Below are 71,642 nucleotides of genomic sequence, written 5' to 3' on the forward strand. Positions count from 1 at the left end.
GCTATGTAAAAACAGGACTTCCTCATATTCCCCCTGCATCTTTTCCCCCCAGAACGTGCAATCTGTTTCCCAGACGTCTGATAGCATTTGTTAATGGGAACAATTTTTCCTTGTCTAACGTATCTAAGCCTGTCATAATCTGGCACACTTCTATTAAATCTTCCCTCAATCTCCTTTGTTCGAAGGAGAACAAACCCAGCTCTTCCAACCTAACCGAGAAACTAAAATCCTCCATCCCCGGAACCATTTGGATAAATCTCCTCTGCACCCTCTCAAGGACCCTCACATACTTCCTGAAATGCTGTGACCAGAACTAGACGCAGTCCTCCAGTTGAGACCTAAACAGAGCATTATAGAGATCCACGATAATTGTACTGAGTACTTCTATTTATAAAGCCCAAGATTCCATGTGCTTTACTCACCATTCTCTCAGTATGTCTTGCCACCTTCAAGGATCTATGCACCTGCACCCCCAGGTCCTTCTGTTTCTGCACACTCTTCAGAACTATGCCATTACGTCTAAATTGCCTCGCCCTAATCCTTCTGGAAAATGCATCACCTCACACTTCTCAGTATAAACTTCCATCTGCCACCTTTCTGTCCATTCTGCTAGCCTATCTCTGTCCTGTTGCAGACTGTTCATATCATGCTCACTGTTTGCTGCAGCTCCAGGATTGGTGTCATCAGCAAATGTTGATATTCTCCTCTGTTCTCCAAGATTAAAGTCATTTATATGAAGTGAAACAAAAACAGTGGTCCCAGCATTGACCCTTGGGGAACACCACCGTCTACTATCCTCCAGTTTGAAAAAAAAACATGTCCTTTGACTGGCTGTTTTCAGTCCGTAAACAATTATTTTATCAATTGGACACAGAACCCCCTTTCCATGAGCCACAATTTTGTTAGCAAACCTTTAATGTGGGACCTTGTCAAATATTTTCTTAAAATCCGTATGAACAACATTCAACACATTCCCTTCATCAACCTTCCCTGCTACTTCATCAAAACATTCATTTAAATTTGGCATGCATGATCTGTCTTTTACAAATCCATGCTCACTATCCTTAATTAACTTGAACCTCTCTATGTGTAAATTGATATTTTCCCTGACTATTGTTTCGAAAATCTTACCCACCACTGATGTTCAACTAACTGGCCTATAGTTGCTAGTACTGTCTTTACACATTTCTTCAATAAGGGTGTCACATTTTCCACTCTCCAATTCTCTGGCACCTTCTATCCTGACTCAAATTTCCAGGACTTGTGGAAAGACCGTTACCCATCTTGGACTGGGTCTGAGGAGAGGTTTCTCCAACAGAGGCTGATTTTGACGTTGAGCTGCAATTGAAATTTCCACTTCATCAGAGATGTCTCTCTGTCTTTGCCTTAGATCTGACCTCGGACTTTCTCTTACATGAGCTTCTGGCATGATTTGTGTTTGAATAACTATTGGTGCCCAACTCATAACCAAACTATCTGATTCATTCGACTCATTTGATTTTTCCCAACTTCCTTCTTTTTTGTGAACCTCTGAAGGTAAAGCATGATCTATCTGTACAAACCTAACCTTTCCACTACCAAACATCTTAACTAAATATGTGTGAGGACGACATCTTCTACCACTATCACTGGTCACCACTTCAACCACTTGTGATGATGATTGTTCAATCTATCCTTCTGGTTCAACTTCAGACTTCTTTCTCCCACTCTAGCTCTCTCATGACTCTCTTTCCGTCTTGATTGTTTCTCTTCTACTAACAGTGTTGAATGTGGCTTCAGCAATGAAAACCTCGTTCTCGGCTGTCAGCTAAGAAACAATTCAGCTGGCGTTATGCTGGTAGCAGTGTTACAATAGATAAACAGAAAGTTCAGCAGTCTGTGATCCAATGATAACTGACTTTTGTTCAGATTGATATCCAGCATTTGCTTGACAAGAGCATGCTTAACAATCTGCACTGTGTGCTCTGCTGCTCCTTTGGAAGCAGGATGATACAGTGGAACTCTAGTGTCTTTAATGCCATTTGTTCTCATGAATTGTACAAACTCTTCTGAACCAAACTGAGGTCTGTTTTCAGACACAGTTTCCTCTGGGAACCCATAAGCAGAAAACAAACTGCACAAAATGTCTGGAGTTTTGCTAGTTGTTCCTCAATTCATTGGAAACCCCTCAATCGTCTTCGAATGTCTCTTTCTCAATGAACATCTGCTGTCCTTCTAATTCTGTGAAATCTATGTGCAGCCTCTGCCACACTCTAGCTGGCCATTTCCATGGCTGAAAAGGTACCGATGGCGGCTTCCTTTCTACTGCTTGACATGTTCCAGATGATTTCACTATGTTTTCAATGTCTTTCTCTAACTCTGGCCACAAAAGATATCTCCTCACTAGACTCTTCGTCAAACATATCCCTAAGTGATCATCATGAACATCACATAGCAACTGCAATATGTAATTTCCAGGGATTATAACTCTAGCTATGACAACAGGACATAAATTTGATCAACCGACAACTCATTCTTTTGCACAAAAAATGGCCTGAATTCTAAATTCAGTATCTGTGTTTCCCACCCATTTGTGTTATATTTGTACACCTTTGCCAATACGGAGCCCCTACGAGTTGTTCCATCAATGTCATCTGCTGTTACTGGAAACTCGTCTTTGTCTGAAGCCCACATCCCAGGAACGAGTAAATAAAAACTGCTCTGTATGGAGAAGAATCACATGCTAGTTTAATCTCTTTGAGCACATCGTAATGCAGAAGCATCACACCCTCTACAAGTTGACTTTTACGCAATTTGAATGCCTTATCACACTCCTTTGTCCTATTCCACAGAAACCCTTCCTCAAGAGTTCATTCAATGGATGCAACAATGTTGCCAGATCTGGTATGAATTTACCGCAGTAAATTAGGAGGTTCAAAAATGATCTGAGATCAGCTGTGTTCTGAGGGTGTGGCGCATTTCTAATTGCTTGAACCTTACACTTGGTAACATTTAACCCATTCTTATCTACTTTGTGACCCAAGTGCATTACAGAATTTTGAAACATTTCACATTTGTGTTCCTTCATCCTAACGCCATGCTTTTCGAAGTGTTGGAACACCTCTTTCATCTGCCATCAAAGGTTTGCTTGTTTGGAGCACGAATATGATTGTCATCCAAATAACACACTACTAGCTCCATTCCTTACAAAATTTGGTTCCTCACCCTTTGGAAAATTCCACGGACTGAAGAAACACCAAATGGCAGCCTGTGAAACTGAAATAGACCCATGTGTGTAATGATAGTCAAGAATGACTCAGACCCAGCGTCTGACTCAAGCTGCAGATAGGCATTTGTCAGATCCAAATTTGAAAAAGTCTGGCTTCCTGTCAACGTCGTGAACAGATGCTCCATGTTTGTCAAGTTATTGGGTGGATTACATTCCAGTATCTGTTACCTTATACTCAGCACATACTCTTACACTACTATCTGACTTTGGTATTACCACTATGGGAATAGCCCAGTTACTCTGCTGTACCTTAGAGATAATGTTCTCAGTCTCAAGTCATTTCAGTTCTTGCTCCACCTTCTGTCTTAGAGCATAGGGTACTGGATGCGACCGACAATACACCGACCTTGCATTCTCCTGAGCTTGTATGTTCGCCTTGTACCCTTGAATTGATTTGCAGATTTCACTGAACACCTTGGGGTAGTTCATCTTGTGATATGAATTTCAACTCAATACGAGAAAGATCGCTCATATTTAACTTAAATGCTGCTAACCACTTTCTTCCAAACAAGGCTGGTTTTTCACCTTTCACAACAATGATGGGCAATTTTGCACATTGCTCATTGTATGTGATGGCAACCAATACACTTCCAATTTGGGGAATATTCTCTCCTCCATAACTGTGTAACTCTTCTCATCATTTTTCCAGGGGATGGTGACTCAACTTTTCACGATACAGCGGCACTGAAATTATGCTAACTGATGCAACTGTGTTGACCTCCATGTTGTATTTAGCCAGAATTCATTGCCCATCCTTAATTGCCCTTGAGAAGGTGGTGGTGGTGGAGGTGAGCTTCTTTCTTGAACTGCTGCAGTCCTTGGGATGTAGGGACACCAACAGTGCTGTTGGAAGGGAGTTCCAGGATTTTGACCCAGTGACAGTGAAGCAATGGTGACATAGTTCCAAGTCAGGATAGTGTGTGGCGTGGAAGAAAACTTGCAGGCGGTGGTGTTCCCATGCATCTGCTGTCCTTGTCTTTCCAGGTGGTCGAGGTCGCGGGTATTCTGGACAATTTTGGTCTCCTTACTTAAAGGATACAGTTGCATTGGAAGCAGTTCAGAGAAGGTTCATTCGACTGATTTCTGGGAGAAAGGGTTATCTTTTGAGGAAAGGGTGAACAGTTTGGGTCTGTATTCATTGGAGTTTAGAAGGATCAGAGTTGATCTCATTGAAACATATAAGATCCTGAGGGGACTTGACAGGGTGGATGTTGAAAGGATGTTTCCCTTTCTGGGGAAGGCTAAAACTGGGGGACAGTTTAAAATTAAAGGCTCTCCCATTTAAGACAGAATGACAGTGAAATTTATTTCTCTCAGAGAGTCGTGAGTCTGTGGAACTCTCTTCCCCGGACAGCAGTGGAGGTAGGGTCATTGAGTGTTTCTAAGGCAGAGGTAGACAGAGTCTTGACAAACAAGGGAGTCAAAGGATATCGGGGGTAGGCAGGAAAATGGAGCTGAATCCACAAACAGATCAGTCATGATCTTGTAGAATGGCGCAGCAGGCTCGAGGGTCTGAATAGCCTACTCCTGCTCTTAGATCATGTGTTCATATGTTCGTACATAGGTCAGACTGAGAGCAAGGTGGAGAATTAAAATGAGAAGAAACAGGAAGCGCAGGGCCATGCTTGCAGACTGAAGGGAGGTGTTCCACAAAGCAGTCACGCAGTCTGTATTTAGCCTCCTCAGTGTAGAGGAGACCACAATTATCTACCACTGTGTGGTGTGAGGACACCTGGTGATAAAACTGTCTCTGCTCAAGAAATTTCTCAAAGAGAACATGCCCTCTTCTAATTTTTTCTGTGGTATTTTAAGATGAAACTATACCATATAACATTTTGATGTCTTAAAAATATACAATCACCCCCATCACAGAATATAACCCCAGTTTCTCACATGGCAGACAGGGGCACGCAACATGATACTAACAGGAACTAATAGGTTCACCACTTGTGCATTACCTACAGTAGCATCAGACCAGGAATCAGACACTGTTATCAGACCTGGACTCATCCAATTGCCCCAGGAGGAGGATTTTTATTCCAGTGTTTGATCTGGGTGAATGGCACAGCAGCTCGAAGGGCCAAATGGACTCCTCCAGCTCCTATTTCTTATGTTCATTAAACCTCAGTCTGGTTCCTCTCAAGCTGCTGAGTGAATGAATTAAATCTTTCTTGACAAATCACCAAGATACCAGACTACAATTCATGCCCGAAACATCATTTATTGGTTACAAATCACATTTCAGTTAAATCTGAGTAGACACATTGTGGGCATGCATTAAATGTACCATCTACAAGGTGCACTCCAGCAACGCACCAAGGCTCCTTAGACAGTACCTTCCAAACACACAACCCCTACCATCTAGAAGGACAAAGGCAGCAAATGCATGGGAACACCACCATCTGCAAGTTCCCCTCCAAGTCACACACCATCCTGACTTGGAACTATACCGCCATTCCTTCACTGTCGCTGGGTCAAAATCCTGGAACTTCCTTCCTCACAGCACTGTGGGTGTACCTACCTCACATGGACTGCAGCGGTTCAAGAAGGCAGCTCACCACCACCTTCGTAAGGGCAATTAGGGATTGGCAGTAAATGCTGGCCTGGCCAGCGACGCCCACACTCCATGAATAAATGAAAAAAACACATATAAATGTAATCAGAGTTAACCAGCAGTTGAGCGAATATAGGGAGAGTATTTCACAAAAACAAGTAACAAATGCAAGGGTGAGTGGCCAAAGATCAAAAAGTCTGAAAATTAGTGGCTGAAGACAAAAAGTCAGAATTTTTTTTCTGACAAGGAATCATGTAATTATAGCACTTTTAATGAAGCAAACTAGTTGTGTCATGGTAATTGTGTACAATTTTGCATATGTAATGAATAAAATTACACTGTACTCAGAATACAATTTCATGAGACTTACCTGACAGCTGATAATTGGTTTTACGTAGCTTCATGTTCTCAATGTCCGGCTTCTGTCTATTCATAGATTTTTCATGTAAAAGGTGTTCTGTGAAGATGTGTCAACTTCACTGGAAAGCAACATTTAGAAGCATACTAGACTGCACATTCTGGCACCTTGGTAAGTGATGTGTTAAAATCAGTAGGTATATAAATTAATAAAAACTAAACATTTAACAGACATTGACAATCCAGACACTTGACGATAAGTGGGGTCATTTTTCTTACTTTGTGCTGTGTTAATCACCTGAACGAAGCAGAAAGCAAAACCAGGTGCACGACAGCTTTTCCAGATAATCTTAAACAATGTCAAAGCACACATTGAAAAAAGATGGCCAGAGTTATACTCCTTGCTTTGCATCACTAAGGTGCAAAAACCAGCTTCACAGTGACTCAAGGTTTACAGTGTGACTGGGACAGTAGACAGTGAAAGTGGAGATGAACAATGAATGGAATTCAGCCACACACCTGAGCAAACCGATAAGTGGAAATTCCAGATCACTTCAGTTGCTGCAATGCACAGGACATATGAAGTTTATACAACTCATGCTCACTGCAGGATATTCACATTCAGTAACCAGTTTGTACAGTGTTTTCAGAAATTACTTTGTATGGACACAGCAGTGTGTGTCTAAACATACAACTTAGGAGCAGGAGTCGGCCACTCAGCCCTTCAAGCCTGCTCTGTCATTCAATAAGTTCATGTCTGAACTGATTACTCCACATTTCCACCTACCCCCGATAACCTTCCACCTCCTAGCTTATCAAGAATCTATCTACCTCTGACTTAAAAATATTCAAATGTAAATGGAAGCAAGTTTCAAATTCCTATTGACAGACCAATGTTTTTGCTGCAGAACAGCGACTTGCCAGCTACTGATCCTGCACCATTAATTTTAAGCCATGTCAAATGAGCTGTGTCAGGTCTCAGGTGGTCTCTGCTAAGATATCCCATGAAGGCAAAAACAAACATTGGGAATTGGTCTGTGTATCAACACGCCTTCTTTTTGGAAATTTACAGAACACTAACACACAGATGTTGTGGAGGAGTATGCAGATCCACCCACTTACTATCCTGCTTCAAGTTCCTTTCCACCGACTATAAAAAATAAACACAACTTAAAAACAGGTAAAAAGACCACCGAGCAGTTTTGTATTTGGTCAACTATTAAAAAAGAACATCAGAACTGATTGCTTTAATTTTTGTCAAAGCCGGGCACGGCCAGAAAGGGAGAACCTATTGGTGGATTTCCAAAATCCCAATGTTGGAAATCTGCTGTTTCATGGACATTTCTCAGGCCTGAGTTACTTGTGAACTCGCTGGTGTGTCAGCAGGTTGGATGAAGTAGTAAATCCCTTCTCACACTCTGAGCAGGTGAATGGCCTCTCCAGAGTGTGGCTGCATGGATGGGTTTCCAGCTCAAATGGATAATTCAATCCTTTCCACAGTTCCCATATTTACATGGTTTGTTCCCAGTGTGACTGCACTTGTGTTTCAACAGGCCCGATGATCGGCTGAAACCTCTTCCACACACAGAACACGTGTACAGTTTCTCCCCACTGTGATCAGTGCTTTTTCCTTCCATGTTCAAAATCCAGTGATATTTGGGTTATGATAAATTGGGCAAGTCCTTCAGAACCCGATCAAATGTTTGCTTTGCATTTCACAACTGCAAATCCTCCTCTTCTAAAACCCTGTGAAATTGCTTGAAAATGGAAAAAATGTCTGTGAGAGAAGCCACAAAAACACAAAGGCAGGTCGTGAAATGGAGCTGAATGAATCTGGTAATTCATGGGACTGGCACTGGGAAAAAGTGACCATGAAAGCTGCTGGATTGATGTACAACCCCATTTGGTTCAATAATGTCCTTCAGGGAAGGGAACCTGCCAACTCGTCTGGTCCTACACAAGACTCTGCCCTCTATAGGAGGAAGGAGGGAGAGGAAAAAAAAGAGAGGAGGGTGATTTTTTGTATGTACAATTGGACCAGAACTTTGAACAGAACCTCCCAAACCCTCAACTTCCATCATCTAGAAGGACCAGGGTAGCAGGTGTATGTGAACACCATCACCTCAAAGTTCCCCTCCAAGTCACACACCATCCTGACTGTCTGACATCCAGTACTGGATGAACAGAAATTTCCTCCAATTAAGTATTGGGAAGTCTTCACTTCCTGCCACGAACTTCACTCCCTCGGCACCAACTTTATCCTTCTCCCTGGCAACTGTCTCAGGCTAAACCAGACCATTCATAACCTTAGTATCATATCTGATCCCAAGATGAGCTTCCAACTGCATATCAGCACCATTACTCAGACTGCCTAGTTCCACCTCAGTAACATTGCCAGACTTCACCACTGTCTCAGCTCATCTGCCTCTGAAACTTACATCCATGTATTTGTTACCTCTCAAATTGACTATTCTAACACATTCCTGGCCAGCATCCCACATTCTACCCTCCATAAACTTTAGATCATCCAAAACTCTGCTGCCTGTGTTCTTACTCGAACGAAGTCCTGTTCACCCATCACAACTGTGCTCACTGGCCGACACAGGCTCCCAGTTAAATAGCACCTCAATTTTAAAATCCTCATCCTTGCTTTCAAATCTCTCCATACCCTCACGCCTCACTATCTCTATAATCTCCTCCAGCTCGAGCAGACAGAGTTTCGAAACACTCAGCAACACAACTCCAGTGAAACATCCTCGGAGGAAAAGGGGGTGTAGTGTGTGATGCAACTCACAAGGACCTTGTACGCCGCCATCACTCACACTGCTTGGCATTGCGCTTCCGCGAAAAGCAGTTCGGCACTGCGCATGCCTGGACTCCAATGCCGTGAACCGTGAACATTTTTTTTTCGCGCCGATAATGTTGGGTTGAAGCCCCGCCATTGAACTTCCCAATATAAGCGCTGGAAGGGAGTGGGAGAGCGGAGAGTCATCGAAAATGACGAGACAAAGGGCATCGGAGGGAGCGGGGAAGATAAGCTGTGATTGAGCATGAAACTGAATGCGGTGATTGAAGCGGTGATCACGGGAGGGAGCAGGGACCTGAATACGACCATTGAGGCGGTTTGGATTTAATTCGTGTTTTGTGTCAAATTCAGCAGCGCCATCTTTACTCCTCGATGAGGCTGCATTTGCGCATGTACCAGTGATGCAGGACCTATTTGGTTACGTTGCCAGCAAACGCGTTGTTAATATATGTTCTCTGTTTTATACCATTTTATTTTTCTGAGTATATATCATTAACTTTCCGTCCATTCTCCGACTGGTAAATGGCAGCCTATACTGGCCAGAATGCACCGCGCGCAGAAATACGGCCGATCTCCACCACAAGAACCGCAACACGCAGGCGTCAGAAGACTCCGCCCCACGCAGTCCGCTTGTCTGCGCCGTGCATGCGTGGTGCGGCTCCCGGAAGCTGAGCGCAGCCTCTGTAACACCGAGTTTCAACGGCTCTCAGGCTCCGAATCACAGCCGCCGGGTTCGGCGGACGTGCGGCGAGAGCCCCGGGGAGGCCAGAGGGGCCACATTAAAGTGATGGTGCAGCGACTTCTCTCTCCGAGCCGCCACTTCCCAGTTTCTTCTCCCATTTCCACCGAGTCAGGAAGCCTGTGAGTTGATTGGCTGGTAAGTTTTGGAACTTTGTTTCCCTTTCTCCAAAGTTAGGAAGTTTGTCCAAGGAGCTGGAAATTAAACATTCCAGTTTTCATCAGAATAAGGGGCAGCTTCCTGAGATTTACCTGACACCAATAGAAGGGAAGTGAGTAGCCGGTGAGCCGTCTTTAATTTTTAAGTATTGAGGTTTATTATTTATTTATTTCGAGATACAGCACTGAAACAGGCCCTTCGGTCCACCGAGTCTGTGCTGACCATTAACCAGCCATTTATATTAATCCTACATTAATCCCATATTCCTATCACATCCCCTCAATTCCCCGACCACCTACCAACACTAGGGGCAATTTACAATCGCCAATTTACCTATCAACCTGCAAATCTTTGGCTGTGGGAGGAAACCGGAGCACCCAGCAGAAACCCACGCCGTCACAGGGAGAACTTGCAAACTCCATACAGGCAGTACCCAGAATCACTGGAGCTGTGAGGCTGTGCTGCTAACCACTTGGAGTAGCAAGTTTATTATCTAATAGCCAGAGGAATTGCAGGGCTGATCCAACCTCTGCAGTGCACATCCTCTGCGATAGTAAACAGAAAACATGGCAGGCTATAAGCTAGCCAGGAAGGATCTAAAGGGAGAGCGAAGAAGAGCAAGGAGAGGACACGAGAAGTCATTGGCGGATAGGATCAGGGAAAACCCTAAGGCTTTCTGTAGGTATATCAGGAATAAAAGAATGACTAGAGTTAGATTAGGGCCAATCAAGGATAGTAGTGGTAAGTTGTGTGTGGAACCAGAGGAGGTAGGGGAAGTGTTAAATGAATATTTTGCGTCAGTATTTACAGTGGAGAAAGAAAATGTTGTCGAGGAGAAGACTGAGATTCAGGCGACTAGGCTAAATGGGATTGAGGTTCACAAGGAGGAGGTGTTATCAATTTTGGAAAGTGTGAAAATAGATAAGTCCCCTGGGCCAGATGGGATTTATCCTAGGATTCTCTGGGAAGCTAGGGAGGAGATTGCAGAGCCTTTGTCCTTGATCTTTATGTCGTCATTGTCGACAGGAATAGTGCCGGAAGACTGGAGGATAGCAAATGTTGTCCCCTTGTTCAAGAAGGGGAGTAGAGACAGCCCTGGTAATTAGAGACCTGTGAGCCTTACTTCGGTTGTGGGTAAAATGTTGGAAAAGGTTATAAGAGACAGGATTTATAATCATCTTGAAAAGAATAAGTTCATTAGCGATAGTCAGCACGGTTTTGTGACGGGTAGGTCGTGCCTCACAAACCTTATTGAGTTTTTCGAGAAGGTGACCAGGTGGATGAGGGTAAAGCAGTGGATGTGGTGTATATGGATTTCAGTAAGGCGTTTGATAAGGTTCCCCATGGTAGGCTATTGCAGAAAATATGGAAGTATGGGGTTGAAGGTGATTTAGAGCTTTGGATCAGAAATTGGCGAGCTGAAAGAAGACAGAGGGTGATGGTTGATGGCAAATGTTCATTCTGGAGTTTCGTTACTTGTGGTGAACCGCAAGGATCTGTTTTGGGGCCACTGCTGTTTGTCATTTTTATAAATGACCTGGAAGAGGGTGTAGAAGGGTGGGTTAGTAAATTTGCGGATGACACTAAGGTCGGTGGAGTTGTGGATAGTGCCGAAGGATGTTGTAGGGTACAGAGGGACATAGATAGACTGCAGAGCTGGGCTGAGAGATGGCAAATGGAGTTTTATGTGGAAAAGTGCGAGGTGATTCACTTTGGAAGGAGTAACAGGAATGCAGAGTACTGGGCTAATGGGAAGATTCTTGGTAGTGTAGATGAACAGAGAGATCTTGGTGTCCAGGTGCATAAATCCCTGAAGGTTGCTGCCCAGGTTAATAGGGCGGTTAAGAAGGCATATGGTGTGTTAGCTTTTATTAGTAGGGGGATCGAGTTTCGGAGCCACGAGGTCATGCTGCAGCTGTACAAAACTCTGGTGAGACCGCACCTGGAGTATTGCGTGCAGTTCTGGTCACTGCATTATAGGAAGGATGTGGAAGCTTTGGAAAGGGTGCAGAGGAAATTTACTAGGATGTTGCCTGGTATGGAGGGAAGGTCTTACGAGGAAAGGCTGAGGGACTTGAGGTTGTTTTCGTTGGAGAGAAGGAGGAGGAGAGGTGACTTAATAGAGACATATAAGATAATCAGAAGGTTAGATAGGGTGGATAGTGAGAGTCTTTTTCCTCGGATGTTGATGGCAAACACGAGGGGACATAGCTTTAAGTTGAGGGGTGATAGATATAGGACAGATGTCAGAGGTAGTTTCTTTACTCAGAGAGTAGTAGGGGCGTGGAACGCCCTGCCTGCAACAGTAGTAGACTCGCCAACTTGAAGGGCATTTAAGTGGTCATTGGATAGACATATGGATGAAAATGGAATAGTGTAGGTCAGATGGTTTCACAGGTCTGCGCAACATCGAGGGCTGAAGAGCCTGTACTGCGCTGTAATGTTCTAATAAGTAAAGATCGGGGCTCGAGGCCCTTACTTACCTGGGAGCGGAGCGACGACTGGCGGACCTGTGAGGAAGCTGATCCAGAGCGGCGACAGGCTCCCTGTGTCTCTCGGCGTGCGCTGAGACTCGAAAGATGGAAAAAAAGGACTTAGAGTGATATCACGGGAAATTTTCAAGGTGACGGAAAGCGTCATAGACGGGAGTTTTAGAGAAGTGGTTACACCCAAAGTGCAGGCAGATAGATGGGTGACCGCTAGAAGGGGCAGGCAGTCAGTGCAGGAATCCACCGTGGCTATCCCCCTCTCTAACAAGTATACCGTATTGGATACTGTTGGGGGGGGTGGCCTATCAGGAGAAAACAGCAGCAGCCAGAGCAGTGGCACCATGGTTGGCACTGTTGTTCAGCAGGGAGGGACAAAGCGCAGAAGAGCAATAGTTATAGGGGACTCTATAGTCAGGGGCACAGCTAGGCGCTTCTGTGGAAGTGAAAGAGACTCCAGGATGTTATGTTGCCTCCCTGGTGCCAGGGTCAAGGATGTCTCTGAACGTACAGAGGGCATTCTGAAGGGGGAGGGTGAACAGCTAGAGGTTGTGGTACACATCGGTACCAATGACATCGGCAGGAAGAGTGATGCGGTCCTGCAGGGGGAGTTTAGGGAGTTCGGTAGTAAGTTAAAAAAACAGGACCTCTCGGGTTGTAATCTCTGGATTACTCCCTGTGCCACGTGCCAGTGAGGCTAGAAATTGGAAGATAATGCAGCTAAACACGTGGCTGAGCAGCTGGTGTAGCAGGGAGGGTTTCAGATATCTGGGCCATTGGGCTCTCTTCAGGGACAGATGGGACCTGTACAAGAAGGACGGGTTGCATCTAAACTGGAGGGGCACTAATATCCTGGCTGCAAGGTTTGCCAGTGTCATTCGGGAGGGTTTGAACTAGTGTGGCAGGGAGGTGGGAACCAGAGCAGTAGGACAGCTAGTGAAGTAAATGAGGAGGACATAGTAAATAAGGCCAGTAGGACTAAGAGGAAGAGCAGGCAGGGAGATGTTGCTGAGCACAGCGGGACTGGTGGTCTGCAGTGCATTTGTTTCAATGCGAGAAGTATAACGGGTAAGGCAGATGAACTTAGAGCTTGGATTAGTACTTGGAAATATGATGTTGCTATTACAGAGACTTGGTTGAGGGAAGGGCAGGATTGGCAGTTAAATGTTCCAGGCTTTCGAAGCTTCAGGTGGGATAGAGGGGGATGTAAAAGGGGTGGGGGAGTTGCATTACTGGTGAAGGAGAATATCACAGCTGTACTGCGGGAGGACACCTCAGAGGGGTCATGCAGCAAGGCAATATGGGTGGAGCTCAGGAATAGGAAGGGTGCAGTCATGATGTTGGGGGTTTACTACAGGCCTCCCAACAGCCAGCGGGAGGTAGAGGAGCAGATATGTAGACAGATTTTAGAAAGATGTAAAGGTAACAGGGTTGTAGTGGTGGGTGATTTTAACTTCCCCCATATTGACTGGGACTCACTTAATGCTAGGGGCTTGGATGGGGCAGAATTTGTGAGGAGCATCCCAGGAGGGCTTCTTGAAACAGTATGTAGATGGTCCAACTAGGGATGGGGCCATTCTGGACCTGGCATTGGGGAATGAGCCCGGCCAGGTGGTCGAAGTTTCAGTGGGGGAGCATTTCGGGAGCAGTGACCATAATTCCATAAGTTATCAGGTACTTGTGGATAAGGATAAGAGTAGTCCTCGGGTGAAGGTGCTAAATTGGGGGAAGGCTAATTATAACAATATTAGGCAGGAACTGACGAATTGAGATTGGGTCGGCTGTTTGAGGGTAAATCAACATCTGACATGTGGGAGTCTTTCAAACGTCAGCTGATTAGAATCCAGGACCAGCATGTTCCTGTGAGGAAGAAAGACAAGTTTGGCAAGTTTCGGGAAGGTTGGATAACACGGGATATTGTGAGCCAAATCAAAACGAAAAAAGAAGCATTTGTCAGGGCTGGAAGGCTCGAAACAGATGAAGCACTTGAGGAATATAAAGACAGTAGGAAGGAACTTAAGCAAGGAGTTAGGAGGGCTAAAAGGGGACATGAAAAGTCATTGGCAAACAGGATTAAGGAAAATCCCAAGGCTTTTTATACATATATAAAGAGCAAGAGGGTAACCAGGGAAAGGGTTGGCCCACTCAAGGACAGAGATGGGAATCGATGCGTGGAGCCAGAGGAAATGGGCGAGGTGCTAAATGAGTACTTTGCATCAGTATTCACCAAAGAGAAGGACTTGGTGGATGATGAGCCTAGGGAAGGGAGTGCCGATAGTCTCAGTCATCTCATTATCAAAAAGGAGGAGGTGTTGGGTGTCTTGCAAAACATTAAGGTAGATAAGTCCCCAGGGCCTGATGGGATATACCCTGGAATACTGAGGGAGGCAAGGGAAGAAATTGCTGGGGCCTTGACAGAAATCTTTGCATCCTCATTGGCTGCAGGTGAGGTCCCAGAGGACTGGAGAATAGCCAATGTTGTTCCTTTGTTTAAGAAGGGTGGCAAGGATAATCCAGGAAATTTTAGGCCGGTGAGCCTTACGTCAGTGGTAGGGAAGCTATTGGAGAGGATTCTTCGGGACAGGATTTACTCCCATTTGGAAACAAACACACTTATTAGCGAGAGTCAGCATGGTTTTGTGAAGGGGAGGTTGTGTCTTACTAATTTGATTGAGTTTTTTGAGGAAGTGACGAAGATGATTGATGAAGGAAGGGCGGTGGATGTTGTCTATATGGACTTTAGTAAAGCCTTTGACAAGGTCCCGCATGGCAGACTGGTGCAAAAGATGAAGTCACATGGGATCAGAGGTGAGCTGGCAAGATGGATACAGAACTGGCTCGGTCATAGAAGACAGAGGGTAACAGTGGATGGGTGTTTTTCTGAATGGAGGGATGTGACCAGTGGTGTTCCGCATGGATCAGTGCTGGGACCTTTGCTGTTTGTAGTATATATAAATGATTTGGAGGAAAATGTAGCTGGTCTGATCAGTAAGTTTGCGGACGACACAAAGGTTGGTGGAGTTGCGGATAATGATGAGGATTGTCAGAGGATACAGCAGGATATAGATCGGTTGGAGACTTGGGCGGAGAAATGGCAGATGGTGTTTAATCCGGACAAATGTGAGGTAATGCATTTTGGAAGATCTAATGCAGGTGGGAGGGATACAGTAAATGGCAGAACCCTTAGGAGTATTGACAGGCAGAGAGATCTGGGCGTACAGGTCCACAGGTCACTGAAAGTGGCAACGCAGGTGGATAAGGCAGTCAAGAAGGCATTCGGCACGCTTGCCTTCATTGGTCGGGGCATAGAGTGTAAAAATTGGCAAGTCATGCTGCAGCTGTACAGAACCTTAGTTAGGCCACACTTAGAATATTGCGTGCAATTCTGGTCACCACACTACCAGAAGGACGTGGAGGCTTTGGAGAGGGTACAGAGGAGGTTCACCAGGATGTTGCCTGGTCTGGAGGGTATTAGCTATGAGGAGAGGTTGGAAAAACTCGGATTGTTTTCACTGGAACGACGGAGGTGGAGGGGCGACATAATAGAGGTTTACAAAGTTATGAGTGGCATTGACAGAGTGGATAGTCAGAAGCTTTTTCTCAGGGTGGAAGAGTCAGTTACTAGGGGACATAGGTTTAAGGTGCAAGGGGCAAAGTTTAGAGGGGATGTGCGAGGCAAGTTTTTTACACAGAGGGTGGTGAGTGCCTGGAACTTGCTGCCAGGGGAGGTGGTGGAAGCAGATACGATAGCGATGTCTGAGAGACATCTTGACAAATATATGAATAGGAAGGAAATAGAGGGATATGGGCCCCGGAAGTGCAGATGTTGTTAGTTTTGGCAGGCATCAAGATCGGCGCAGGCTTGGAGGGCCGAATGGCCTGTTCCTGTGCTGAACTGTTCTTTGTTCTCTTTGTGCTTTGTTCCAAACACGTGACCTGTTCCTCTTTGAAGGACAAAGACAACAGACACATTGGGACATCACCACCTGCAAGTTCCCCTCCAAGTCACTCACTATCCTGACTTGGAACGATATCACAATTCTTTGTTTGTGATTGGTTGGTTAAGTAACAACTGTTAGTCAATTTAATTAGCTTTAAAAAAATAAGGGGAAAGTTGTTTTTTGTTTGAAAAAAGACCTCGAGTGATAAAGTGAGTACTAAGAGTGTGTTTTTTTTCAATTCGAGTAATTTAGATTGTCGTGGGTAGTGTTTGGAGTAGAACAAGCCTCTCGTGTAATTAATATCTTTTAAAGGGAGTAACTAATTAATCTAAAGGTAAGTCATGGCAGGAGAGCTCAGCCCCGTGATATGCTCCTCCTGCGCGATGTGGGAAATCAGAGATGCTTCCAGTGTCCCTGACGACCATGTGTGCAGGAAGTGGATCCAGCTGCAGCTACTGACTACCCGCATTATGGAGCTGGAGCTGCAGGTGGATTCACTGTGGAGCATCCGCGATGCTGAGGACGTTGTGGATAGCACGTTTAGAGAGGTGGTCACACAGGTAATGGCTGCACAGGCAGAAATGAGATGGGTGACCACCAGATGGAGTAGTAGGCACAGGCAGGTAGTGCAGGAGTCCCCTGTGGCCATCCCCCTCTCAAACAGATAGACCACTTTGGATACTGTTGGGGGGAATGACCTCCCAGCGGAAAGCAGCAACAGCCAAGTTTGTGTTACCACGCATGGCTCTGCTGCACAGCAGGGGAGGAAAAGGACTGGAAGAACTATACTGATAATGGATTCTGTCGTAAGGGAAACAGATAGGCATTTCTGTGGCGACAAACGTGACTTCAGGATGGTATGTTGCCTCCCTGGTGCTTGGGTCAAGTTAGTCACGGAGCGGCTGCAGGACATTCTGAAGGTGGGGGGGTGGGGGGTGGCGAATAGTCAGAGGTTGTGGAACACATTGGTACCAAAAACGGAGGTAAAAAGAGGATGAAGACCTGAAACAAGAATTTAGGGAGCTCGGTCGCAGATTAAAAAGCAGGACCTCAAAGGTTGTAATCTCTGGATTACTCCAGTGCCACATGCTAGTGAGTATAGGAATAGGAGGATAGAGCAGATGAATGCGTGGCTGAAGAGATGGTGCAGGAGGGAGGGCTTTAGCTTCCTGGATCACTGGGTCTGTAACTGGCAAAGGTGGGACCTGTCCAAGTTGGACGAACATCCTTGCTGGGAGGTTTACGAGTGCTGTTGGGGGCAGTTTAAACACATTTGGCAGAGGAATGGGATACAGAGTGGAGGTATAGGAGCGGGTGGTGCTCAGTCAAATATAGAAGAGAAACTGAGTCAGTCTGTTGGGCAGAGCAAATATAGACCTGTTAAGGCACAAGTGACAAATGCAAGGCTGGATTGCATTTATTTTAATGCAAGACAGATGAATTGAGGGCTTTGATCAGCACATGGGATTATGATATTGTTGCTATCACAGAGACATGGTTGAGGGAAGGGCAGGACTGGCAGCTCAATATTCCAGGCTATCGAATCTTCAGGTATGACAGGAGAAGGGATAAAAGAGGAGGTCGCATTGCTCTGTTGATGAAGGAGTCAATTACTGCAGTAAGGAGGGATGATATCTGAGAAGGTTCTTCAAATGAGGCCAGATGAGTCAAACTTGAAAACAAAAAGGGGGCAATCACTTGGCTGGGTGTGTACTGCAGGCCTCCAAACAGTCAGGGAGAGATAGAGGAGCAGATATGTAGGCAAATCTCAGAGAGGTGTAAAAATAATGGAGTAATAATAGGAGAGGATTTCAACTTAGCTAATATCAGCTGGGATGGTCTCAGTGTAAAAGACTTAAAGAGGGCGGAATTCTTAAAATATATACAGGAGACTTTTTTGAGCCAGTACATAGAAAGTCCAACAAGAAAAGGCGCAGTACTGGACCTAATCCTAGGGAATGATGCTGGACAAGTTGTAGAAGTGTCAGTGGGGGTGCATTTCGGGGATAGTGACCATAACTCTGTAAGACAAAGGCGGGCTGGAAATAAAAGTACTGAATTGGGGGAAGGCCAATTTCAATATGATAAAACAGGATCTGGCCAAAGTGAACTGGGAGCAGCTACTTGTCGGAAAGTCTACATCAGACCAGTGGAAGTCAAAGAGGAAATAGTGAGGGTTCAGCGGCAACATGTACCCGTAAAGGTGAAGGGTAGGACCAACAAGTCCAGGGAACCCTGGATGTCAAGGGATATAGAGGATTGGATCAGGGAAAAAAAAAAGGAGGCTTCTGGCAGATTCAACGTGCTGAAAACAGCGGAGGTACTGGAGGAGGATAGAAAGTGTAGCGGGGGTACAAAGAAAAGTAATTAGGAGAGCAAAGAGGGGGCATGAAAAAACACTGGCGGGCAAGATCAAGGAAAATGCTGAGGCATTTTCTAAGTATATTAAGGGCAAGAGTATAACCAGTGAAAGAGTGGGGCCCATTCGGGACCAAAGTGCCAATCTGTGTGTGGAGCCAGAGGACATAGGTGAGGTTTTAAATGATTACTTTGCATCTGTTCACGATGGAGAAGGATGATGTAGGTGTAGAGATCAGGGAGGGGGATTGTGATACACTTGAACATATTAGCATTGAATGTGAGGAAGTCTTAGCTGTTTTAACGGGCTTAAAAGTGGATAAATTCCCAGTCCCAGATGAGATGTATCCCAGGCTGTTATGTGAGGCAAGGGAGGAGATAGCAAGGGCTCTGACATAAATTTTCAGATCCTCTCTGGTCACAGGAGAGGTACCAGAGGACTGGAGGACTACGAATGTGGTGCCATTATCAAGAAGGGTAGCAGGGATAAACCAGGTACTGACAGGCCAGTGAGTCTAACATCAGTGGTTGGGAAAATATTGGGAAAAATTCTGAGGGACAGGATTAATCTCCACATGGAGAGGCAGGGATTAATCAGGGATAGTCAACATGGCTTTGTCAGGGGGAGATCGTGTCTAACTAACTTTATTGAATTTTTCACGGCAGTGACGAGGTGTGTAGATGAGGGTAAAGCAGTTGATGTAGTCTGCATGGACTTCAGTAAGCTTTTGATAAGGTCCCACATGGGAGAGTGGTTAAGAAGGTCAGAGCCCATGGGATCCAGGGCAATTTGGCAAATTGGATCCAAATTGGCTTAGTGGCAGGAGGCAGAGGGTGATGGTCGAGGATTGTTTTTGCGAGTGGAAACCTGAGTCAGTGGTGTACCACAGGGATCGGTACTGGGACCCTTGCTGTTTGTAGTGTACAGTAATGATGTAGACGTGAATATAGGAGGCATGATAAGTAAATTCGCAGATGACACGAAAATTGGTAGTGTCGTAAATAGTGAGGAGGAAAGCCTTAGATTACAGGACAATATAGATGGGCTGGTAAGATGGGCAGAGCAGTGGCAAATGGAATTTAATCCTGAGAAGTGTGAGGTGATGCATTTTGGGAGGACTAACAAGGCAAGGGAATATGCAATGGATGGGAGGACCCCAGGAAGTACAGAGGGTCAGTGGGACCTTGGTGTACTTGTCCATAGATGACTGAAGGCAGCAGCACAGGTAGATAAGGTGGTTAGGAAGGCATATGGGATACTTGCCTTTATGAGCTGAGGCATAGAATGTAACAGCAGGAAGGTTATGATGGAGCTGTATAAAATACTAGTTCGGCCACAGCTGGAGTACTATGTACAGTTCTGGGCATCACACTATCCGAAGGATGTGGTTGCACTGGAGAGGGTGCAGAGGAGGTTCACCAGGATGTTGCATCGGCTGGAGCATTTCAGCTATGAAGAGAGATTGAAAAGGCTGGGGTTGTTTTCATTTGAGCAGAGAAGGCTGAAGGGGGACATGATTGAGGTATTCAAATTGATGAGGGGCATTGATAGGTTAGATAGGAAGAAACTTTTTCCATTAGTGGAGGTGTCAATAACCAGGGGGCATAGATTTAAGGTAAGGGGCAGCAGGTTTAGAGAGGATTTGTGGAAAGAAAATTTCACCTAGAGGGTGGTTGGAATCTGAAAAGCACTGCCTGAAGAGGTGGTAGAGGCAGGAACCCTCACAACATTTAACAAGTATTTAGATGAGCACTTGAAACGCCATAGCAGACAAGACTATGGGCCAAGTGCTGGAAAATGGGATTCGAATAGTGAGGTGCTTGATGGCCGGCACAGACACGATGGGCCGAAGGGCCTGTTTCTGTGCTGTATAACTCTCTGACTATTTCCAGCACAGGAGGAGGCCATTCCGCCCATTGTATCTGTTCATCCCACTTTCCAGTTGTTAAGACCTCAGAGATTGTCAATATGAAAAATATGAGATATGAATCCCCAGACCACACTAATAAATTACACAAGATTTCACATTTCCAGTCTTTTGTTCTAATAACTAAACTAAAAGAAATCCCCAATTATCTGAATAGCACTTGGATTGTAAATTGTGGTGTCAGCTATTTACAAAGATATTTTCTTTACTTATTCAACACTTGACTATCTCACACCACACTGATACATTACAGTCCTTTTTGATGACAAAAGCCTTTGCAGTTACAAGTCCCAAATTCCTGCCAATGGTGGGGCTGCTCCGACATCTGGACTGCACATCCTGTGTAATGTGCCAACTCCAGATAACCATTTGTGTAGGAAGTATCATTGGGGGAGGTGGTGACATCGGGGTAATGTCACTGGAACTTGGGTTCGAATCCCACCACGGCAGATGGTGACATTTAAATTCAATTAATAAATCTGCAATTAAAAAGCCATCTGGTTCATGAGATGGGAAATCTGCTGTCCTTACCTGGTCTGGCCGACATGTGACTCCAGATCCACAGCAATGTGGCTGACTCTGAAATGCCCTCTGAAATGGCCGAGCGAGCCTCTCAGTTGTCAAGGGCAGTTTGGGATGGACAATAAATACTGGCCGAGCCAGCAACACCCACATCACATGGATGAAGATAAAACAAGTTGCAGCAGCTCGAGCTCCGGTTTTCGGAGCATGAACTGCAGCTGGTGTCACTGCGGTGCATCCATGAGGTGAGAGATTTGTGGACAGCACGTTTATAGATATGGTCACCCTGCAGCTTAAGAGTATGCAGGGAGAGAGGCAATGGGTGGCCAACTGACAGTCAAGAAGAAACAGACAGGGAATGCAGGAGAACCCTGAGTGCATCTCACTCTCCAACCAGTATTCAGTTCTGAATACTGATGAAAGTGATGGTTCATCTAAGGAGTGCAGCCAGAGTCAAGGCCATGGCAGCACAGTTGGATCAGCTTCAGAGGGTCACAAAGCTGACTGAATGAGCAATAGTGATAGGAGATTTGATCGGGGAACACACAGGCGTTTCTGCAGCCGCAGACGTGAATCCAGGCTGGTGTGTGGCCTCCCTCAGGACAATGTACAGCAGGGTGCATGGACAGTCATCCTGGGCCAGGAAGCAGGAGGAGAGAATGTTGTGAATTTCTATCCTGGACTGACAGTGATGGTTTTTGTAAACTCCTTTTACAGGGGCTTAGAAGCAGGGGATGTGCAGATGGGGAATCTCGAGCCAAACATCACATCAAGATCTGACAGAGTCACTCGATACATCAGGACCTGAATATCATCGGCCTTTGAATGTGGAAGGAGAAAGGTTTGTCTGTTCTGTCTGTGGGAAAAGATTTCAGGTATCAGTGAGACTGGAAAAGCACTGAGATACACAAAGCCCTGGTTAGACCACACCTGGAGTATTGTGTTCAGTTCTGGGCACCACACCTTCGGAAGGATATAATGGCCTTGGAGAAAGTGCAGTGTAGATTTACCTGAATAATACCTGGACTCGAAGGGTTAAATTACGAGGAGACATTACACAAGTGAATCAGTCATTACAGCACAGAAGGAGGACATTGAGCTTTTTGATTCCATCCCAGCTCTCTGTAGAACAAACCGGTCAGTCCCATTCCCCCACTCTTTTTTTTTTTAGAATTAGAATTAGCACATTACAGCGCAGTACAGGCCCTTCGGCCCTCGATGTTGCGCAGACCTGTGAAACCATCTGACCTACACTATTCCATTTTCATCCATATGTCTATCCAATGACCACTTAAATGCCCTTAAAGTTGGCGAGTCTACTACTGTTGCAGGCAGGGCGTTCCACGCCCCTACTACTCTCTGAGTAAAGAAACTACCACTGACATCTGTCCTATATCTATCACCCCTCAACTTAAAGCTATGTCCCCTCGTGTTTGCCATCACCATCCGAGGAAAAAGACTCTCACTATCCACCCTATCTAACCTTCTGATTATCTTATATGTCTCTATTAAGTCACCTCTCCTCCTCCTTCTCTCCAACGAAAACAACCTCAAGTCCCTCAGCCTTTCCTCGTAAGACCTTCCCTCCATACCAGGCAACATCCTAGTAAATCTCCTCTGCACCCTTTCCATAGCTTCCACATCCTTCCTATAATGCGGTGACCAGAACTGCACGCAATACTCCAGGTGCGGTCTCACCAGAGTTTTGTACAGCTGCAGCATGACCTCGTGACTCCGAAACTCGATCCCCCTACTAATAAAAGCTAACACACCATATGCCTTCTTAACAGCCCTATTAACCTGGGTAGCAACCTTCAGGGATTTATGCACCTGGACACCAAGATCTCTCTGTTCATCTACACTACCAAGAATCTTCCCATTAGCCCAGTACTCCGCATTCCTGTTACTCATTCCAAAGTGAATCACCTCGCACTTTTCCGCATTAAACGCCATTTGCCATCTCTCAGCCCAGCTCTGCAGCCTATCTATGTCCCTCTGTACCCTAGCACATCCTTCGGCACTATCCACAACTCCACCGACCTTAGTGTCATCCGCAAATTTACTAACCCACCCTTCTACACCCTCTTCCAGGTCATTTATAAAAATGACAAACAGCAGTGGCCCCAAAACAGATCCTTGCGGTACACCACTAGTAACTAAACTCCAGGATGAACATTTGCCATCAACCACCACCCTCTGTCTTCTTTCAGCTAGCCAATTTCTGATCCAAAGCTCTCAATCACCTTCAACCCCATACTTCCATATTTTCTGCAATAGCCTACCGTGGGGAACCTTATCAAACGCCTTACTGAAATCCATATACACCACATCCACTGCTTTACCCTCATCCACCTGTTTGGTCACCTTCTCGAAAAACTCAATAAGGTTTGTGAGGCACGACCTACCCTTCACAAAACCGTGCTGACTATCGCTAATGAACTTATTCTTTTCAAGATGATTATAAATCCTGTCTCTTATAACCTTTTCCAACATTTTACCCACAACCGAAGTAAGGCTCACAGGTCTATAATTACCAGGGCTGTCTCTACTCCCCTTCTTGAACAAGGGGACAACATTTGCTATCCTCCAGTCTTCCGGCACTATTCCTGTCGACAATGACGACATAAAGATCAAGGACAAAGGCTCTGCAATCTCCTCCCTAGCTTCCCAGAGAATCCTAGGATAAATCCCATCTGGCCCAGGGGACTTATCTATTTACACACTTTCCAAAATTGAAAACACCTCCTCCTTATGAACCTCAATCCCATCTAGCCTAGTAGCCTGAATCTCAGTATTCTCCTCGACAACATTTTCTTTCTCCACTGTAAATACTGACGCAAAATATTCATTTAACACTTCCCCTATCTCCTCTGATTCCACACACAACTTCCCACTACTATCCTTGATTGGCCCTAATCTAACTCTAGTCATTCTTTTATTCCTGATATACCTATAGAAAGCCTTAGGGTTTTCCCTGATCATATCCGCCAATGACTTCTCGTGTCCTCTCCTTGCTCTTCTTAGCTCTCCCTTTAGATCCTTCCTGGCTAGCTTGTACCTCTCAAGCGCCCTAACTGAGCCTTCACGTCTCATCCTAACATCAGCCGCCGCCTTCCTCTTGACAAGCGCTTCAACTTCGTTAGCAAACCACGGCTCCCTCGCTCGACAACTTCCTCCCTGCCTCACAGGTACATACTTATCAAGGACACGCAGTAGCTGCTCCTTGAATAAGCTCCACATTTCGATTGTTCCCATCCCCTGCAGTTTCCTTCCCCATCCTACGCATCCTAAATCTTGCCTAATCGCATCATAATTTCCTTTCCCCCAGCTATAATTTTTGCCCTGCGGTATATGCCTGTCCCACCCCATCGCTAAGGTAAACCTAACCGAATTGTGATCACTATCACCAAAGTGCTCACCTGCATCTAAATCTAACACCTGGCCGGGTTCATTACCCAGTACCAAATCCAATGTGGCATCGCCCCTGGTTGGCCTGTCTACATACTGTGTCAGAAAACCCTCCTGCACACACTGGACAAAAACTGACCCATCTAAAGTACTCGAACTATAGTATTTCCAGTCTATATTTGGAAAGTTAAAGTCCCCCATAACAACAACCCTGTTACTCTCGCCCCTGTCGAGAATCATCTTCGCTATCCTTTCCTCTACATCTCTATTCCCGTAGTCCTGCAGGTTTATTTCCCTCAAGTGTCTATCCAATTTCCATTTGTAATCATTGATCGTCTCCACTTCCACCACCCTCGTAGGCAGTGAGTTCCAGGTCATTACCACTCACTGTGTAAAAAAAAAACTGCTTCCTCACATCCCTCCTGTATCTCAAAACCTGAATCTGTGTCCACTAATCCTTGTATCATCAGCTAATGGGAACAGCTTTTCTTGGTCTGCCTTATCTTAACCTGTCATCATTTTCAACACCTCTATCAGATCTTCCTTCAATCTCCTTTGCTCCAAGGAGAACAACACCAGCTCCTCCAACCTAACCTTGTAGTTAAATTCTCTCATCTCAGGAACCATTCTGATAAATCTCTGCACCCTCTCAAGGACCTTCACATCCTTCCGAAAGTGTGGTGACCAGAACTGGATGCAATACTCTAGGTGTGGCCTAACCAGAGCTTTATAAATGTTCAGCAAAACTTCCTTCCTTTTGTGTTCAATACCTCTATTTATGAGGCCCAAGATCCCATTTGCTTTGCCAGCTGTTCCCTCAATACATCCTTCCACTTTCAGTGATCTCTGCACATGAACCCTCAGGTCTCTCTATCCCTGTAAACTCTTTAGAACTGGACCATTAAGTGTATGTTGCCTCTCCCTATTCCTTCTGCCAGAATGAATCACCTCACTGTGAGGGTTGTAGTCCCTGGAATTCAGAAGATTAAGGGGTGATCTGATTAAACTTTTCAAGATATTAATTGAAACTGATTGGGTAGATAGAGAGAAACTCTTCTCCATCACCTGCAGTACTCGGCAGCATCGTCTAAAACATAGAGCCAGAACTTTCATTAATCCACCCCTGGGCCCAGTGAACCTGAGCATTAATCCACCCAGGCTGAATGTGCACAGAATTACAGCCCAGAAACAGGCCGTTCAGCCCCACTAGTCTGTGCTGCTGTTTATAATCCACATGAGCCTCCTCCCAATCTGATTACCTTGTCCCACTCTGTCCCCATATCCCTCTATTCCCTTCTCCCTCATAAATGTATTGAGCCTCCCCTTAAACACATCATTGTTATCACCTTCAACCACTCCACATGGCAGTGAGTTCCACATTCTCACCACTCTCTGAGTAGAGAAATTCCTCCAAAGTTCTCTATTTGACCTGTTAATGTCTGTATTATATTGCTGCCCCCTTGTTCTGACTGACTGATAATTTTAAAGACCTCTATCAGATCTCCTCCTAGTCTTCTCTTTTCCAGAGAAAGGATCCCCAGCCTGCTCAATCTTGCTGGATAGTAACATCCTCTCTGGTGACATCTTTGTAAATCTATTCTGCACTTTCTTCAATATCCTTTTTTAATCTGGAGACCAGAACTGCTCACAGTCCTTCTAAGTCAGGTTCTCTATAAATTTAACATTCCCTCCCTGCTGTTACATTGTATTCCTCTAGGAAAGAACGTCAGTTCTTTCTTTGCTCTCTTATCCACTTGTGTTGCTCCTTTTGGTGATTTATGTGACTCTGTTCCCAGATCTCTTTGCTCCTCTGCTCCATTTAAGTTCTTACATTCTAACCAATAACTGGCCTCCTTATTCCTCCTCCCACAATGAACCAGCTCACATTTCACTATGTTGAATTTCATTTCCCATTTATCTGTCCAGTCTGCCAGCCTGTTTCTGTCTTCCTGGATTTCAATGCACTCCTCCTCATTATTAGTTCTATCATCCAGTTTGGTGTCAACTACAAGTTATGAAAACATCCCTCTAATTCCTGAGTCCAAATGTGGGTGAAGAACAGAATTCCCAGTGTACTTCACACTATAGTTGATGTCCCGGGCACTCGGGTTTCTGTATAATTTATTTAATAATTTTCTCCATTGTCTCTCTGACCCTGATCTCAATGGGATGACACAAAATCATCCATTCAATATTTGGAGCTTTCAGTGCAGGATTCATTACCCAGGACTCCCGTGATCAGGGTCAGTCCCTTATCAATGACCACAGGGGCTGAGTGCATTGGCGTGGGATCGAACTGTGCACTGAGCATGTCCAGCGTAGGTAATGGAGATGGACTGAGATGGACCAGGTGGATTGGGAGGCGAGAGGAGATTGTGGGTACAGGGGAGGAATTGGAGCCATGGGTGGGCTGGGAGGCTTCATATACACCTGGGGTAGGCCAAGAGGCCCCGTGTTTACCTCGCGGCGACAGGTCCGGGGGAGAGGGGTCACTGGCCGCCATCGTGGACAGGGCGGGATCAGGGTGCAAGCACAGCCATCTTGGTGAGGGCACAGTGAGCGAACAGGACCTCACAAACTCTGTTTCCTACTGGGTCCGAGTGCCCAGGAGATGGGGCATCCTGGACAATAGGGTTTTAAGCAGCTTCACCCACTCTCAGGCTGCATGTGATGTTTGCAGCCTTTAAGAGTCCATGGGCCATGTATATATTCAGTGTAAGAGGTTACAGCCCCTGTATCGTTACCTGAAGGGGCTGTTACTCAAATTAGAATCCTGGAAATTTACAGTACGGAAGGAGGCCATTCGGCCCATCGTGTCCTCGTTGGCTGACAAGGAGCCATCCAGCCTAATCCCACTTTCCAGCTCTTGGTCCATAGTGTTATGATCCTCTATTTTTTTTTCCAAGAAGAATGCAGTGTGCCTTTAAGGCTGGAAAAGGAGCAGTGCTGCTTTAAGGTAACAAGCTCCAGAGACTGAGTCAAAGAATGTATTCTCGTTGCCCCGGGATACAGCCACTCAGACTGAAGATCGAGAGATACATTGTTTCCAATTGACATTTGAAACTAGTTGAAAAACTGGCTTTTGAGACACCGTTAACAGAGACAGACACAGATTATCATCCAGCATATACTGAAGGAAAAGAGAGCTCTCTCTTGGTTTATTTAAACCCGAATTCTGATATCAAGCCAGATTACTTTCTTAAAAGAAAATAACCAATTCCTTTCACGACTGAACTGAAATTGTTGAAATTTGTCGCTGGAAAAGAGCAGCATCAATTCAACTGCTGAACTAGACTGGACTGTTCTACTGTTGAAGAACCTTTTATTTTCTCCCCCCGCACCCCCCCCCCCCCCTGTTCAGATGGCTGTGAAGACTTCCAAGCAACCTTGGACTATTCCACATAGGAAGGTTTCACTTCAGCAGGAGCATAAATATGCAAAGACACTATTTTTTCTGTTTTAAATGTTTATATGTTCCTAGTGTTTAAGAATTTAGTTTTTCTAATTAAACAGTTAATTTGTTGATCTAAAGACACCTGGTTTGGTTAGCCTTATTCGGGGGTTAATAGATGGTACAATTTGGCTGGATCTTTCTTTAATTTGGAATGTTTAAAATGTCAGGCGATCTGTGAGGGACGGGACTGAATCAACAGTGTGTTTCTCCCACCACTATCAAAACTGTATATTTTGATTGTGGGGCTTTGACTTGAGCACTCGGTCGTAACAATACCCTTGTAGGTTAGGGCACTTCACGTGCATATCCAAGTACTTTTTAATTGTTTTGAAGCTTTCTGCCTCTACCACCTTCCCAGGCAGTGAGTTGCAGATCCCCACCGCCCTCTGGCTGAAAACATTTCCCCTCAAATCCCTTTTAAATTTCCTACCTCTTAACCAAAAACTGTGCCCCTGGTTATGGACCCCTCAGCCAAGGGGAATAGGTCCTTCCTATCCACTCTATCTAGACCCCTCATCATTTTCTGCACTTCAATTCGGTCTCCTTTCAGCCTCCTCTATTCCAAAGAAAACAACCCTCACCTATCCAATATTTCCTCAGAACTAAAATTCTCCAATCCAGACAACATCCTTGTAAATCTCCTCTGTACCGTCTCTAATACAACCACATCTTTCCTGCAGTGCGGTGACCAGAACTGTACACAGTCCTCCAACTGTGTCCTAACCAGTGTTTTATACATTTTCAGCAGAACCTTCATGCTCTTATATTTTCTGCTTTGGCTAATAAAGGCAAGTATCCCTTACGCCTTATCTACCTGCCCAGCCATATTCAAGGTTCTGTGAACGTGCACTCCAAGGTCCCTCTGTTCCTCTATACTTCTCAATATCCTACCATTTATTGTGTATTCCCTTGCCTTGTTAGCTGTCTCCAAATGCATTACCTCACACTTCTCCGGATTGAATTCCATTTGTCACTATTCTGCCCACCTAACCAGTCCATTGATATCTTCCTGCAGTTTACAGCTTTCTTCTTCATTATCAACCACATGGTCAATTTTTGTATCATCTGCAAACTGTTTAATCAAACCCCTACATTCAAGTACAAACCATGGATATATAGAACAAAAAGCAAAGGACCGAGTACTGATCCCTGTAGAACCGCACTGAAAACAGCCTTCCAGTCACACAAACACTCATCAACCATTACTCTTTCCTTCCTGCCTCTGAGTCAATTTTGACTCCAACTTGCTGTTTTGCTTTTATTTTCATGACCAGTCTGCCTTGTGGGACCTTATCAATGGCCTGGTTACAGTTTAACCCCATTCTCCTAATCTCTGGCCACTCGGTGTGGAGGTGGGGTGGGGAGTTTGGAGGATCTTTTCCGGGACCTGCTCTTGGGCCTGGTTAAAACACTACCCACACCCACAGCCCTTTCGATGACCTGCCCTTCCAAAACCCCCCAGTCCCCCCAATGCCCTCCTCTCCCTCACCTCATCCACCCCAAACCCACCCAGGTTTGTATCTATCTTGTATATTTAAACACTCAGTTCTCACCTTCTCCATCTCTCTCTCCCTCTCGCTCAGGCTGAGAAGCAATGTGTAGGTCCAGGATGTACAGGGACCATGCTCGAAGTGGGTGTGTCACTTTAGCTGCTGCCCTGTCTTCCCTGGTCCTGTCCTTGCCGGGGTGGCCTTCTGCAACCGGTGGACACCTCAGGATACAGAGTGTCTCGTGGACACTGGGAGCAATGTTCTGGTTTAGTTGGGAAGGTTCCCTTTGCTTCTGTTACAATTTGTTGCTTAATTTGGCTTCTTTTAGTTTGAATGGACCACATGTTTGGGGGAAACGAGAGGAAAGAATGTTCCATAGAAACTAGAACTGTCTGTTCTGAATTTCTATCCTGGACTGACAGTGCTGACTTTTGTAAACTCCTTTTACAGGGTATTAGAAGGGGAGGATTTACTGACGGGAAATTCAAACCAAACATCGCATCAAGATCTGACAGTCACTCGATTCATCAGGACCTGAATATCATCGGCCTTTGAATGTGGAAGGAGAAATGTTTCTGTTCTGCCTGGGAAAAGATTTCAAACATCAGTGTGACTGAAGAAGCACCGAGACACACACACACACCCGAGTGAGGGTGTTCCAGTGACTGACTGTGGAAAGAGTTTTAACCAGTTACACAGCCTGAGAAAACATCACCATTCACAGCGGGGAGAAACTGTACACATGTTCTGTGTGTGGACAAGGCTTCAACTGATCATCCAACCTGGAGAGACACAAGGACACCCTCACCACGGAGAAACCATGGAAATGTGGGGACTGTGGGAAGGGATTCGGTTCTCCATCAAAGCTGGATATTCATTAACTCAGTCACACTGGGGAGGGGCCGTTCACCTGCTCTGTGTGGGAAGGGATTCACTCAGTTATCCCACCTGCTGACACAGCAGAGAGTTCACAAGGGGAGGTTGGAGAAGTTGGGGTTGTTCTCCTTGGAGCAAAGGAGATTGAGGGAAAATTTCATCGAAATGTACCAGATTCTGACAGACTTTGATAAATTAGACAAAGAAAAACTGTTCCCATGAACTAATGGTACAAGAACTAGGGAACACAGATTGAAGGTTTTGAGGAAGAGTTGCAGCAGGAATGTGAGGAAGAACTTCTTCTGCAGCAAGTGGTTCTGACCTGGAACTCGCTGCCAATGTGTGTGGTGGAAGTGGAAATAATCAATGATTTTCAAAGGAAACTGGATGGTCACTTGAAGGAAATAAACTTGCAGGGCTATGGGCTCATGTGGGGCAGTGGGACTGAGCGGATTGCTCCCTGGAGAGCTGACATGGAATTGATGGGCCAAATGGCCTTGTTCTGTGCTGTAAATGATGCTGTGTCTCTGTGACTGTGTTTTGAGACAGGATATCCCAGCTCTCCACCCTGGGATTCTCAGTGTGAAGAGGAGTCGGAGTGGGGAGGACCCACTGTCGATGGTTTACTAGAAATGTTAAAGGTCATATCAAAATTAAAGGAAAAGCATATAATTGCACAAAGGTGGGTGGCAGATCAGAATTAGAATTTTTTTTTTTAGAATTAGAACATTACAGCGCAGTGCAGGCCCTTCGGCCCTCGATGTTGCGCCGACCATCTGACCTACACTATTCCATTTTCATCCATATGTCTATCCAATGACCAATGAATGTTGGACAGAATGTAGAAAAACAGCAAAGAATGACTAAAAGATTGATAAGGAGTGCAGATTGTAAACAGAGTCTGGAGGTATGTTTGCTGAGTGGTGAGTTCAGTGAAGGGGAGAGGAGGTGCTCCTTTTTTCTACTTTTTCTGTCCTCCAGTATTTGGTTCTTGTTTCTGTGCAGTGAAAGGAGCTGTTTGGTTGAGTAACTGGTCAGATCTTCTCCTTCTAAATAGTTGGTTAAGTTAAGGTCTGGCACGGCAGCTTGGCTGAGTGCAATGCACAGCTTGTGACATGTGGGATGTCGAGGATGCACCGTGTGTCCTGGACAAACACATCTGCAGGAAGTGTCACCGGCTGCACAAGCTTGAGCTCCAGGGTTTGGATCTCGAGCAGTGGCTGGAGTCACTGTGGTGCATCCACAATGCAGAGAACTACATGGCTAGCAGGTTTAGGGAGGTGATCACACCACAGGTTAGGAGCATGCAGGAGGATAAGGAATGGGTAACCCACAGACAGTCTACGAGAACCAGACAGGTAGTGCAGGAGTCCCCTGATATGATCTCACTTGCTAATCGGCTTTCCATTTTCGATACTGGTGAGGGTGATGGTTCCTCAGAGGAGTGCAGACAGAGCCACGTTTGTCAGGTGGCTCAGCTGCACAGGAGGGGTGGAGGAAGAGTGGAAGAGCAGTCGTGATGGGGCATTCATTAGGCAGGGGAACACAGAAGTCTTTCTGCAGCTGTAGATCGAACTCCAGGATGGTGTGTTGCCTCCCTGGTGCCAGGATCAAGGATGTCACGGAACGGCTACAGGACATTTATCTGGGGGAAGGTGAACGAACAGCCAGAGGTCGTGGTCCACGTTGGCACCATTAACATAGATGGAAAGGGTAAATGAGGTCCTGACAACAAATTTTAGGGAACTAGGAAGGAGATTAAAAAAGCAGGGCCTCAAAAGCAGTTATCTCAGGATTACTCCCACTCCCATGTGCAAGTGAGCATAGGAATAGGAGAATTGACTGATTAAACAGGTGATTGGAGAACTGGTGTGGGAGGGAGGGCATCAGATTTCTGAGGCACTGGGACAGGTGGGACCCATACAAGATGGACGGGTTGCATCGAAGCAGCATTGGGACTAACATCCTCACAGGGAGATTACTAGTGCTGTTGGGGAGGGTTTAAACTAGATTGGTAAGGGGATGGAAACCTGAGAGGGAGTTCCGATTGGAGGGAAGCAAAACTGGTAACTTGTCAGGGGTATGGGAACCAGGGAAAAATATCAGACCGGAACACCAAGGTGCACAGAATACTGGGAGAGATAGTTAGCACTGGAGTAGGGAATAGCAAGTTATAAGGTGGGGTCAGAGTCAGGGATAAAGTAATAAAGTCTAAATCAGGGTTAATGTGCATGTATGTGAATGCACAGAGTGTGGTTAATAAGATTGGTGAGGTACACGTGCAGATTGCCATGTGGAAATATGATGTTGTGGCAAGAACAGAGACCTGGCTCAAAGAAGGGCAGGACTGGGTGTTAAATATTCCTGGATACAAGGTGTTCAGGAAAGAAAGGGAAAGGGGCGGTGGAGTATTGATAAATGAGAACATTGCCGTGTTGGAGAAAAAGGATGTCCCATTGGTGTCAATAAAAGAATCAATTTGGCTGGAACGAAGGAACAAAAAAGATGCATTTACATTGCTCAGTGTTGTCCACAGGCCACCAGTGAGTGGGAAGAACGTGGAGGAGAAAAAATGCAAGGGAATTACAGAGAGGTGCAAAAATTATCGGTAGTTCCAATGGGGGACTTTAATTATTCAAACATATAGTGGGATAGTAGTAGTGTAAAGGGCAGTGAGGGGCCAGTGTTCCGAGAGTTGTTCAGGAAAATTATCCACAACAGTATGTTGCTAGTCCAATGAGAAAGGAGGCACTTCTGGACCTGGTTCTTGAGAATGAGGTGGGCCAAGTGGATCAAGTATCAGTGGGGGAGCATGTCGGGGAGATTGATCATTGTATCATAAGATTTAGGCTGACCATAGAAAAGGATAAAGAACAATCCAGAGTAAGAGTAATTAACTGGGGAAAGACAACTTCAATGGGGTAAGAATGGAGCTGGCTGAATAAATGAGATTCAAAAGTTGCCAGGAAACCTGATAGCTGAACAATGGGTTACCTTCAAAAAAGAGAGAGTTCGGGCACAGTCAACATATGTTCCCTCGAAGTGGAAACGGAGGGCAGGTAAATCCAGAGCTCCCTGGATTATAAAAGAGGTAGAGATTACGATAAAGAAAAAGGGTGCTGTTTTCCTTGAAAAGGCTGAGAGGTGATGTGATCGAGGTATTCAAAATCACGAGAGGTCTGGACAGAGAATCATACCTTAGAGACAATGTCCCAGACACTGCCATCACCATCCCCAGGTGTCCCACGAGCAGGACAGACCCAGCAGAGGTGACGGCACAGTGTATACAGTCAGGAGGGAGTTGCCCGAGACGTCCTCAGCATGAGCTCCAGACCCCATGATGTCTCATGGCATCAGGTCAAAGAGAGTAGATGGAGAGAAACTGTTCCCACTGGTGAAAGGATGGAGGACGCGAGGGAACAGATTTAAAGTAATTGGGAAGAGAAACAAAAATAACATGAGGAAAAACTTTTCCACCCAGCGAGTGGTTAATGTGTGGAATGCACTGTCTGAGAGTGTGGTGGAGGCAGGTTTAATTGAAACATTTCAAAGGGAATGAGACAGTTTTATGAAAAGGAACTAATGGAGCTGCGGGCTGACAGGTCCCGGATGCTGATGGATTCATCCTCGGGCTTTCAAAGAGAAGCAAATGAGGGAGGAACTGCGCAGAATCTGTCCTCCTGTCCCGCCCCCTTTTCCTATTGGTCCGGAGTTGCAGTCAATCAACTGGATATTGTGAGCTCAGAGGTTAAGTCCCGGGTGCGCAGGCGCATTGCGGATCACTGTTCGAAGGCGGCGGAGAGACGCTTGTGAGTCGCTTCTGCAGCCGGTAAGTGGCGGCTGGTGGGCGGGGAGGCTTCAGAAACACCCGGTGTAGGCCTCAACACCCCCGATAACAAACTCCCGGTCCTGTGTTTGCACCGAGCGGGCGGCAGCTGCGGGAAACTGAGCTCAGTTATAAAGGGGCCTGGGGGAGGGGAGGGGAGGGAAGGAGGAACCATTTGGGACACAGCACAGGGCAGGAGGTCCCCCCTCCCCCACTCCCTGGTTCCACAAAGACTCCCCTTGGACTCGGCCACACCTGGGCAGGGCTGGCTCAAGGTGCAGGAAGCTGATAGGCTGAGCTGTGGACTGGGAGGAGTGGGGGGTTTGACTGACAGGCCTGGGGAGGGGGATATCAGGGCAGGTACACACACTGATCCCCCTTTTCCTCCTGGGATCTTTTACTGGAGTCGTGTTGCTGAATGTTTCTAAACTCTGTCTCCCTATCCCGGTAATGTCGGTGGATTGTAGGTTGCTGTGAGTGTTGGACAATATTGTCTCTCCTCATTCTTCCTCCCTCTCCCACTCCGAGTTCCAGGCTGCAGGCACTGGCTGTTTGATGTGCCTGAAACATTAAATATGTTTCTCTCTTCACTGAGACCTGCTGAGTATTTCCAGCATTTTCTCCTTTTATTTCAGATTTCCAGCATCTGCAGGACTTTGCTTTTGTTTCATTGCACGAGTTGCTCACAAAATCAAAGGCAGTGAAGGTGCTCGAGCTGGATGGAAGCAGTCGTGTCAGATCCTCAGTGGGTGAGCAATCGCTGAGTGCAGGGGAGGAATGAAGCTGGTGGATGTGCAGGGAGGCTTCAGAAACAGCCGGTGTCGGCCTCAACACCCCCAATAAGAAGCTCCCAGTCCCGCGTTCCAAGGAGAACAATCCCAGCTTCTCCAACCTAACCTTGTAGCTAAATTCCCTCATCCCTGGAAACATTCTGGTAAATCTCCTCTACACCCTCTCAAGGACCTTCTCATCCTTCCTAAAGTGTGGTGATCAGAACTGGATGTAATACTCTAGTTGTGGCTGAACCAGAGTTTTATAAAAGTTTCCCTTAACTTCCCTGCTTTTGCACTCAATACCTCTATTTATCAAGCCCAAGATCCCATATTCTTTGCTAACTGTTCTCAATATGTCCTGCCACCTTCAATGATCTATACATATGAACCCCCAGGTCTCTCTGTCCCTGCACACTCTGGATCTGTGCCATTAAGCATATATTGCCTCTCTCTTTCCCCTCTGACAAACTGGAAATTTTCAGGATGTTAGAACTGATAGTATAGATCAGGAGTGTCCAGTCTTTTTGCATGAGGGGCTACATTCAAAATGTTGTCCTGCATAGGGGGCCAGAGGTGAGCAACGTTCAGAAAGGTAAAGGTGTTAGAAATTTATTTGACTGTTCATCAAAATAACAAAAATGTGCATTTTTGTGAATAAGCTTTAAATGAGGAAACTAATGTATTAACTTACTTTCCCAACGTTACGTTGAACACTGATTTAGTGAGTAACCTGGCATGGTTTTTGCTTGCAGTCGTAGACATTGTCTACCTGCACACTTGATGTAGCGATGCAGAGAATTCCATATAGATTCCATTTGTGAGGAGAGATGTTGATCTCACACTCTCCCTGTCTCCTGCTCTCTCTATTTATTTTATTTAGAGATACAGCACTGAAACAGGCCCTTTGGCCCACCGAGTCTGTGCCGACCAACAACCACCCATTTATACTAACCCTGCAGTAACCCCATATTCCCTACCACCTACCTACACGAGGGGCAATTTACAATGGCCAACTTACCTATCAACCTGCAAATCTTTGGCTGTGGGAGGAAACCGGAGCACCCAGCGAAACGCCACGCGGTCACAGGGAGAACTTGCAAACTGCGCACAGGCAGTACCCAGAATCGCTCTCTCCCCCGCTCTCTCGCTCTCTCCCCCGCTCTCTCGCTCTCTCCCCCGCTCTCTCGCTCTCTCCCCCGCTCTCTCGCTCTCTCCCCCGCTCTCTCGCTCTCTCCCCCGCTCTCTCGCTCTCTCCCCCGCTCTCTCGCTCTCTCCCCCGCTCTCTCGCTCTCTCCCCCGCTCTCTCGCTCTCTCCCCCGCTCTCTCGCTCTCTCCCCCGCTCTCTCGCTCTCTCCCCCGCTCTCTCGCTCTCTCCCCCGCTCTCTCGCTCTCTCCCCCGCTCTCTCGCTCTCTCCCCCGCTCTCTCGCTCTCTCGCCCGCTCTCTCGCTCTCTCCCCCGCTCTCTCGCTCTCTCCCCCGCTCTCTCGCTCTCTCCCCCGCTCTCTCGCTCTCTCCCCCGCTCTCTCGCTCTCTCCCCCGCTCTCTCGCTCTCTCCCCCGCTCTCTCGCTCTCTCCCCCGCTCTCTCGCTCTCTCGCTCTCTCCCCCGCTCTCTCGCTCTCTCCCCCGCTCTCTCGCTCTCTCCCCCGCTCTCTCGCTCTCTCCCCCGCTCTCTCGCTCTCTCCCCCGCTCTCTCGCTCTCTCCCCCGCTCTCTCGCTCTCTCCCCCGCTCTCTCGCTCTCTCCCCCGCTCTCTCGCTCTCTCCCCCGCTCTCTCGCTCTCTCCCCCGCTCTCTCGCTCTCTCCCCCGCTCTCTCGCTCTCTCCCCCGCTCTCTCGCTCTCTCCCCCGCTCTCTCGCTCTCTCCCCCGCTCTCTCGCTCTCTCCCCCGCTCTCTCGCTCTCTCCCCCGCTCTCTCGCTCTCTCCCCCGCTCTCTCGCTCTCTCCCCCGCTCTCTCGCTCTCTCCCCCGCTCTCTCGCTCTCTCCCCCGCTCTCTCGCTCTCTCCCCCGCTCTCTCGCTCTCTCCCCCGCTCTCTCGCTCTCTCCCCCGCTCTCTCGCTCTCTCCCCCGCTCTCTCGCTCTCTCCCCCGCTCTCTCGCTCTCTCCCCCGCTCTCTCGCTCTCTCCCCCGCTCTCTCGCTCTCTCCCCCGCTCTCTCGCTCTCTCCCCCGCTCTCTCGCTCTCTCCCCCGCTCTCTCGCTCTCTCCCCCGCTCTCTCGCTCTCTCCCCCGCTCTCTCGCTCTCTCCCCCGCTCTCTCGCTCTCTCCCCCGCTCTCTCGCTCTCTCCCCCGCTCTCTCGCTCTCTCCCCCGCTCTCTCGCTCTCTCCCCCGCTCTCTCGCTCTCTCTCTCGCTCTCTCCCCCGCTCTCTCGCTCTCTCCCCCGCTCTCTCGCTCTCTCCCCCGCTCTCTCGCTCTCTCCCCCGCTCTCTCGCTCTCTCCCCCGCTCTCTCGCTCTCTCCCCCGCTCTCTCGCTCTCTCCCCCGCTCTCTCGCTCTCTCCCCCGCTCTCTCGCTCTCTCCCCCGCTCTCTCGCTCTCTCCCCCGCTCTCTCGCTCTCTCCCCCGCTCTCTCGCTCTCTCCCCCGCTCTCTCGCTCTCCCCCGCTCTCTCGCTCTCTCCCCCGCTCTCTCGCTCTCTCCCCCGCTCTCTCGCTCTCTCCCCCGCTCTCTCGCTCTCTCCCCCGCTCTCTCGCTCTCTCCCCCGCTCTCTCGCTCTCTCCCCCGCTCTCTCGCTCTCTCCCCCGCTCTCTCGCTCTCTCCCCCGCTCTCTCGCTCTCTCCCCCGCTCTCTCGCTCTCTCCCCCGCTCTCTCGCTCTCTCCCCCGCTCTCTCGCTCTCTCCCCCGCTCTCTCGCTCTCTCCCCCGCTCTCTCGCTCTCTCCCCCGCTCTCTCGCTCTCTCCCCCGCTCTCTCGCTCTCTCCCCCGCTCTCTCGCTCTCTCCCCCGCTCTCTCGCTCTCTCCCCCGCTCTCTCGCTCTCTCCCCCGCTCTCTCGCTCTCTCCCCCGCTCTCTCGCTCTCTCCCCCGCTCTCTCGCTCTCTCCCCCGCTCTCTCGCTCTCTCCCCCGCTCTCTCGCTCTCTCCCCCGCTCTCTCGCTCTCTCCCCCGCTCTCTCGCTCTCTCCCCCGCTCTCTCGCTCTCTCCCCCGCTCTCTCGCTCTCTCCCCCGCTCTCTCGCTCTCTCCCCCGCTCTCTCGCTCTCTCCCCCGCTCTCTCGCTCTCTCCCCCGCTCTCTCGCTCTCTCCCCCGCTCTCTCGCTCTCTCCCCCGCTCTCTCGCTCTCTCCCCCGCTCTCTCGCTCTCTCCCCCGCTCTCTCGCTCTCTCCCCCGCTCTCTCGCTCTCTCCCCCGCTCTCTCGCTCTCTCCCCCGCTCTCTCGCTCTCTCCCCCGCTCTCTCGCTCTCTCCCCCGCTCTCTCGCTCTCTCCCCCGCTCTCTCGCTCTCTCCCCCGCTCTCTCGCTCTCTCCCCCGCTCTCTCGCTCTCTCCCCCGCTCTCTCGCTCTCTCCCCCGCTCTCTCGCTCTCTCCCCCGCTCTCTCGCTCTCTCCCCCGCTCTCTCGCTCTCTCCCCCGCTCTCTCGCTCTCTCCCCCGCTCTCTCGCTCTCTCCCCCGCTCTCTCGCTCTCTCCCCCGCTCTCTCGCTCTCTCCCCCGCTCTCTCGCTCTCTCCCCCGCTCTCTCGCTCTCTCCCCCGCTCTCTCGCTCTCTCCCCCGCTCTCTCGCTCTCTCCCCCGCTCTCTCGCTCTCTCCCCCGCTCTCTCGCTCTCTCCCCCGCTCTCTCGCTCTCTCCCCCGCTCTCTCGCTCTCTCCCCCGCTCTCTCGCTCTCTCCCCCGCTCTCTCGCTCTCTCCCCCGCTCTCTCGCTCTCTCCCCCGCTCTCTCGCTCTCTCCCCCGCTCTCTCGCTCTCTCCCCCGCTCTCTCGCTCTCTCCCCCGCTCTCTCGCTCTCTCCCCCGCTCTCTCGCTCTCTCCCCCGCTCTCCCGCTCTCTCCCCCGCTCTCTCCCCCGCTCTCTCCCCCGCTCTCTCCCCCGCTCTCTCCCCCGCTCTCTCCCCCGCTCTCTCCCCCGCTCTCTCCCCCGCTCTCTCCCCCGCTCTCTCCCCCGCTCTCTCCCCCGCTCTCTCCCCCGCTCTCTCCCCCGCTCTCTCGCTCTCTTCCCCCGCTCTCTCGCTCTCTTCCCCCGCTCTCTCGCTCTCTTCCCCCGCTCTCTCGCTCTCTTCCCCCGCTCTCTCGCTCTCTTCCCCCGCTCTCTCGCTCTCTTCCCCCGCTCTCTCGCTCTCTTCCCCCGCTCTCTCGTTCTCTCCCCCCGCTCTCTCGCTCTCTCCCCCCGCTCTCTCGCTCTCTTCCCCCGCTCTCTCGCTCTCTTCCCCCGCTCTCTCGCTCTCTTCCCCCGCTCTCTCGCTCTCTCCCCCGCTCCCTCGCTCTCTCCCCCGCTCCCCCGCTCTCTCCCTCTCTCCCCCGCTCTCTCCCTCTCTCCCCCGCTCTCTCCCTCTCTCCCCCGCTCTCTCCCTCTCTCCCCCGCTCTCTCCCTCTCTCCCCCGCTCTCTCCCTCTCTCCCCCGCTCTCTCCCTCTCTCCCCCGCTCTCTCCCTCTCTCCCCCGCTCTCTCCCTCTCTCCCCCGCTCTCTCCCTCTCTCCCCCGCTCTCTCCCCCGCTCTCTCGCTCTCTCCCCCGCTCTCTCGCTCTCTCCCCCGCTCTCTCGCTCTCTCCCCCGCTCTCTCGCTCTCTCCCCCGCTCTCTCGCTCTCTCCCCCGCTCTCTCGCTCTCTCCCCCGCTCTCTCGCTCTCTCCCCCGCTCTCTCCCCCGCTCTCTCCCCCGCTCTCTCGCTCTCTCCCCCGCTCTCTCGCTCTCCCCCCCGCTCTCTCGCTCTCCCCTCCGCTCTCTCGCTCTCCCCCCCGCTCTCTCGCTCTCCCCCCCGCTCTCTCGCTCTCCCCCACCGCTCTCTCGCTCTCCCCCCCCCGCTCTCTCGCTCTCCCCCCCCCGCTCTCTCGCTCTCCCCCCCCCGCTCTCTCGCTCTCCCCCCCCCGCTCTCTCGCTCTCCCCCCCCCGCTCTCTCGCACTCCCCCCCGCTCTCTCGCTCTCCCCCCCCCGCTCTCTCGCTCTCCCCCCCCGCTCTCTCGCACTCCCCCCCCCCCCCTGCTCTCTCGCACTCCCCCCCCCGCTCTCTCGCCCTCTCCCCCGCCCTCTCCCCCGCTCTCTCTGTCTCTCTGCCTGCCTCTGTCGGCCTCTGTCTCTCTGCTCCGCTCCCAGGGCCCGGTCATCCCGGCAGCCTGCTCCCGGGGCCCGGTCACCACGGCAGCCTGCTCCCGGGGCCCGGTCACCATGGCAGCCTGCTCCCGGGGCACGGTTACCACTGCATCTTGCTGCTGGGCCTGCACCTCATCAGACGGTGATGAAGAGCCTGAGGCCCAGGCCGAGTCTGTACGCAGGCAGAGCCAGTGCTTGGCCTGGGTCCTGAGCTCACGGCCGGGAAGGCTGCACTGGATATGGAGTTTGGGCGGGAAGCGCCGGCAGAGAAGCAGCTCAGCCCGGGCACCGCCATCTTAGTAAAGGAGCCAAAATATCAGGTGCTGAAGCTTGTCTGTCATCTTGGTAAAGGAGGACATGTGCAGTGAGGCGTCTCCGCCATGTTGGTAAAGGAGCTGTAATCATTGTCAGTCACTGAATGTTTTGGCAGGTCCGATGGAAACCATTGACAGGCTGGATTCTGGCCCATGGGCTGGATGTTCTGGAGTGTCGAACTCGGAGATGTAGAGTAAAGGTTAGAGCCAGACCTTTCAGGAGTGAAGTTAGGAAACATTTCTACACACAAAAGGTGGTACAAATTTGAAACTCTCTTCCACAAACAGCAGTTGATGCGAGATCAATGTTCATGTTAAATCTGACATTGATAGATCTTTGTTAACCAAAGGTATTAATGGAAATGGGACAAAGTCGGGTATATAGAGTTAGATCACAGATCAGCCATGATCTCATTGCCTGGTGGAACAGGCTCGAGGGTCTAAATGGCCAACTCCTAGAATCATAGAAACTTACAGCACAGAAGGAGGCCATTTAACCCTTTGTGCTTGTGCTGGTCCTTTGAAAGAGCAGTTGTGTTTAGTCCCACACACCCACTTGGTGTTTGTAAGCCTGTAAGTTCCTCATTCTCAAATACCTGTCAACTCCCTTTTAAAATGACTGATAGAATCAGGTTCAACCACCTTTTTCAGGTGGGGCGTTCCAGATCCCGACAACTCTCTGTTACAGAAACTGCGGAACTCAATGTTGAGTCCGGAAGGTTGTCAAGTCCTGTTCCTCGAGCTCCCATTGGAACAGGGCAGGAGGCCGAGGACAGAGAGATCAGAGTGGGAGTGGGACGGAGAATTAAAATGGGAAGTGACTGGAAACTCAGGAACATGCTTGCAGACTGAATGGAGATGGTTCTCAAAGTGATCACCCTATCTGTGTTTGCTCTTCCCAATGTAGAACAGATCTCATTGTGAGCAGTGAATATAATATACAAAATTGCCAAAAGTACAAGTAAATCACTGTTTGGTTTCATCCCACAAAACCCTGCGAATAGCCCAAAGGGATTTGAAGAGTAAAAGTTACAAAGTTACAAAGACGAGAGTGGTCCTAAAGGAAGAGTGCTAAATTGGGGGAAGGCCAACTATACCAAAATTCGGCAGGAGCTGGGGAATGTAGATTGGGAGCAACTGTTTGAAGGTAAATCCACTTTTGATATGTGGGAGGCTTTTAAAGAGAGGTTGATTAGCGTGCAGGAGAGACATGTTCCTGTGAAAATGAGGGGTCGAAATGGCAAGATTAGGGAACCATGGATGATAGGTGAAATTGTGAGACTAGCTAAGAGGAAAAAGGAAGCACACATAAGGTCTAGGCGGCTGAAGAAAGACGAAGCTTTGAAAGAATATCGGGATTGTAGGCGCAATCTGAAATGAGGAATTGAGAGGGCTAAAAGGGGTCATGAAATATCTTTAGCAAACAGGGTAAAGGAAAATCCCAAAGCCTTTTATTCATATATAAGGAGCAAGAGGGTAACTAGAGAAAGGATTGGCCCACTCAAGGACAAAGGAGGAAAGTTATGCGTGGAGTCAGAGAAAATGGGTGAGATTCTAAACGAGTACTTTGCATCGGTATTCACCGAGGAGAGGGACATGACGGATGTTGAGGTTAGGGACAGATGTTTGATTACTCTAGGTCAAGTCGGCATAAGGAGGGAGGAAGTGTTGGGTATTCTAAAAGGCATTAAGGTGTCCAAGTCCCCAGGTCCGGATGGGATCTATCCCAGGTTACTGTGGGAAGCGAGAGAGGAAATAGTTGGGGCCTTAACAGATATATTTGCAACATCCTTAAACACGGGTGAGGTCCCGGAGGACTGGAGAATTGCTAATGTTGTCCCCTTGTTTAAGAAGGGTAGCAGGGAAAATCCAGGTAATTATAGACCGGTGAGCTTGACGTCAGTGGTAGGGAAGCTGCTGGAGAAGATACTGAGGGATTTGTGGTTTTGTGCAGGGAAGGTCATGTCTTACCAACTTAATAGAATTCTTTGAGGAAGTGACAAAGTTGATTGATGAGGGAAGGGCTGTAGATGTCAGATACATGGACTTCAGTAAGGCGTTTGATAAGGTTCCCCATGGTAGGCTGATGGAGAAAGTGAAGGCGCATGGGGTCCAAGGTGTACTAGCTAGATGGATAAAGAACTGGCTGGGCAACAGGAGACAGAGAGTAGCAGTGGAAGGGAGTTTCTCAAAATGGAGACGTGTGACCAGTGGTGTTCCACAGGGATCCGTGCTGGGACCACTGTTGTTTGTGATATACATAAATTATTTGGAGGAAAGTATAGGTGGTCTGATTAGCAAGTTTGCAGACGACACTAAGATTGGTGGAGCAGCAGATAGTGAAGGGGACTGTCAGAGAATACAGCAGAATATAGATAGACTGGAGAGTTGGGCAGAGAAATGGCAGATGGAGTTCAATCAGGGCAAATGCGAGGTGTTGCATTTTGGAAGATCCAATTCAAGAGTGAACTATACAGTGAATGGAAAAGTCCTGGGGAAAATTGATGTACAGAGAGATTTGGGTGTTCAGGTCCATTGTTCCCTGAAGGTGGCAACGCAGGTCAATAGAGTGGTCAAGAAGGCAGACGGCATGCTTTCCTTCATCGGACGGGGTATTGGGTACAAGAGTTGGCAGGTCATGTTACAGTTGTATAGGACTTTGGTTTGGCCACATTTGGAATACTGCGTGCAGTTCTGGTCGCCACATTACCAAAAGGATGTGGATGCTTTGGAGAGGGTGCAGAGGAGGTTCACCAGGATGTTGCCTGGCATGGAGGGCGCTAGCTATGAAGAGAGGTTGAGTAGATTAGGATTATTTTCATTAGAAAGACGGAGGTTGAGGGGGGACCTGATTGAGGTGTACAAAATCATGAGAGGTATAGACAGGGTGGATAGCAAGAAGCTTTTTCCCCAGAGTGGGGGATTCTATTACAAGGGGACACGAGTTCAAACTGAAAGGGGAAAAGTTTAGGGGGGATATGCGTGGAAAGTTCTTTACGCAGAGGGTGGTGGGTGCCTGGAACGCATTACCAGCGGAGGTGGTAGATGCGGGCACGATAGCGTCTTTTAAGATGTATCTAGACAGATACATGAATGGGCTGGAAGTCAAGAGATACAGACCCTTAGAAAATAGGCGACAGGTTTAGATAGAGGATTTGGATCGGCGTAGGCTTGGAGGGCCGAAGGGCCTGTCCCTATGCTGTAATTTTCTTTGTTCTTTGTTCAAACCAATTGCTGGAATATTAAACTCCACCCCAGCTATAAAGAATATTAACACAGCAGATATAAACCCCACTGTCAGAATGAATATGGTTCAGTCCTGGATGTGATTAACAGCAGCAATAATTACAGAATGCAACAGCTACAGTCACTTGTGAACTCACTGGTGTCTCAGCATTTTGGATATCGATTAAATTCCTTCCAACAGATGGAGCAGGTGAACGGCCTCTCGTTATAGTATTATAATATAATACTATCTTTAATATCATCTAATAAGATATTCTTTCTTACAGTTCAGTGGGATGTAAACAGTGACCCCAGCACCTTCAGGAGAGATGGTGCGAAAGCCCCTGTGTGCAGAGTGAGCATCAAATCAATGTGTGTAAATCCTCTCCTAATACCCTGTAAAAGGAGGTAATAAAAGTCATCACTGTCAGTACAGGATAGAAATTCAGAACAGACAATTCGAGATCCTATGGAACATTTTATTCCTCTCTTGTTTCCCCAAAGCTGTCAATCGCAGTCCCACACACTCTCCCTCCTCCCTGTGCTGAAATCCAAACCCATGACACCATCTGCACCATTTCTTTCCTCCTCTGCCAGTTTTCTCCCTCCCTCTACTGTGGCTGGGTTCAGTTCTCCAGCCCCTGTGTGCAGAGTGAGCATAAAATTAATGAGTCAATGATTTTCTCTCCTGCTCACTGGGACCCTGAAACCCCGCCCACTCTCTGTTCTGGTCCCACAAATTACCAGATTCATTCAGCTCAATTTCACAACTTGTCTTTGTGTTTTTGTGGGTTCTCTCTCACTCCCTTTTTCCTGTTGTAACTTCATGTTACAGGGTATTAGAAAGGGAGGATTTGCGGACAGGAAAATCAAACATCACCTCAAGATGTGACAGTCACTCGATTCATCAGGATCTGAATATCATCGGCCTTTGATCATGGAAGCAAAAAGTGTGGAGAAACCGTACACGTGTTCTGTGTGTGGACGAGGCTTCAGCCGATCAGCTGGCCTGTCGGTACACAAGTGTAGTAACGCTGGGGAAAAGCTGTGGAAATGTGGGGACCGTGAGAAAGAATTAAATTACACGTCTGAGCTGGAAACTCATCGACACAGTCAAACTGAGGAGAGGCCGTTCATCTGCACTGAGTGTGGGAAGGGATTTACTCAGTCATCCTCCCTACTCGCACACCAACGAGTTCACACTGGGGAGAGGCCATTCACCTGCACTGAGTGTGGAAAGGGATTCACTCATTCATCCTCCCTACTTGTACACCAACGAGTTCACACTGGGGAGAGGCCATTCACCTGCACTGAGTGTGGGAAGGGATTCAGTCAGTCATCCTCCCTACTTGCACACCAGCGAATTCACACTGGGGAGAGGCCATTCACCTGCACTGAGTGTGGGAAGGGATACATTAATTTATGCGCCCTGCGAACACACCAACGAGTTCACACTGGGGAGAGGCCATTCACCTGCACTGAGTGTGGGAAGGGATTCACTCAGTTATCCTCCCTACACGCACACCAACGAGTTCACACTGGGGAGAGGCCGTTCACCTGCTCTGAGTGTGGGAAGAGATTCTCTCAGTCATGGAACCTGTTGACACACCAGCGAATTCACACTGGGGAGAGGCCATTCACCTGCTCTCATTGTGGGAAGGGATTCACTACTACATCCAAGCTGGTGAAACACAAGCGAGTACACACTGGTGAGAGGCCATTCACCTGCTCTGAGTGTGGGAAGGGATTTGCTGATTCAACTACTCGGCTGATACACCAGCGAGTTCACACTGGGGAGCGGCCATTCACCTGCTCCGTATGTGGGAAGAGATTTACTCAGTCATCCCACCTGGTGTCGCACCAGTTCATTCACATTGGGGAGAGGTCATACATCTGCTCCGTGTGCAGGAAGGGATTCACTCGGCCATCCTATCTGCTGAGACACCAGCGAGTTCACAGATAATTACAGGGGTTGGATTCTGCTGTTGCTGCTGTTAATCATATCCAGATTGAACCATGTTCATTCTGACAGTTGGGGTTTATTTCTGATGTCAGTTGCTCTTCTTGGACTGAGCGTCTGGCCCACAGCGTCTCTCATTCATGTGTGAATAGACCATTATGTCTTCAAACCTCATTTTCAATTTAAATCCACTCAGTAAATGTACTGAACAAAAGATGAACAATAAACAGATCACAGGCCAATCCTGTAACTCTATATTGACAGGAGAAAGTCTGTTCTTTCGCTCAAGAATGAGGCTGTTTAAGCTCTGTGTGTTTCTAAGCACTCGTAGACTGGAGCTGTTGGACAGACAGGCTGTTCACAACTGTTAACATGTCAGATAGTGAAGGAATTGCTCTTCAAGTAAACTCACCAATTTATAAGCTCAGACTCCGGTCCCTGCTGTAATTAATACTCAGCATCCATTAGTGTTGATTTACAGTCAATCACTGAATCGTCTGGTTAATCTTTGTTACTTGTTTTGTGAAATACTCTCCCTATTAGTGCTGAACTGCTGGATAACTCTGATTACATTTAAATGTGTTTATACATGTTTATAAAGTGTCTGTGTGTCCAGATTTAACTAAGTTGTGATTTGTAACCAATAAATGATGTTTCGGTCATGACTTGTCATCTGGTATCTTGGTGATTTGTCGAGAAAGATTTAATTCACTCACTCAGCAGCTCGAGAGGAACCAGACTGAGGTTTAATGAACATAAGAAATAGCAGCTGGAGGAGGCCATTCGGCCCTTCGAACCTGCTCTGCCATTCACCCAGATCATGGCTGATCTTCTCAACTCCACCTTCCCGCACTATCTCCATATCCCTTAATTCCCTCAGTACCCAAAAATCTATCAATCTCTGTCTTAAATATACTCAATGACTGAGCATCCACTGCTCCCTGGGGAAGAGAATTCCAAAGATTCACAACCCTTTCAGTGAAGAAATTTCTCTTCATTTTAGTCCTAAATGTCTTATCCCTTATCCTGAGACAGTGACCTGGTGTTCTCGATTGCGCAGACAGGGGAAATATTTTCTCAGCATCGACCCTGCCAAATCCCTTAAGGATTGATGTTTCAGTCAGATCACATCTCCTTCTAAACCCCAGGGAATATAGGTCTAATCTACTCAATCTCTCCTCACAGGAGGAGATGGAGCAGAGTGGTTCTGTTACTGAACTAGTAATCCAGAGGCCTGGACTAATGATGCTGAGACATGAATTCAAATCCCACCACTGCAATTAAAAAGCGAGGATCAATATTGGTGACCATGAAACTACGGATTGTCCTAAAAATCCACCTAAAAATCCAAAATTCAGGGAAGGAAATCTGCTGTCCTTACCCGATCTGGTCTGACTCCAGACCCACAGAAATGTGGTTGACTCTGAACGACACGATGAAATGGCTGAGCGAGACACTCAGTTATATTCAAGGAAGTAGCTCACCACCACCTTCTCAGGGGCAATTAGGGATAGGCAATAAATGCTGGCCATTTCAGTAACACCCACAGACCATGAATAAATACAACAATCCCAGGAACCAGATTAGTGAACCTTCATTGCATTCCCTCAATGGTGGTATGTCATTCCTTAGCAAGGAGACCAAAATTGCACACACTGCTCCAGGTGGGGCCTCACCAATGTCCTGTATAATTGTAGTAAGACTTCTTTACTCTTCTACCCCAATCCCTTTGTAACGAAAGCTAACATACTATTTGCTTTCCTAATTGCTCGCTTTCCCTCGATGTTAGCTTCCTGTGATTCATATACAAGGACACTGTTACATGTGCTTTGCTTTTAACAAAGGAAAAAACTTGGAGTTCTGTGTTTTGCAAGACTGAGAAAATTGAATGCTGAACTGAGTGGGGCACAGTCTGCAAGGCAACTTGTTTCCAAGCAACAACAGCAAGGAAAATGATAGGTCACGTGACATTGTTAAGAGTTCAATTTCACTTTGCTTTGTGAAAGATCAGTGCTGGGCAGGCAGGAGGCAGAACAAACTGGCTGGGACTTGTCTTTTTTGGCAGACTCGAAAAAGACCTCTCCCTGAAAAGAAGGCATCTCTTGGAGAACAAAATTCCACATTTGAGTTGTGTCTGTGTTCTGCCTGGAGAGGAAAAGACCCAGAGAAAGCGGAGTTGCTGCTGTCTGTGGAGAAAGGCTCCTTTGCTGAGAGGAAGCCCTGCATTGTTAAAGGTAGCAAATTCCTATTGCTTCTGAAAAATCTCTGCCTCAAGAGTGATTCCTGTTACTCGTGCTTTTTGGGAGATCCTGAAATCTCAAGAAAGCTACTATTGCTGGACTGCTACTTTAAAATTTAAGCAGACCTGTTGCTGCACCTTTTGCTGAAAGATCTGTGTGACGCCTACTGGAGACGAATTGCCTTGACCATCTCCTCATCACAGACTGCTCAACAAACTTGCCTGGAGAGACTTTGAGTGGCTTCTGACTTTTCAACTCTGGGCCACCTCACCAATTTCGAAATATCCTACCAGACCACCAACAATTTTATTATTCCGAAGAAACAGTTGAACACCAAAAACTATTTCTCCCCAGTTAACTGATTTTTGAATATATGTGTGTGTGCATGAGGCTTGGGAAGAATAAGAAGTTTTTTATATATATATATGCATTGATTCATCCCATTATTGTTTAAGATTTAGTTTATTAATAAATAGTTAATTTTGTTGTTTGAAGAAATCTGGTTTTGTGTGCTTTATTCTGGGGGATAAATAAAGTGTTTAATTTGGCTAATTTCTAGTAGATGGGAAACTTTACTAATACGCTGTGACCTGTGAAGCAGTGGGACTGAATTAACAGTGCATTACTCCCACCTTGGTCGTAACAACACCCAGGTCCCTCTGAATGCAAACATTTCTCAGTTTCTCAACATACATTTTAAAAATTGTTTTTTTAACATTTTTCTTATCAAAGTGGATAACTTCACATTTCACCGTATTGTAAGCCATCTGCCATGTTCTTACCCACTCACCCACCCAACCTGTCTGTATCTCTCTGAAGCCTCTTTCTGTCTTCCTCATTTCTTGCTTTCCCACCTAACTTTGTATCATCAGCAAACCTGCATACATGACACTCAATCCCTTCATCTGAGCCATTTCTATAGATTGTAAATAGCTGAAGCCCAAGCTACTTTCCCCGACGAGTTACAGCTTGCCAACTTGAAAATGACCAATTTATTCCTGCTGTCTGCTTTCTGTCCATTAACCAATCTCAATCCATGCTAATATATTAACTCAATCCCATGAGTCCTAACTGTGTAATAACCTCTGGTGTGGCACCTTATCAAATGCTTCTTGCTTCTTCAAAATCCAAATAAACTACTGCTTCCACCTTATTCACCTTACTAGTTACATCCTCAAGAAACTACAAGATTTGTTAAACGTGATTTCTCTTTCACAAGTCCATGTTGTCTCTGCTTAATCATATTATGATTTTCTCAGTGTCCTGTTACCATTTCCCCGAATAATACATTCTAACATTTTGCCGACAACTGATGTGAGGCTAATTGGTTGATAGTTCCCCATTTTCTCTTTTTCTGCTTTCTTGAATAGCAAGGTTATGTTTGCTACCTTTCAATCCTTGGGAACTGCAATAGAATCTATGGAATTCTGGAAGATCAAAACCAATGCATCCACTATTTCTGCAGCTACCTCTTTTAAAACCTGATGATGAAGGTTGTCAGATCCGGGGGATTTGTTGCCACTTAGTCCCTTTAATTTTTCCATTCCTATTTCTTGACTTATACTGATTTCTCTCAGTTCCTCATTCTCGAGACACTTGGTTTCCTATTTCTGGAATGTTTTTGTGTTTTCCACCATGAAGACAGATACAAATCATTTGTTTAATGTCTCTGCCGTTTCCCTATTCCCCATTTTAATTTCAACTGTCTCTCTCCAAAGGGCCCACATTTCCTTTCTCTAATCTCTTCCTATTTCTATAGGTATAGAAACATTTACAATCTGTTTTTATGTCTCTTGTTAATCTGCACTCAGATTTTTTTTTCCTTATTAATTTCTTGATCCTGCTTTGCTGAATTCTAAAATCCATCCAATCCTCAGGCATACCACTTTTTTGGGGATCATTATAAGTCTCTTCCTTCAATCTAATATTACCTCTAACTCCTCTTGTTCGCCATGGTTGGACCACTTTTTCTATGGGATTTCTGTGACTTAAAGGATTGTACATTTGTTACAAATTATGTATTAATTCTTAAAATGCAAGCCATTGCTTATCAACCATCATATCTTTTGATGTAGTGTCCCAATCTACTTTAGCCAACTCGCCCCTCATCCTGCGAAGTTTGCTTTGTTTAGACGTAAGACCCCAGTATTGTCCCAAACTAAATTACTTTAAAACTCAATATAAAATTTGACCATATAATGGTTACACTTCCCTCGAGGCCTCTTTACTACAAGGTTATTAATGAACCCTTTCTCAACTCATTATTTCATGAAAGTGATGTATTTGAGTCTGAATTCAGCCTTCTGTCATCTCCCAGTGGACTTATACTGTCCTGTTAGTGCTGGGTCAGGCCTTGTCCAGCTCAAACAGCCCAGATAACAGGAGATAACGAGCCTTATTTCACTCCTCAGGGTAGTTTGTTTCTTGAGGTTCAGATTATGATTAAAATAACAACACACACTGTGTCCACCCATCGTTCTCCCAGACGCACCGTCACCTCACAGTCAGGATCATGTGTCTATGAAGGGGAGGTGTTGTCCTGTCCAGACCACCTTGAAAACCCTTGCTCCATAATGGTCAGGAGTAGACGGTCTCGGTATTATGAGAGGAGCCTCAGGGAATCAGTCCCAGTGATCTTGTAAAACAGAGGAACACATGAGTGGGAGGAGGCCATTCAGCCCCTCGAGCCTGTTCCTCTATTCAGTTATATCATGACTGATCCATATCACAACTACCTTTACCCGTGTTGATTACATATCCCTGTAACCTTACCCAATAAAAATATGTCACTCTCAAGTTTTGACATTTTCCTTTTCTCCCCATCCATAGCAGCTTTTTGGGGGGACAGTGTTCCAGATTTCACTATCCTTTGTGTGAAGAAGTGCTCCCTGACAGCACCCCTGAATGGCCCAGCTCTAATTTTAATGTTGTGCCATCTTATTCTGCATTCCACCAACAGAGGAAATCATTTTTCTTTATCGACCCTCTTAAAACCTATAATCTTCTTTATTACATGAATTACATCACCCCTTAATCTTCATACACAATGAAATACAAGCCCAGTCTATATGACCTGTCTTCACAATTTAACCCTTTTAGTCCTGATATCATTCTGGTGAATGTTCAGTGTACCTCCTGCACAGCTGATATATCCTTCCTGAGATGTGCTGCCCAGAACTGAACACCTCACACGTTTTGTCTTTCATCACACCATTAACATACCGTTTGCCTTTGTTCCATGACCTTCTGGTCAGTTATTCTCTGTGACCTTGTCCAGAAAAACACATCTTTTGTTATCTCTTGCCTCATCCCCCGTTTTACTAGCTTAAAACCTTTTACATTTCTAACATTTGTCAGTTCTGATGAAAGGTCAGTGACCTGAAACATTAACTCTGCTTCTCTCTCCACAGAAGCTGCCAGACCTGCTGAGTCTTTCCAGCATTTCTTGTTTTTATTTCAGATTTCCAGCATCTGCAGTATTTTGCTTTTATTTACCTCACTTCAGATGATGTGTAACCAGAGTTGCATATAACTGCAGCATTACTTTCACCCTTCAGATAAAGGCGGACAATCCATTAGACATTTTAATTCCCTTTTCTCTCATTCCAGTAGTTTTTAGTGATTTCTGTGCATGAAACCCAAAATCTCTCTGTCCCTTCACAGTTCCTAACTTTTAATCATTTAGAAAATATTCTGATTCATCTTCCTTAGATCTAAGTTACCAGAATGGTTCCAGGGAGGGAGATTTTAGTTACAAGGTGAGGTTGTAAAAGCTGGGGTTGTTCTTTTTCACACAAAGGAGATTGAGGGGAGATTTAATCGAAGTGTAAAAGATTATGACAGGCATGGATAAGTTAGACAAGGAAAACTGTTCCCATTAACTAATGGTACAAGGATTAGTGGACACAGATTGAAAGTTTTGGGCCAGAGATGCAGAGGGAATATAAGGAAGCACTTTTTTACACAGTGGGTAGTAAATGATCTGGAACTCGCTGCCCATGAGGGTGGTGGAAGCAGAGACAATCACTGATTTCAAGAGTCAATTGGATGGTCACTTGAAGGAAATAAACTTGCAGGGCGACAGGGGTCAAGCAGGGGAGTAGGACTGAGTGGATTACTGTGTGGAGAACTGTCTGGGACTTGATGGGCTGAATGGTCTCCTCCATTCCATACATGACTCTAATGTTAATGACCTCACACTTCCCCACATTGACCTCCTGCTGTCACTGTTTTCTCCACTCACTAAATCTATCAATGTCTCTTTGTAATGTTTTGTTCCCTTCCAGAATACTCAATATGTCACCTAACTCAGTATGTGGGTTGATTAAGGAAAGCCAGCACGGATTTGTTAAGGGAAAATCATGTTCAGCTAACTTGCTGGAGTTTTTGAAGACATCACAGAGAGGGTTGATGAGGACAATAATAATAATAATTTCAAAGAAGGGTCACTGACCCGAAATGTTAACCCTGCTTCTCTTTCCACAGATGCTGCCAGACCTGCTGAGTATTTCCAGCATTTCTTGTTTTTATTTCAGATTTCCAGCATTTGCAGTATTTTGCTTTTATTATATTGATGAGGACAATGCTGTTGATGTGGGGTACATGGACTTTCAAAAGGCATTTGATACAGTGCTGCAGAATTTATATGTATTTATGTATGTGTATTTCCATCACTTTCTGTTTTTATTTCACCTTCCAGAAGATCTGATTTGCAAAAAAGTAAATCCTGGGACAGTGAGTTTAAAAGGTCTCCCGAAGGAATCATCAGCTTCTTCGCACTGTGACATTGAATGTACAGAACACGAATCCTGGGCTGAGTGGGTACGGGGACAGTGAACAGAAGAGGGATGGGGAATCACCAATGTTTGTGTTTTTACAATGAGGCATAAACAGATGGTGAGACAGAGAGAAATGGAGAGTGAGAAAGAGATTGAAATGACAGGTTAAACACAGAGGGAGAGAGACAGGCTCTGGGGCTCTCCAGTGTTTAGTGACTGCCCAGCTGTATAGAAAACCATCCTCCCACCCCCTTCTCACACACTTCCCAAAGGCCTGATGTGTAAAGATAAATCCTGGGACAATGATAAGGAATTAGCACCTTAATGGCAGTTTTAAAGAGAGTTTAGCTGCTTCTGGACAGACTGGGGCCTGGTCATGTCACTGTCCCTCTGTTGATTAGCTGAAAGATGCAGTGAATGTTCTCAACAATAACCTTGCAGGAATAAGTTCACAGATCATCAAAAAGCAGCTCCCTGGAATGTCTCTGTTCAAAACAGCCCTGGTACCTAAATTAATATGACAATGGGCAAGATCTCAGCACCTAATAGTCCCTCTCACATTTTACATCTGTTCCCACTTTACAGTCTCTGGGTTTATTGTGGGGGATGTGTAAATGATGCAGAGATTGTCAATGTTAGTGAGTGACAGAGAAAAGGAGCCCTGGGCTATTGATGTGTCTTTTATTTTAAAAAGTCTTTGCTTTGTTCTCAACAATATTTCATTTCTCTCTCCAGGAGACGTTAGCAGCTGTAACATGTCAATGCAGAGAGTGTGTGTGTTTTGACACGAGGAATCCTTGGACAAGAGCTTCCTCCAGAGCGGAATAATAATAATAAATAAATAAGATTCTCTTTGTTGCTCATTCTTACCTAAAGAAAAAAGTCTTGTGTTTTTAGGGGGTTTGAGATATTTTTACAACAAGGTGGAGAGGGAGGGGGCCTCAGAAACACAAAGGTTGAGAACCGCTATTCCAGAGCACCCGATGTAACCTGTATATTGACACCCTCTCTATCTCTTCCTGCAACTTTATCACTGCACCTCCCTGGCTCTCAGCCTCTCCACATCTTTCAAGGCTGGAAACAAAGACAAAAACACCTCACGTCCCGCTCAGAGAACTCCTCTATGCTGATGATGCTATACTAGTCGCTCACACAGAACCTGAGCTACAAAGCCTCATGGACTGTCTTTCCCATGCCTGTAATTTGTTCTCCTTGACTAGAAGCATGAAGAAAACCATGGTCATGATACAAGCTGTTGAAACTCCAGCCTTGATCACACTATTAACACCTAACTGGAAGTGATGAGCAAATTCTGCTACCTTGGTTCCACAGTGAGAAATAAATTGTCTCGTGATTGCAGAGCTCGACACACACAGAGGGAAAGAAACTACCACTTTTGGCCAACTTGTGAAAGGTGCATGGTATAACATCATGCTGACCATTAGGACCAAGCTAATAGTTTATAAGGTCTGTGATCTCAACACCTTGCTGTATGGCTATGAAACATGTGTGATTGACAGCTCCCAGGAAAAGTAGCTCAATAATTTCCATCTTTGCTGTCTGTGGCCCATTATGGGTATATCCTGGCAGCACAAAATCACAAATGTGGCAGTCCTCTCAAAGGCAGAGCTCCCAAGTGTGTTGGCACTAATCAAACAGAGGTGGCTTTGGTGGATCAGACAAGTCCACAAGATAGAGGATGGTTGCAAACCCAAGGACCAAGGTAGCCGGGGCCAGACAACCAGTGGGCACCCAAGGCTCCGCTTCAAGGTTGCTTGCAAGCTTGACCTGAAGGCCCGAAATGTCGACTATCGCACTTGGGAGTCACTAGCTGACGAAGGAGGGAAATAGCAACAACTCACAGCATCACTTGACAGCTTCATGTGCAGCACTTGTGGCAGAGCCCGCGTCTCAACGATTGGCTTTTACAGCCATCAGCAAAGGTGAACCAAGAGAAGATCCCCCCTCCCCCACCCCCCCCCCCCCCCCGCCAAATGGCTTGTTTGCTGCATGTCGATCATCTTTCGTAGATGAAAGGATGACAACCCACTGTTTCCCTCGCTGTCTCCTTTCTCTCTCTCCCACTTCTCTCATTTAGAGAGAAAGAAAGGGAGAAAGAGAGAGACACACAGAGAGAAATCCACAACCAGAAACTCAACGAATGACCTCCTTCTATGCTGTAAATGACTCTATGACTCTAAAATGAGTTAAAATGGCTGTTTCACATTGCATTTAAACATCAAAATACATCTCACTGCCTAAAACACAAGCATTATTCAAGAATTATAACAAACATTGTGAAAGCAGTCCTGATGCTGTGAAATTAATCCATTAATTACTGTGTAAAGTGTGGCCATTGTTGAAAAGTCCAAAACGCTCAAGGCATTGTGTGCACAGCAAGATCCCACAAGCAGAAATGTGATGATAGTTAGATAATTGGGAGCCACTCCTTCCCCATTCTCTTCCACTTATAATAACAACAAATCACATCGCTGTCTGTCGCATTTTTATTATTTATCAAAAGTTTAAACAGAAAAAAGGAGAGAAGGCTGGGGAGAAATAGAGAGAGTGGGCTGGAGAGAGACAGAAATAGGTCTGTGCACCATTGCAATGCAGAAAACACTGCAAAATTTGTGCACAGCAAGATCCCACAAACAGCAATGCGATCATAGCCAGATAAATCTGTTTTAGGTGGGAGTTTATTAATATACAAGGCAAGAACATTGTTAGACAGGAGTCCAGGGTTCCCTCTCTCAGTTTCACAGACAATCTCTCAGCAACATCCAAATCACGATGATAAATCAGATGCTTAAAAGATTGATACAGTCACTCCTTCTGACCTTTTGTGTCCATCTCTCTCTCTGTCTCTTTATCTCTGTGTCTCTTACCTTTTTCTGTTCCTGTCTCTCCCTAACTCTGTTCTCCTAAATTACTATCCAGGTTACATCCTTGTCTCTCCTTTTCATGCTCTATCACACTCTCTCTTTCCATAGCTCTGCCTCCTTCTCTCTATCCGACATACGAAGGATCAGCAAATCCTTTTATGCTGGGCTGTATGACGCGAAGCCCACAGACAGCAGAGCCTCCCAGTCCTTCCTGTCATCTATCACAGAGGTCTTAGATGACAGCAGGAGGGAGAGACTGGACAAGCCGCTAATTCTGGACGAGCTGACAAAGGCCGTCGTGTCTATCGAGACGAGTAAAACTCCCGGGAGCGACGGCTTACTGGTCGAGTTGTACTCGGCCCTGTGGGACTGGGTCGGCCCGGACCTGCTGGAAGTATACGAGAGTATGCTCCTGGCCGGCAGCATGTCAGAATCCATGAGAAAAGGCATCATCACCCTCATTTACAAGCAGAAGGGGGAGAGGGCAGAAATCAGAAATTGGCGGCCCATCTCACTACTTAATGTTGATTACAAGATTCTGTCCAAAGTCATAGCCAGTCGAGTCAAGTCTGCTCTGGAGTTGGTGATTCACCCCGATCAGACCTGTACTGTACCCGGCAGGAAGATCTCTGATAGTCTCGCGCTACTCAGGGATACGATCGCCTACGTACGGGACAGGAGGGTGGACACCTGCCTCATCAGCCTGGACCAGGAGAAGGCTTTTGACAGGATATCGCACACCTACATGATGGACGTGCTTTCCAAAATGGGGTTTGGGGAGGGAATCTGCAATTGGATCCAACTGCTCTACACAAACATCAGTAGCGCAGTCTCAATCAACGGGTGGGAATCTGAAAGTTTCCCGATCAAATCTGGAGTCAGACAGGGCTGTCCTCTGTCCCCGGTCTTGTTTGTTTGCTGTATTGAACCCTTTGCTGAGTCTATTAGGAAGGATGCGAGCATAAGAGGGGTGACAATCCCAGGGAGTGGAGGCACTCAGGTCAAAACCTCCCTATACATGGATGACGTCGCCGTTTTCTGCTCGGATCCGCTGTCCGTGCACAGACTGATGAGCATCTGCGACCAGTTCGAACTGGCCTCGGGAGCCAAAGTTAACCACGGCAAGAGCGAGGCCATGTTCTTTGGGAACTGGGCTGACCGATCCTTTGTCCCCTTCACCGTCAGGTCAGATTACCTGAAGGTGCTGGGGATATGGTTCGGAAGGGCCGGGGCGTGCACCAAAACATGGGAGGAGCGAGTAGCCAAGGTACGACAAAAGTTGGGCATGTGGGGGCAGCGATCTCTCTCCATTGTGGGTAAGAACCTGGTCATCAGGTGCGAGGCGCTCACGTTGTTGCTCTACGTGGCGCAGGTCTGGCCCATACCCCACCCCAGTCACCCGAGCCATTTTCCGCTTTGTCTGGGGATCTAAAATGGACCGGGTCCGGAGGGACACGATGTTCCAATCTCTGGACAAGGGCGGGAAAAATGTACCCAACGTGGCCCTCATCCTGATGACAACCTTCGTGTGCGGCTGCATCAAGCTGTGTGTAGATCCCCAATACGCAAACTCCAAGTGTCACTACGTGCTGAGGTTCTATCTGTCCCCGGTGTTGCGAAGGATGGGCCTGGTCACATTGCCGCGGAACGCTCCGTGCAGTTGGGCGGTGCCGTACCACCTATCCTTCGTGGAGCAGTTTCTGCGGGAAAACACCTTTGACCACCGGTCCATCAGGCAGTGGTCTGCACGGAATGTCCTCAAGGCCCTACGGGAAAAGGAAACGGTGGATCCTGTCGGATGGTTCCCCGAGCAGACCGTCAAAGTCATTTGGCGGAATGCCTCATCACCAGAACTTTCAAACAAGCAACAAGACGTAGCTTGGCTGGTGGTGAGAAGGGCCCTCCCCGTCAGATCCTTCATGCACACCCGAAGTCTCGCCCCCTCCGCACAGTGCCCCCGCGTTGGCTGTGGTGGGGACGAGACGGTCACCCACCTCCTCCTGGAATGTGCCTTTGCAAAGCAGGTGTGGAAAGAGATGCAGTGGTTTTTGTCAAGGTTCATCCCAAGCAGCTCTGGAACACAGGAGTCTGTGCTCTACGGGCTGTTCCCAGGGACGCACACCGAGACAAACATCAACTGCTGCTGGAGGGCTATCAATTCGGTGAAAGACGCCCTTTGGTCTGCCCGAAACTTGCTGGTCTTCCAGCGCAAAGAGTTGTCCACCGCCGAATGTTGCAGACTGGCACATTCCAAGGTCCAGGACTACGTGCTGAGGCATGCATTAAAGCTTGGGGCAGCCGCAGCAAAGGCTCAATGGGGAAAGACCATAGTGTAAGGACCCCCACCAAGCTGAACTGAGGGGCTGGATCCATGGGAAACCCCTCGAACTGTATCGTTGATATTTTCATTCGCTGTAAATGTAAAACTGTAATTGGCATGGCAATAGTGAAAGGGAAGGGTTGTGAAGAAATTCATGATAGTATAGAAGGAAACTGATCTCCCTTGCAATGTTTGTATTTTTTGGTGCTGTTTGAAATTGCTTGGCAATGTAATTTTTGCAGATTTTTATGAATAAAGTATATTTTGGAAATAAAAAAAAAAGATTGCAGCAGTATACAAATATTGCTGGAGAGCTCTTACTAGTGTGTCTTGCTTGGTCAATAAAACACATTCCAACTATTGTGTCACGTGTCAGACAACATCCTACCCTCCCTGATGATGTATACAAATTATGGACAAACCCACTCAAAGACACACGACAACAACAGCCACCATCAGTGATCTGTAGACATGTACTCCAAGGTCCCTCTGTTTCTCTATATGTCTTCCATTTATTTGTATTCTCTTGCCTTGTTAGCCTTTGCCAAATACATCACCTCACACCTATCCGGTTTGAATTCCAATTGCCACTATTCTGCACATGTCACTCGCCCATTGATATCTTTTTGCAGTCTACAGCTTTCTCTTCATTATCACCCATAAAGCCAAGCCTCCTTCGACAGCACCTTTCAAACCCGTGACCTCTACCATCTTGAAGGACAAGGGCAACAGATGCATGGGAAGACCACCACCTACAAGTTCCCCTCCAAACCACACCCCATCCTGACATGGAACAATATCACCGTTCTTTCACTGTCACTATATCACAATCCTAGAACTCCCTCCCTAACAACACTGTGGGTGTACCTACACCACATGGACTGCAGAGTTCAAGAAGGTGTCTCACCACCAACTTCTCAAGAGCAATTATTTATTGGCCAGTGATGCTAACATCCAGGAACCAACAGAAAGGGAACATCTAAGAACGTCAATTGTCCTGGGTGACAATCAGTTATTTGGTCCTTTGAGCAAAGGTAAGGCAGCAAAAACATCCAAAGCAATTTCCAAATGAAGCTTGCATTTATTGTCCATCCCTAATTGCCCTTGAAAAGTCAATGGTTTGCTCGGTCATTTCAGAGGACAGTTAAAAGTGAACCACCTTGCTGTGGGTCTGGAGTCACATAGAGGCCAGAGCGGCAGATTTCCTTCTTGAAATAGTATCAGTGAACCAGAGAGGTTGTTTCAGCAATGGATGACAGTTTTGAGCCGCCTTCACTGAGCAGAGTTGAAAAGGGCCAGATTTGCATGAGTTAATGATAACTGGAACGTATCCACTGCTGCTGCAGTTGGATTTGAGCTCAGAGGCCATGGGTGTGAGCTATGGGCTGTGGATTATCAGTGCCATAACAACACCATGTACCCAAAGGAAGCACATAAATCACTGCTGGTCGAAGGATTGGTCTGTATAGGGATTGAATCCATGACCTTCACAGTATTAGCAGCACACGCTCGCCAAGTGAACTAACAGCCCCCCATGCAAGGCCTGGATGTTAATATTAATGTTTCTGGTCTGTCACCTTTCATCAGAACTCTGTTCCTCTCTCAGCAGATGCTGAGTATTTCCAGCAGTTACTGTTTTGATTTCAGATTTCCAACATGCACAGAATTTTACTCTTATTTCTATTTTCAAATGTTTTTGGCAAAGTCGATCTATCCAGAAACCCTGGATTACCAATTCAACAATGCAACCACTCAACGTGCAATTTGAATGAATTGTGTTTGGAAATTCGTCTCATTTCCATCTTCCAAAACAAAGACCTCGATTCACAGGATAGTCCTGCAGAAAATAAAGGTCAAATAAATCAGCTTTTGTTTAAACACATTGTTGGAGATTTGTTGTCTTTCCCACCTGAGTGTTTAGCATCACCTGGCTGGAGTTCAGAAAGGACAATCTGGGGGAGGATCGTACAGCAGGAACAGAACTTCAGCCTGAACACAGTCCTTCAGGATCATGGCACTTTGGTCTTTCTCATGTCTCTTCACTGACAGCAAAGTCCCCATGTGGGTTAATCCTGAGCCTGTAAGAAATGTGTCCCAGCCGCTCTCTTCCATGTTCAGAACTCCTGGGCACGGAACAGAAGGCTCCTTTACAACTGTGTTTAGAGTCAGGAAGAACAACAGTGAATGCTGGAAACGTGCTGTCAAATCAGAGATTGGTGTAAAACTGTGACCTGTTCCTGACTGAAAGTGAAACGGCAGGTATAAGTTTCCAGTCTGAAAATTAATATTGCATTACTCTGTGGAGATTTAATGTGTTTGTGTGACAAGTCCTGAGTCTCCAATTTTTACACAGGTGTTAACTCATTTAAAATAAACCTTTTGAAATGAAATAAATCTCAGTCTGCATTAAAATAGCAGAAGCAGGAAGTCACTTCTGGTACAATTATACAACAGATATTTAATCTCCAGATAAAGAAGGACCTGCAGTGTGTTTCCAGGAACTACATGTTTTATTGGTGTGTGAGTGTTAGACACCAGGATAACTAAAAATACACAGAACATCCACAGGAGTGCTATCACGTCAGTTACTCTGGGATCACTCCCACTGTGAAACTCCACCACTGACCCTGCTGAAGGTTGTAGGCTGAGGGAGTGGAGCCTCCAGGAGTGGACTGTGGTGTGAGAAAGCTGGGTTTCAGTATCCTGACAGATACGTGGTGAGAAACCAGAGGAATCCTTACTAAGGAACCGTCTGGGGTTTTATCTGCCAATGTTGGTCTATGGGTAAATGATGCCTGACTCCCTCAACTGTCTTAAATTTAACGCAGTTTGGAACAAGTTGAATTCAATTTCCAGAAGAATACGGACAAATATCACCTACAGTGAGATCACGGCACAGTGGTACAGTAGTTAGCACTGCAGCCTCACAGCTCCAGGGACCTGGGTTCGATTCTGACTACAGCCCGTGACCATGTGGGTTTTCTCTGGGTGCTCCGGTTTCCTCCCACTGCCAGAAACGTGCAGGTGATCGGTAGGTTGTCTGTTGTAAATTTCCCCTAGTGTAGGTAGGTGGTAGGGAATATGGGATTACTGTAGGGTTAGTATAAATGGGTGGTTGTTGCTAGGCACAGACTCGGTGGGCCGAAGGGCCTGTTTCAGTGCTGTTTTTCTAAATCATAATAAAATGAAATTGAGCGAGATGGAATCAGCCATTCGAGAAACTGAGAGATCTTTGGAAAAGAATATGGTGCACAATGATGGTAATGGTGGCAAAAGCTTTTCCAGCTACATCAGAAGTGAGAAGATGGATACAGATGGTTTCGAGACACTGAGAGACAGTTCAGGACAGATTGAAACAGATTACCAGGCTATGACAGAACTGTTAAATGACTATTTCACATCAGTCTGCACTCCTGTGGATGATGCTCAGATTCCAGCTGTGGGATGTGCTGCCGACAATAACATCATAAATATTAAATTAGAAAGGGATTGTCATCCTGGATAAAATAGGAAATCTCAAACCTGATGGTGTTCCAGGTCCAGATGATATCTACCCAAGGGTGTTTAAAGAGATGGGACGGGTGATCTGTGAGCCCCTTGTCTGTATCTTCAACAGCTCAGTAGAGTCAGGGATTGTTCCCTGAGATTGGAAGGTTGCTCACGTAGTTCCCATTTTCCAAATCAGAGCCAGGGAACTACAGACCCATCAGTGTGAGCTCGATCACAGGGAAGATGTTTGCAGGGATCCTAAGAGATGCTGTTTCTGATCACTGGGGAAGAGAAGGAGTCATTAGAGATACTCAACACGGCTTCAGAAAAGATGATCATGTCTTATAAACTTGTTTGTGTTTTGTTTAGAAGTTGCTGTGTTGGTGGGTGAGGGGAATCCGTTTACATTGTCTATCTCAGGGTGTAATCCAACAACATAGAGGTTGTGGGGCTGAAGGAGGTGAGCTGTGGTCTAACTAGTGTTTTGTTCCAACATAACCACTCTCCCATTTTCCATTAACTTCAATGTAATGGAAACTGGCAGTTTGAACCTGTCAGCATTTGAACGATATTTTCAAATGACTCGAGGGTTTCTTACAGTTGGGATCATCCTTTATTCAGTCCCCTCGAGGTGTTAGAGAACAGACATTCGACTACATATCGCAATCTAGCATACTGGTGACATAGTGGTAATGTCATTGGATGCTGTCCTGTTGGTATGGGTACAAACCACACCATGGCAACTGGTGGAATTTAATTTCAATGAATTTTTTAAAATTCTGCACTTGAAAGCTTGTCTTAGTAATGATGTTATAAAACTATCAGTGATTGTTGTAAAAATCCATCTGATTCACCAATATTCCTTATGGAATGAAATAATGCTGTCCTTATTTAATTTGGTGTCTCTGTGATTCCAGACCCACAGCAATATTGTAACAGAGTTCACTGTTTGGTGCAGTGTCTTGCAAAGTTTAAGCTTAATTAGAAGTGATTATAAGTAATAATGCTTTCAAATATTGTTACAGTGTCAAAATGACGTAGGGCATCAGAAGAGTCATGGATGTAGGTGGGAAGAGACTCGACCAGCGGAGAAAAGATAGAGTCTAGATAGGAAGAAATGAGTTCAGTGGGGCAGGAGCTGTACAAATTCATACTGTCCCAGGAGATAACAACCATAATGAATAGAACTCTTCATAGGTTTTTATCTCAATTACTGGCAAAATGCTTTATCAATTAAGCCTCAATTAGAGTAGGGTAGGAACTGACATTGCAGGACCTGGACTAACCATCGGGCAAACGAGAAAGGTGGTCTGATGGCCAAAAAGGGGATAAAAGAACAGCTATTGAACATGAGAAGCAACATGTAAAAACTCCAGAGGAAGAAAGAAGAAAACCTTCAGTCAACATAACACAGCAAGAGAAAGAAAGACTGTGCCACAGTCACTCGGAGGGCAAACGCCAAGGATCTGAGGTTCAGACTGTGACTATTGTCGTTGTTAAGTATTACTTCATTACACTAAATATAAATTACTTAATAAATCGTCTACACTTCATAACAACATATACCTGCACCCATAGAGGGTGGTTGTGGTCAGGGACAAGTCACCCTTGTTGGATTAAATGGAATCCTGAAAGGAGCAGGAAAGCTGCACTTTTTTGACAAATCACCAAGATAGCAGACTACAAGTCATGGCCAAAACATCATTCATTAGTTACAAATCACAACTTAGTTAAATCTGGGCACACAGACACTTTATTGACATGTATAAATACATATAAATGTAATCAGTTATCCAGCAGTTGAGCTGGATAGGAATCGTATTTCACAAAACAAGTAACAAATACTTGTGAGAGTGGCAAAAGATCAAAAGGTCTGAAAATTAGTGGCCGAAGACTAAAAAATACTGATTTTTTTGACAATGAGTCATGTAATTTTAACACTGTTATTAAAGCAAACTAGTTGAGTCATGGTAATTTTGTACAATTTCGCATATGTAATGAATAAACTTGCAGTGTACTCAGAATACATTTTCATGAGACTTACCTGACAGCTGATAATTGGTTTAACAGAGCTTCATGTTCTCATCAGGTGGCAAGACCGTATCTTCAATACAGAAGTCCTCGAGGCGGCCAACATCCCCAGCTTATACACACTACTGAGTCAGCGGCGCTTGAGATGGCTTGGCCATGTGAGCCGCATGGAAGATGGCAGGATCCCCAAAGACACATTGTACAGCGAGTTCACCACTGGTATCAGACCCACCGGCCGTCCATGTCTCCATTTTAAAGACGTCCGCAAATGCGACAAGAAGTCCTGTGACATTGATCACGAGTCGTGGGAGTCAGTTGCCAGCATTCGCCAGAGCTGGTGGGCAGCCATAAAGGTGGGGCTAAAGTGTGGTGAGTCGAAGAGACTTAGCAGTTGGCAGGAAAAAAGACAGAAGCGCAAGGGGAGAGCCAACTGTGTAACAGCCCCGACAAACAAATTTCTCTGCAGCACCTGTGGAAGAGCCTGTCACTCTAGAATTGGCCTTTATAGCCACTCCAGGCGCTGCTCCACACACCACTGACCACCTCCAGGCGCTTACCCATTGTCTCTCGAGATAAGGAGGCCAAAGAAGAAGAATGTTCTCAATGTCCTGCTTCTGCCTATTTATAGCTTTCTCACGTAAAAGGTGTTCTGTGAAAATGTGTCAGCTTTAATGGAAAGCAATATATATAAGCATACCAGATGGCACGTTCTGGTACCTTGGTAAGTGATGTGGACAAATCAGTAGGTATATAAATTAATAAAAAGTAAACATTTATGAGACATTTACAATCCAGAAACATGAACATAAGCAGGGTAATTTTGTTATTTTGTACTGTGACATAATCACCTGAACGATGCAGAAAGTCAAACCAGGTAGGGAGGATTGTATACCAGTTATACAGCCTGTCCAATTTACTGTCCATTAACTTAAATGGACAGGAATATCACATACATTCTGTTAGGAGCATGTGATACTCCTGATCCAATTTTCTTTACGACAATTATTTACCTCCAAGCACAAAAGAGGAAAATAAGCTTATTAACTTTTGCAAATGCAATGCCTCTATAGATAGAATTGCTTGTTTTTAAATATCATCACTTATGGTAGATTTTATCATTTAAAATAATTAGTCACATTATAATGATTGTAAATTAAAATAATCTTGTTTGCAGTGCAGATCTCATTATAATCTTAATGAAAACTAATGAAAAATGTGGTTTTCCTCTTCAAAGGGTCCAAATATTATGCAACATAAAAATTTTCCCAGATCTTGCGAGTGACAGTGGAAAAGTAATGAGACTAGTGTTGTACCTCTAGGAAGCAAATCCTGCACTCCGGGTCCCAGTACTTTGTGGGACGTCCTGCCCCATGTGTCTAAAGATCTGCAGGTCGAGAATCAGCCTGTTCAGTGACCTGAAGACCCATGGAAGAAACTCACGACCTTGAGTAGACGTCATCCTCGAATCGAGGGACAGCCGACGACAACCTCTGCAGTAACAAGTTTGAGGTTCTGTTGCATCATCCCCAAATCAGGCTCAAAAGTTTGGTAAAGGCCCTGTGACAATGCAGCAGGTCCAATGGACAGCTGTATATCCCAACAGTGATGAACACTTCTGGCTCCTGTTTTACTGCACCAATTGTTCTGGTGACAGCTGCATTTAACAGCAAGGTGAGCTGAAAATCATAACTATTGTGTTGGCTTGGAGAAAGGCAGCATTCTGTATATACTGAAGATTTACTACATTGGTCTCTGGGATGAGGGGGTTGTCCTATGATGAGGGGCTGAGTAAATTGGGCCTGGAGTTTAGAAGAATGAGAGACGATCTAATTGAGACACACTGGATTCTGAAAGGGCTTGATAAGGTAGAAGCTGAGAGATTGTTTCCACTGGTCAGGGAATCGAGAACACGGGGGCACAATCTCAAGATAAGGGGCCAATCATTAAGGACTCAGATGAGGAGAAATTACTGCAGTCAAAGCATCGTGAATCTTTGGAATTCTCTACCCAAGACGGTTGTGGATGCTCCATTGTTGAATATATTTAAGGCTGGGATTGATAGATTTTTGGTCTCTCAGAGAATCAAGTGATATGGGCAGCGGGCAGGAAAGTGGAATTGAAACCCAAGATCAGCCATGATCATATTGAATGGTGGAGCAGGCTCAATGGGCCATATGGTCTACTTCTGCTCCTATTACTTGTGTTCTTGTATATACATGTTCATACATGTACAAAGTATTGTGCCATCAGCCTGAGAAACCCAGTGACCATTTATAGGACTGCAGAGAGCTCACAGGATAGTTGCACTGTAACCAATACACAGCACTTGTGGTGCAGGACAGTCTTTTCCAGATAATCTTCAGCAATGCCAAACCACACATTGAAGAAAGATGGCCAGAGTTATACTCCTTGCCCTGCATCATTGTGGTGTAAAAGACAGCTTCACACTGACTCCAGGTTTACAGTGTGACTGGGGCAGTAGACAGTGAAAATGGAGATGAACAATGAATGGAATTCAGCCAAACACCTGAGCAAACCGATAAGTGGAAATTCCAGATCACTTCAGTTGCTGCAAAGCACAGGACATATTAAGTTTATACAGTTCATGTTCACTGTAGGATATTCACATTCAGTAACCAGTATGTGCAGAGTTTTCAGAAATTACTACAGACACACACTGCTGTGTTAATGGAAGCAAGTTTCAAATTCCTATTGACAGACCAATCTTTTTGCTGCAGACCAGCGACTTTAAGACATGTCAAATGAGCTGTGTCAGTTCTCAGGTGGTCTCTGCTAAGATATCCCATGAAGGCAAAAATAAACATTGGGAATTGGTCTGTGTATACACACATCTCCTTTTTGTCTATTTACAGAAGACAGATACACTGAAGTTGTGAAGGAGAGTGCAGTTCCACCCACTTGCTTTCCTGTTTGAAATTCATTTCCACCAAGGTGGAGGACTATAAAAAATAAAGATAACTTAAAAAAGGTAAAACAGATCGCCGAGCAGCTTTGTGGTTGGCCGACTTTAAAAAAATCATAACTGACAGTTGCAATTTCTTTCAAAGCCGGTCTTGTGGTTAAGGTGGGAATGGGAGAAGCCAATGGTGGATTTCCGAAACCCCAATGTCGGAAATCTGCCATTTGGTGGAAATTTCTCATCCCTGAGTTACTTGTGAACTCGCTGGTGTGTCAGCACATGGGATGAAGCAGGATGTTCCTTCCCCTGGTCAGAGCAAGTGAATGGCCTCTTCCTTGTGTGAACTTGCTGGTGTTTCAGCAGGTGGGGTGAAGTAGTGAATTCCTTCCCACACTCGAAGCAGGTGACTGGCCTCTCTCCAGTGTGAACTCGCTGGTGTGTCAGCAGGACGGATAAATGATTGAATCCCTTCTCACATTCTGTGCAGGTGAATGGCCTCTCCCCAGTGTGAGTGTGCTGGTGTGTCAGCAGGGCGGATAACTGAGTGAATCCCTTCCCATATTCGTTGCAGGTGAATGGCCTCTCCCCAGTGTGAATGTGCTGGTGTGTCAGCAGGACGGATAAATGATTGAATCCCTTCCCATATTCATTGCAGGTGAATGGCCTCTCCCCAGTGTGAATGTGCTGTTGTGTAGTGAGGTTGCCTAATCGCCTGAACCCAGTCCCGTAGTGAGAGCACCTGAACAATCTCTTGTCAGTGTGAATACGTTGATGGGACATCACTTCAGCAGAACGTTTATAGCAATTCCCACAGAATGGACATTTAAAAGGTCTCTCCCCAGTGTGAACTCACTGATGTGTCAGCAGGTAGCATGATTTAGTGAATCCCTTCCCACATTCACAGCAGGTGAACGGCCTCTCCAGGGTGTGACTGCATGGATGAGTTTCCAGCTCAACTGGATAATTCAATCACTTTCCACAGTCCCCATATTTACATGGTTTCTTCCCAATGTGACTGCAGTTGTGTTTCGACAGGGCAGATGATTGGTTGAAACCTCATCCACACACAGAACATGTGTACAGTTTCTCCACACTGTGATCGGTACTTTTTCCTTCCACGTTCAAAATCCAGTGTTATTCGGGTTACAACAGGTTGGGCGACTCCTTCAGATCCTGATCTGACATTTGCTTTGCATTTCACAGCTGCAATTCCTCCCCTTCTAAAACCCTGTGAAATTGATTTAAAACTGAAAAAAAGAGTGTGTGAGAGAACCCACAAAAACACAAAGGCAGGTTGTGAAACGGAGCTGAATGAATCTGGTAACTTATGGGGCCATCACTAGGAAAAAGTGACCATGAAAGCTGCTGGATTAATGTACAACCCCAACTGGTTCACTAATGTCCTTCAGTGAAGGGAACCTGCCACCCAGTCTGGACCTACACAAGACTCTGCCCTCTATGGGAGGAAAAAGAGAGAGAGAGAGGGAGAGGGGCAGGGAGAGGAGAGGGAGCTTATATATCGACAACTCGACCAGAACTTTGACAGAACCTCCAAAAACCTCAACTTCCATCATCTAGAAGGACCAGGGTAGCCCGTGTATATGAACACCATCATCTCTAAGTTCCCCTCCAAGTCACACACCATCCTGACTTGTCTGACTGACATCCAGTACTCGATGAACAGAAATTTCATCCACTTAAATATTGGGAAGTCTGAAGCCATTGTCTTCAGTCCCTGCTACAATCTCCACTCCCTAGCCACCAGCTCAATCCCTCTCCCTGGCAATTGTCTGAGGCTAAACCAGACCATTCATAACCTGGATGTCATATTTGACCCTGAGATGATCTTCCGATTGCATATCAACACCATCACTCAGACCACCTATTTCCACCTCAGTAACATCGCCAGACTTCACCACTGTCTCAGCTCATCTGCCTCTGAAACTTACATCCATGTATTTGTTACCTCTCAACTTGACTATCCTGGATGGCCTCCCACATTCCACCCTCTGTAAACTTGAGATCATCCAAAACTCTGCTGCCTGCGTCCTTATTCGAATCAAGTCCTGTTCACCCATCACCACTGAGCTCACTGGCCTACACAGACTCCCAGTTAAGCATCACCTCAATTTTAAAATCCTCATCCTTGCTTTCAAATCTCTCCATACCCTCACGCCTCACTATCTCTATAATCTTCTCCAGCCCTACAACACTCTGAGAGATCAGAGCTCATCTAATTCCGGAATCTTGAGCATCCCCGATTTTCATTACTCCATCACTGGTCGCCGTGCCTTCAGCTGCCAAGGCGTTAAGCTTTGGAAATCCCTCCCTAATCCTCTCCGCCTTGCAACATTGCCTTCCGTGCTTCAGACACTTCTTAAAACCCATCTTTTTAATCCAGCTTTTGGTCACCTGCCCTAATATCTCCTTATGTGGCTCAGTGTCAAATGTTGCTTTATAACACTCCTGTGAAATGCCTTGGAACATTTTATTACATTAAAGATGCTGTATAAATACAAGTTGATGTTAAGTTGGACATTTATCACCGTTCCTTCATCATCACTGGGTGAAAATCCTGTAACTCCTTCCCTAACACCATTGTGGGAGCACCTTCAACACAAGGACTGCAGTGGTTCAAGATGAAGGCCCACCATCACCTTCTCAATGGGCAACTGCGAATTGGCAATATACGCTGGTCTGGCTAGTGACGCCCATATCACAGGAATGAAGTAATAACGTGTGTATATGTAAACTGGATTGAAAGCCTCTACAGAAATACTTGTTACTGAAATAATACTCTTTTACATCGAGTGGTTGGTGTCTGTTTAGCAACCTCATCTCCCCTGAATTCTACCTCCCTTGACAGCCTCACTATGAAAATTGTTGCACCCGACTGGGCTCAAAAGTACTCGGAATTAAAGCCAGCAGTTGCTCCCCCATCCCCACTCCAGCTCAAACTGATGGAACAAAAAAGACCAACACAGGACATCAGGGACTGACTTCCACATCCAACACCCACCCTGATTCAAACTGGCTCTTAATTCGTCCGTCTGTGTTTCTCGACTCAGTTCTGTGAGAAATGCCTGCAATAAAACAAAAGCAATATACTGCAGATGCTGGAAATCTGAAATAAAAGGAGAAAATACTAGAAATATTCAGCAGGTCGGGCTGCATCTGTGCAGAGAGAAACAGAGTTAACGCTTCAGGCACATCAAACCACTGCCGGTGCCTGCAGCCCGGAACTCGGAATGGGAGAAGGAGGAAAAATGAGGAGAGGCAATATATTCCAACACTCAGCAACCGACAGTCCACCTCCATCACCGGGATAGGGAGACAAAGTTTAGAAATGGTCAGCAACACAACTCCAGTAAAACATCCCAGGAGCAAAAGGGAGAGCAGTGTGTGTACCTGCCCTGATATCCCCCTCCCCAGGCCTGTCAGTCTAACCCCCCCACCACTCCACTGCTCAGCCTAGCAGCTTCCTGCACCTTGAACTAGCCGTGTCCAGGTGTGGCCCAGTCCAAGGGGAGTCTTTGTGGAAGCAGGCAGGGGGGACCTCCTACCCTGTGCTGTGTCCCAAATGTGTCCCTGTGTTGTGTCCCCCAGGCCCCTTTCTAACCGAGATAAGTTTCCTTCAAAGTTTTGCCCTGTGATGTTAAAGTTTAGTAATCTTTAGTTCCTGCAAAAGAGCAGGAAATCTGGCGGCCATTACCGTCACCAAGAGAAGCCCGGCAGCTGCCCCGCGCCGCCGGTCGTGTGCAAACGCGGGACCGGGAGCTTCTTTTTGGGGGTATTGAGGCTGCAACGGCTGTCTCTGAAACCATCACTGGGACTGCGCCTGCTCAAACACTGTTCGGCATTGCGCATCCTCACGCACTGTTCGGTACCGCGTTTGCGCGAAACGCTGTATTGCGCCTGCGTACTGCTCTCCTGCGTTCTCAATAGGGAATATTCTTAACCGCGGAGAATCTTGGGTAGAAACCGCGCCATTGAACGATCCAATTCGAGCGGCGGAGCAAACCGGAAGGGAGAAGCGAGGAATCGACGCGGCGATCGCGGGATGGAGGGAGGAGGGACCTGAATGCGGCGACTGATGCGGCGATTGCGCTATTGTGGAGGTGATGTTGGGTTTAATTTGCTTTTCGTGTCCAGTTCAGCAGCGCCATCTTTTTGCAGCTGCCTGTGACGTCGCAGACAACAGCGTTTTGGACGATGATGGTGCATTTGCGCATCTGCAGCAAACGAGTCCGAAAATTAAAATCGTTCCCAAAAGAAGCTTTTTAAAAACATTGATTCATCGGATGTGGGCGTCGCTGGGCAGGCCAGCATTTATTGCCCATTGCTAATTGCCCTTGAGAAGGTGGTGGGGAGCTGCCTTCTTGAACCGCTGCAGTCCATGTGGGCTAGGTACACCAACAGTGCTGTTAGGAAGGGAGTTCCAGGATTTTGACCCAGAAGTAGAAGAATATTGAGGGAAATTTCTCCAGACTGAGGGTTGTTAAGATCTGGAATGTACCGTCTGAATGGATGTTGCAATCAGATTGCACAGCAACATTCTTCAAGAGGACAAATTTCCAGGGTGATGGGGAAAAGATGGATTATGGTATTAAACTGACTGTTCTTCCCACTTGTTAGGGCCCCTGCTGAGGGATACGAGCTAACAACCCCACTGCCTTGTGGTTGTCTCAGGAGAGACTCAGGCCGGGGGAGTAAACCCTCACAGAAAATCATGAGAGGAAACCCTAATGCGGTCATGTGTCACCTTTGTCATGTTTCCAGCAGTTCCTGCAGCCAAACTGGTGCCAAACGTTGAGCTCTGCCCTCCTTTGGACCCCACTAGGAAGGCTGAGAGAGGTGTTTTGATGCTTGAGCAACTCACAACCTCCATACATTCTGTCCAGGAATGCGCCAATAGGCAGGTCACTCCATAGTCACCTCACAGCGACCAAAACAACACGGAAGGCAGCAGTTATGGGGTCGTCGCTTCTCTTTCAGAGAGCCTGCACAGGCTCGGTGGGTCGACAGGCTTCCTTCTGTGCTCTAAAATTCACTGACTCCATCATGTTCATTATCACATCAACTGGGAGATACAACACAACTCAAGGCTCAAAGACAATGATGCCCAGAATATGTTCAGGGATGGGCAATAAATGCTGGCCTTGCCAGCGACGCCACATCTCATGAAAGAACATACAAAAAAGGGCAGTTCTCTAATGCTTTGTATGGATAATTTAATTACAGAGCAGACAGTTTTTTAAGCTATGATGGCCGAGTGGTTAAGGCATTGGATTTGAAATTTAATGGGGCTT

At 46.7% G+C, this 71,642-nt stretch overlaps 2 protein-coding genes and 1 long non-coding RNA gene across 5 annotated transcripts; 2 read left to right on the forward strand and 1 right to left on the reverse strand.

Annotated features, from left to right (window-relative positions):
- Nucleotides 1-9,626: 9,626 nt before the first annotated feature.
- Nucleotides 9,627-31,349, forward strand: LOC137349344 (uncharacterized). Its single transcript, XR_010969346.1, has 3 exons — nt 9,627-9,862; nt 21,836-21,959; nt 29,921-31,349. It is a non-coding gene; the product is annotated as an uncharacterized lncRNA (long non-coding RNA).
- Nucleotides 31,350-34,102: 2,753 nt separating this feature from the next.
- Nucleotides 34,103-46,218, forward strand: LOC137349333 (zinc finger protein 235-like). Of its 3 annotated transcripts, none has more exons than XM_068014858.1 (2): nt 34,103-34,175; nt 44,546-46,218. In XM_068014858.1, the coding sequence occupies exon 2, from the start codon at nt 44,648-44,650 to the stop codon at nt 45,671-45,673; it is 1,026 nt and encodes a 341-aa protein (XP_067870959.1). In that variant the 5' UTR covers nt 34,103-34,175; nt 44,546-44,647; the 3' UTR covers nt 45,674-46,218. The 3 variants fall into 3 exon arrangements, with proteins under 3 accessions (XP_067870959.1, XP_067870960.1, XP_067870958.1); XM_068014859.1 differs by lacking the exon at nt 34,103-34,175 and adding an exon at nt 34,875-34,921; XM_068014857.1 differs by lacking the exon at nt 34,103-34,175 and adding an exon at nt 35,440-35,537.
- An 18,650-nt stretch (nt 46,219-64,868) lies between these two features.
- On the reverse strand, nt 64,869-67,113 carry LOC137348812 (gastrula zinc finger protein XlCGF8.2DB-like). The gene is made up of 2 exons (XM_068014056.1): nt 66,587-67,113; nt 64,869-65,067 (listed from the first exon to the last, which is right to left on the reverse strand). The coding sequence occupies exons 1-2, from the start codon at nt 67,111-67,113 to the stop codon at nt 64,869-64,871; spliced, it is 726 nt and encodes a 241-aa protein (XP_067870157.1).
- Nucleotides 67,114-71,642: the final 4,529 nt, after the last annotated feature.

This window comes from Heterodontus francisci, chromosome 34 (genome assembly GCF_036365525.1).
Source record: "Heterodontus francisci isolate sHetFra1 chromosome 34, sHetFra1.hap1, whole genome shotgun sequence".
NCBI classification, from domain to species: Eukaryota; Metazoa; Chordata; class Chondrichthyes; order Heterodontiformes; family Heterodontidae; genus Heterodontus; species Heterodontus francisci.

Bases quoted from the DNA above. Each gene is read 5' to 3' on its own strand.
- LOC137349333 (XM_068014858.1), top strand. From the start codon at position 44,648: ATGGAAGCAAAAAGTGTGGAGAAACCGTACACGTGTTCTGTGTGTGGA.
- LOC137348812 (XM_068014056.1), bottom strand. From the start codon at position 67,113: ATGTCCCATCAACGTATTCACACTGACAAGAGATTGTTCAGGTGCTCT. The intron at 65,068-66,586 runs GTAACTCAGGGA...TGTTAAATGCAG, and splicing joins ACACACCAGCGAGTTCACAA to CTGTCACCAGAACAATTGGT.